The sequence below is a fragment of the Mobula birostris genome, chromosome 11 (genome assembly GCF_030028105.1).
Source record: "Mobula birostris isolate sMobBir1 chromosome 11, sMobBir1.hap1, whole genome shotgun sequence".
NCBI lineage: Eukaryota > Metazoa > Chordata > Chondrichthyes > Myliobatiformes > Myliobatidae > Mobula > Mobula birostris.
In genome coordinates, this window is record NC_092380.1 from 99,894,264 (window position 1) to 99,955,211 (window position 60,948).

At 41.1% G+C, this 60,948-nt stretch overlaps 1 protein-coding gene across 2 annotated transcripts; it reads left to right on the plus strand.

Annotated features, from left to right (window-relative positions):
• The first annotated feature begins 29,232 nt into the window (after nucleotides 1–29,232).
• e2f8 (E2F transcription factor 8) lies at nucleotides 29,233–58,065 on the plus strand. 2 transcript variants are annotated; one of them, XM_072273182.1, is made up of 14 exons: nucleotides 29,233–29,458; nucleotides 31,656–31,763; nucleotides 32,809–33,087; nucleotides 33,176–33,323; nucleotides 38,238–38,546; nucleotides 40,852–41,013; nucleotides 45,125–45,262; nucleotides 45,391–45,603; nucleotides 47,892–47,976; nucleotides 48,270–48,843; nucleotides 53,342–53,632; nucleotides 53,815–53,950; nucleotides 54,474–54,868; nucleotides 57,001–58,065. In XM_072273182.1, exons 1-14 carry the CDS (start codon nucleotides 29,441–29,443, stop codon nucleotides 57,187–57,189), a joined length of 3,045 nt encoding a protein of 1,014 aa, XP_072129283.1. In that variant the 5' UTR covers nucleotides 29,233–29,440; the 3' UTR covers nucleotides 57,190–58,065. The 2 variants fall into 2 exon arrangements, with proteins under 2 accessions (XP_072129283.1, XP_072129284.1); XM_072273183.1 differs by lacking the exon at nucleotides 29,233–29,458 and adding an exon at nucleotides 30,766–30,832.
• The last annotated feature ends 2,883 nt before the right edge of the window (nucleotides 58,066–60,948 follow it).

Here is a 60,948-nt window from a genome sequence, read left to right on the forward strand (position 1 = left end):
GGTTTACAGTGGAAGCAACCTTACTGGCTCTCCACTAGGCCTTGGATCACCTGGACAATAGTAGTAACTACATCAGGCTGCTGTTTGATGATTACAGATCAGTGTTCAACACAATCATATCCTCATTTCAAATCAACAAGTTCCAAACCCTGGGCCTCTGTGTATCTCTGAAGTGCTTCATTTTGGTCAGTCAAATATGATGGCAGAATATAGTATTAATGGTTAGACTCTTGGCGGTGTGGAGGATCAGAGAAATCTTGGGGTCCGAGTCCATAGGACGCTCAAAGCAGCTGCGCAGGTTGACTCTGTGGTTAAGAAAGCAATATACAGTGTATTAGCTTTCATCAATCGTGGAATTGAATTTAGGAGCTGAGAGGTAATGTTGCAGCTATATAGGACCCTGGTCAGCCCCCACTTGGAGTACTGTGCTCAGTTCTGGTCGCCTCACTACACAAAAGATGTGGAAACCATAGAAAGGGTGCAGAGGAGATTTACAAGGATGTTGCCTGGATTGGGGAGCATGCCTTATGTAAACAGGTTGAGTGATCTCGGCCTTTTTTCCTTGGAGCAATGGAGGATGAGAGGTGACCTGATAGAGGTGTATAAGATGATGAGAGGCATGGATCTTGTGGATAGTCAGAGGCTTTTTCCCAGGGCTGAAATGGTTGCCACAAAATGACACAAGTTTAAGGTGCTGGGGAGTAGGTACAGAGGAGATGTTTTTTACGCAGAGTGTGGTGGGTGCATGGAATGGGCTGCCGGCAACGGTGGTGGAGGCAGATACTATAGGGTCTTTTAAGAGACTTTTGGATAGGTACATGGGGCTTAGAAAAATAGAGGGATATGGTTAAGCCTAGTAATTTCTAGGGTAGGGACATGTTCGGCACAACTTTGTGGGCTGAAGGGCCTGTATTGTGCTGTAGGTTTTCTATGTTTCTATCTCCCTGCAACTGCATCCTTGACTGCCTCATCAAGAGACTGTACTCAATGTGGATCAGAAATAACATCTCCCCCTTGCAAACAATCAACACTAGCACACCTCAAGGGTGTATGCTTAGCGCACTGCTCTACTCTCTCTACACCCAGGACTGCCACCTATAAATTTGCTGATGAAACAACTATTGTTGGCAGGATTTCAGATGGTGACAAGGAGGCATACAGGAGCTAGATAGATCAGCTGGTTACATTGTGTTGGAACAACAACCTTTCACTCAATGTCAGTGAGACCAAGGAATTGATTGTGAACTTCAGGAAGGGAAAGTCAAACGAACACACTCCATCATCAAAAAATCAGCAGTGGAAAGGGTGAGCATTTTCAAGTTCCTGTGTGTCAATGTCTCTGAAGGTCTATCCTGAGTCAAGGAAACACAACAGCGCATATATTTCATGAGGAGTATGAGAAGACTTGATATGTCACCAAAACCTCTGGTAAATCTCCACAGGTGTACCATGGAGAGCATTATATGGAAGAGCCACTGCACAGGCTTGGAAAAAGCTGCAGGAAGTTGTAAATTCAGCCAGCTGCATCATGGCCACTAGCCTCCCCATCATCAAGGACAGCTGATGCCTCAAGAAGGCGGCAACGATCATTAAGAACCCCCACCACCCAGCATATGCTCGCTTTTCATTGCTACAATCAAGGAGGAGGTACAGGAGTCTGCAGACACACACTCAACATTTCAGGAACAGTTTCTTCCTCTCTGCCATCAGATTGCTGAATTAGCATTGACTCCATGAACACTACCTTACTATTTTGGTTTTGCTCTCTCTTTTCATTACTTAATTTAATTTGATATGATATAGATAGTTATTACTATAATTTATAGATTTTTTATTGTTATAATGTACTGCTGCGGCAAATTTCACAACATATGGCAGTGATATTAAACTTGATCTGATTCTGAATCTTATGTACCATTCCAATGCCACAGTAATATGATTGACCCAAAATGTACCATGAAGTAGTTAGGTGAACTATTTTGTTGCCTTCAGTGTGCAAAAGGCAGCAGGCAATGGGCACTTCAAGTGATTCCAGGCATAATATATTCAGAAATGCAAACTTTAAAAAAATCAATTGCACAATTTGTACATAGAGAACACTACTACTGTGCAAATGTTGCAGTCTTTTATAAATTTATACAGAGGCTAACTCTGATTTAGTTATCTTTATTTGTTTCATGATCTAAAGCAGTTGCTGGAAGAACTCCTCAGCAAAATAATTGTGAATTGCAACTACATGGATCAAAATGCTTGAATTTGTGGTGAGAACTATGAATGGTGAATACCAAATTAAAGTTGGGGAAGAGAATAATAATATGTCCATAGTAATGAGATAAAAAACAATGATCTGAACTCAAAAGTTGAAAAATGTGAGGGGAAAAAGGAAGTCGGGATGATGTCTCAACGCAAATAAATATGCTGGAGGAACACAGCAAGTCAGGCGGCTCCTATGGAAAGGAATAAACAGTTGGCGTTTTAGGCCAAGAATCTCCCTCAATGCTGGAAAGGAAGGGGGAAGATTCCAGAATGAGCAGGTGGGGGAAGGGGAAGGAATACAACCTAGAAGGTGATAGGTGAAGCCCTTTGAGGGGGAAGGTGGGTAGATGGGGGAGTGGGGAATGAAGTAAGAAGCTGGGAGGTGATCGGTGGAAAAGGTAAAGGACTGAAGAAGAAGGAGCCTGATATGAGAGGAGAGTGGACCACAGGAAAAAGGGAAGGAGGAGGGGCACCAGAGGGAGGTGATTGGCAGGTGAGAAGAAAATAAGGGGTAAGATGGGAGCAAGGATTGAAAAAGAGAGAAGAGGAAGGAGGAGAAATTATTAGAAGATAGAGAAATCTATGTTAAATCTTTTGTCTTCTTACTAATTTTGTTAATTCAATACTGACAGAACAGCAATATCTCTCCAAGTTCAGACTATGTCATCCATAGGGGAACCTGTAGGTGGCAGTATTTGCATAGGCCCACTTCTCTCTTTCCAGGTGGTAGATGTCTAAGATTCATGTTCGAGAAAATTATTGATGTGTTACAACAAAATAAAATCAGTGTTAAGTAAATTATTGGAAAATAATCTCAGGGATATTTCTGCATTTGGAGAGACAGAAATTAATCAGGGATAGCAAATACTTTGTTATGGGAAGGTCCTCAGTAACCAATTGAATTTTTTTGAGGTGTCAAAATGTTTTAATGTGGATAATGCAGATATTAGTTGGACTTTAGTAAGGCTTTTAACTCAATTCAACATGGGAGATGTTTTTCTGTACCCTTGAAGCTTACTTATCTTGTAAATAACTCAAAATGAGTACTTGAGTTATTCTCCGATCTTAATGATAGAGATCTAGAACATTATAAGGCTAGCAGGAATGAAATTAGCTTAAGAATGAAATTAGGAAAGCCAGAAGGGGCCATGAGAAGGTCTTTCAGGCAGGATTAAGGAAAACCCCAAGGCATTCTACAAGTATGTGAAGAGCAAGAGGATAAGATGTGAGAGAATAGGACCAATCAAGTGTGACAGTGGAAAAGTGTGTATGGAACTGGAGGAGATAGCAGAGGTACTTAATGTGTACTTAAGGATTTTAGCAATTGTAGGATTGACTTACAGCAGACTGAAAAGCTTGACCATATAGATATTAAGAAAGAGGATGTGCTGGAGCTTTTGGAAAGCATCAAGTTGGATAAGTCACTGGGTCCACACGAGATGTACCCCAGGCTACTGTGGGAGGCAAGGGAGGAGATTGCTGAGTCTCTGGCGATCATTTTTGCATCATCAATGGGGATGGGGGAGGTTCTGGAGGATTGGAGGGTTGCAGATGTTGTTCCCTTATTCAAGAAAGGGAGTAGGGATAGCCCAGGAAATTATAGACCAGTGAGTCTTATTTCAGTGGTTGGTAAATTGACGGAAAAGATCCTGAGACGCAGGGTTTATGAACATTTGGAGAGGCATAATATGATTAGGAATAGTCAGCATGGCTTTGTGAAAGGCAAGTCATGCCTCACGAGCCTGATTGAATTTTTTGAGGATGTGACTAAATGTAGTGTATATGGATTTCAGCAAGGCAATTGATAAGGTACCCCATGCGAGGCTTACTTAGAAAATATGGAGGCATAGGATCCAAGGGGACCTTGTTTTGTGGATCCAGAATTGGCTTGCCCACAGAAGGCAAAGAGTGCTTGTAGACGGGTCATATTCTGCATGGAGGTTGGTCACCAGTGGAGTGCCTCAGGGGTCTGTTCTGGGACCCCTGCTCTTTGTGATTTTTATGAATGACCTGGATGAGGAAGTGGAGGGATGGGTTAGTGAATTTGCTGATGACACAAAGGTTGGGGATGTTGTGGGTAGTGTGGAGGGCTGTCAGAGGTTGTAGCAGGACATTGAAAGGATACGAAACTAGGCCGAGAAGTGGCAAATGGAGTTCAACCCAGATAAGTGTGAAGTGGTTCATTTTGGTGGGTCAAATATGATGGCAGAATATAGTATTAATGGTAAGACTCTTGGCAGTGTGGAGGATCAGAGGGATCTTGGGGTCTGAGTCTATAGGACACTCAAAGCTGCTACGCAGGTTGACCCTGTAGTTAAGAAGGCATATGGTGCATTGTCCTTCGTCAACCTTGGGATTGAGTTTAGGAGCCGAGAGGTGATGTTGCAGCTATATAGGATCCTGGTCAGACCCCACTTAGAGTACTGTGCTCAGTTCTGGTCGCCTCACTACAGGAAGGACGTGGAAACCATAGAAAGGGTGCAGAGGAGATTTACAAGGATGTTGCCTGGATTGGGGAGCATGCCTAATGAGAATAGGTTGAGTGAACTCGGACTTTTCTCTTTGGAGCAACAGAGGATGAGAGGTGACCTGATAGAGGTGTATAAGATGATGAGAGGCATTGATTGTGTGGATAGTCAGAGGCTTTTTCCCAGGGCTGAAATGGCTAACATGAGAGGGCACAGTTTTAAGGTGCTTGGAACTAGGTACAGATGAGATGTCAGGGATAAGTTGTTTACGCAGAGAGTGGTGAGTGCGTGGAATGGGCTGCTGGCGATGGTGGTGGAGGCGGATATAATAGGGTCTTTTAACAGACTCTTCGATAGGCACATGGAGCTTAGAAAAATAGAGGGCTCTGAGTAACCCTAGGTAATTTCTAAAATAAGTACATGTTCGGCACAACCGAAGGGCTTTTATTGTGCTGTAGGCTTTCTAATCTTGGCAATCCATTTGCAAATGTTTTGTCACCATAGAAGAAGACATCATCAGAGCATTGTTCACTTGTGGTGTGTACTCCAAATGCTTGGCCTTTATGTACTTATCAATTAGTTGATTGGTCATCATTATGGAAACTAAATTGTGACATAGGGAAGAGATGTTGCCACTGAATGTTTGCATGGCAAACCCTGTGCGTTGTCTGGAATTTCTGCCTGCGTTGGCTTATAAATGGGTTTGAGGCCTACATGTCTGGTTATAAAATTGTTTGCAGAAAACCATGCTTCTATGAATTCTCTAGCACGTCACCTGCTTGCTTGCGGCATGACTTTCGCTGATGCCCAGTCAAATTTGTGCCCCTCTCAAGCTTCATGGATAGAGACTAGGGAGAGTTGTCATGGATAGAGACTAGGGAGAGTTGGTCATGCCACTTAATAGCCAGTTGATGTTCATGGATCCTTTTGGATAGTTTCTCCCAGTTTGGCCGATGTAATATTTGCTGCAGTCCCCACATTGGATTTTGTAGACCACATGGGTGTTGTCCAATAGCTTGGTTTTATTTTTCACATGCCAGTCAGCTGCCCTTTGATTTTTTTTGCTATTAACCTACAGTAGGGATAATTTACAGTGGCTATTTACCTTTACCAGTACATCTTTGGGATGTGACAGTGAATTGAATCATCTGGAAGAAACCAATGCTATCATGGAAAAAATATCCAAACTCCACACAGCTATCAACCAAAGACAAGTTTAAACCATCTATTGCAGGAGTTCCCAACCTGGGGTCCACGGACCCAGTGCTAAATGGTATTAGTCTATGGCATTAAATAGGGTGGGAACGCTTGATCTGTTGGATGCTTTTGTGAGTCTCTTTCCACAAACATCGACCCTCAGATTTGTACTTAAAAGCACAAAATTGACATGATGTTAAGTTTTGATGTGTTGGTATTCTTCCCTTTCATTCTCATTCCAAGCTAGTTTACTTTTATTTCCTCCCTTCAAGAAACATTGGCACACTTTCTTGCCCTTCAGGTGATGTAAATTCATTTCTGTAACAGTGCCAGCTTTTCTGAGTTCGGGCTGAAAATTAATTTTCAGGTAGAGTGAAAGAAGTCAATCAGCATCCAACTCACTTTGGTCTGGAAGTGCTGAGTGCTGACATTTCATTCTCAAAAATGGGTGGATTTCCCAAATAATGTTCTTTAAGCAAGAAAGTAATAACATGATTAAGTCGCTGACCAAAAAGCAGTAAATTATAATTGAAATCAAAACTAGCATTCAAGGATGAATGCAGGAAAAAGATGTGTTTTGTTTGGCCCATTGTAGGCTTTTAATGGGCCAAACACAAAGCAGTGTGAGATTATTCCAAAGGGAAAATTGGGGTCATGACATTTCAAACTGTGTGTTGTGATATGTTCCAAAGAGAGAGCACAACCAACAACAGCGAGATCAGTTATGGCCATCAATCTTCTGATTGTTATTAAGTATTTGAGAGCCTGTCAGTGTCCACATTGAACAGACAAAATAGATAAAACAATATTCTTTACCAACATTTACAGATGTCAACATCCAATGTGGTTTTCTTGTGCATATTGGATAATGGATGCAATAAGTGAATTAAAAGGCAGTTATCCACCTGAGAGGATCATAGGGCATGGAGAATTCAAGCCAGAACTGTTAATAATTGTCTAAGCCCAGAGGTTAAAATTACAGTCTTGCATTTAATTTATGTTCACCTGTTAACATTCATAGCAGATGCTGGTTTGAGATTCCTAAATATTGTTCCTATTATTGCAGCTGTTTGCTTCTTTAGTGCAATCCTTTATTATTTACTTGTTTGTTTATTGATCACTTATTGTTGCCAGAAAAGGTGTCTATATGCAACCACCTATCGCTTGCTGTTACTGGATAAGGTTTCTGTGGGTGATGGCCGATTGCTCGATGCTACCGGATAGATGTCTGTGGGTGACCGCCTATTGCTCGATGTTGCTGGATAAGATGTCTGTCAGTGATGGCCTATTGCTCAATGTTGCCGGGTAAGATGTCCGTGTGCGATGGCCTATCTCCGTTGTTGCTCTGCCTCTGCATTCGAGAGGTCTCCCCCTCTCCTGAGGCTGTTGGAGGATTAATGGATTGGACTGGGCTCTTTTTTCATTTTATGTCATTTGTATTCTGCGTTTTCACCCGTTGTTTCTGGCTGCCATCTGAGCAATGTAATTTTGGCATGACTTGTAATTTTTTTTTGTACGGGAACAGGGGTTGATGTTGTCCTTTGAACGCCTTCCATGATTGTCTTTGTTTTGTGGCTATCTGGAGAAGACAGATCTCGGAGCTGTATACTACATACATACTTTGATAATAAATGAACCTTTTGAACCTTGGAGATACAGCGTGGAATTGGCCCTTCCTGCCCTTTGAGCTGCGCTGCCCCAGCAACTCCCCATTTAACCCTAGCCCTGAAAACTATCACAGGAAAACTTACAATGAATAATTAACCTACCAACTGCTACATCTTTGGACTGTGGGAGGAAACCAGAGCACCTGGAGGGAACCCATGTGGTCATGGGGAAAATGTACAAACTGCTTACAGGCAGCGGCAGGAATTGAGCCCAGATTGCTGGTATCTCAAAGCGTTGTGCTAACCATTGCACTAATGTGTCGCCCCTCCCTATTATCTCACTATCACATGAAAACCAAGGGAATAATTTTAAATTAAGCGTGCTGTTGGTTTGAAAATGTGAAGACCAGGATCTCCTTGGCTCTTCCGTAAATAAAATGGCTAATGGGATACTGAGCCATAATAATGCAACGAGTCTCGGGTACTGTCCTTGGCCTGAGTCAGCTCAGTTTACATCAGCCATAATCTTTGCTCCTTTAAACTGAGTTTGTGAACCAGATGAGTAAATGGAGAGTAATAATGTTAGCTTTTGCTTGTTGTTAGATAATACCTGAGAGATTCTCAGTGTATGCAGAACCAACGTTTGTCAAATCAGACTGCACACGGTGTTTGAAGAATACAAGGAAAGGAAAACAGTCATAGATCCTGATGGCTAACAGCAAACAAGAAAGTGAAACCACATGAAAGGAAGGTCAACTTGTCTGCAAGGCATCTACTGTCAATCTTGATACATGCGGTCTAAATTCACACAAGGATGGTTCTTCAGGTGGAATGTTGAGACTATCACCCAGCATGAATCACTGCCCTAGAGAAAGAAGCAGCGAAAACCATATGATCTGAACAGCAAAGTACATTGTCATCAACTGACCAGGCCTGTTTTATACGCTCCCCCCCCCCCCCCACCAAGTCCTCTCGGATACAATTCTAATCTCATTTACAATGATGTCAAGGATAAACTTTGTACTCGCCATATAATTTACATGTATTAGGAATTTGCTGTGGTGTGTTGGCACCACATGCACATAAAACAACATTCAACGATTATAAAGAAAAAAGAATTTTATAAAAATAAATTAGAGGGTATGGAATAAACTCTGCATAAATATATAAATACCAGCATGTATTTACAATGTAAACAGCATTATAAAAAGTGGTTCAAACTGTTCACAGTGCAGTGACTGGGATAATGGATAGATATCACTGTTTAAAAAAACTACTAAACTAAAGACTGCAGTTGTATGATGACAAATATTGCAGCACATTAGTTTATCAGTCTGTCATGGAGCAAAGAGCTGCAGATTTTCCATGTAGTAAATCCCTGATTTCAGCTTGGGTTACCTTGGAGAAGGTGCTTCCATTAAGATGGAAAACTTGGGCAGATTTTCCTGCTGTAATGCAACTTTTAAATTCAATGAGAGTGGTCAGAAAACACTAATTTTCTTTGCCCAGTTAGAGAAAATGCATCAAAAAGCTGATGCAGAAGAAGATGCAGGTTAAATATCAAATCTAATCAAATTTAATTAACATTCAAACCATACAAGGATACAGTCGAACATCCCTCTGGGGCCCAGGTGCATAACATACATCAAAATAGCAAGAGAAAAAAAACAGACACACGCATTGTTACAATGGAGAACACATGTATAGTCCAAGACCCTGAGTGATGTGCAAATTGATGGTACAGTGCCTGGTAATTCAGCCTGTCATTCCACCATTCGAACACTGGAGGGCAGCATTGACAGGAGACGCCATTCCCCAACTGAGCATGGACGCCACACTGCACAGCCTCTGATGTCTCCTCTCCTGGACTGCAGCAGCAGGGCAAGCCCGCAGCTTGAGACCTACTTCTCGCTACAACTGAGGCGACACTGCTGCCATGTCGCCTGTCTCCCCATCAAACAAGGGAAACAGGCCTATGGCATCTTACATTATCAATGTCCAACAGGGTTTGCAATCACAAGAGAATCATCCAAGATAGTCTCATGGTTACACTGCACGCTGCTTTCATGCTCCAACTAATGCCTTTAAGTAGCAGGTAGCTACACTGCACTCAGGTCAACCCCTCTGAAACCTCTCCAGCCCACCCTAGGTTTCTCCTTTTCCGGCCCTTCCGCTGGCTTCTCCTTCTCCAGCCCAACTGCTGACTTCTCATTCTCCAGTCTGACCGCCAGTTTCCCCTCCTCCAGCCCAACCACCAGCTTTTCCTTCTCTGATCCTACTGCCAGCTTCTCCTTCTCCAGCCCAACCACTGGCTTCTCCTTTTCCGACCCAACTGTCGACTCCTTTGACACCACAGTCGGCTGCTCCGAGCAACGAGCAGATCACTGACGCAGTAGGTCTGTTGGAACCATAGTTCTTGGAGTCCAGTATAGTCTTACGATAATAAAAAACACATTTTAAAAAGAAAAATTGTCAAAACTAGAAGCAGCCATCCTTTTAATATTTAAATATAAAACTCACTGTTTTAAAATTAATTTGTTAGAAAATAGCTAAAGGTATTTTTCCTTGAATGGTCTTAATATTTTGACAAAGTACTTGGCTTATAAGTATTGAATTGAGGATTTGAGTTCTTGCTGAAATTAATACTTGAGATCACCTGCACTCATTTCCAGATTTTGGCTAAGTTACTGCAGTGGATCATAGCCCAACAGTAAAGTGTCCATCTCTGGAGAAGAACAATCCAGCAAAGTGTTACTAGCTTCACTCAGCAAACCTTCAATTTGCCAACCACACAAACATTCTTTTTTGCAGAGAACATGTTATCTGATTGGCAAGTGCAGATAAAATGATCTTTAAAAAAAGTGCTCTAAAAATGTATTTTCAATTTATATACTACATACTTAATGTGCAACAGCCAGAAGTTGTGGGAGTTCCAATTCAAACAAATTATTCCTCTCTCTTTGTAGTTTATCCATCACAGGTGGTCTTTTTCAAATCATCCGTCAAATATTTCCCCACAAGCCATTGGAATGAGCGTGCCATTATTTGGCTAACTTCTGATCACATATTTTAACTGATTTCTGATGCACATAGGCCTGGCATGGCTATGCAAAGGGACAAAAGTAGTCTACCAGTCTTTTAATTGCACACAGTTAATATCAATAAATTCACTACATACTTCCAAAGAGGAAAAGTATAAACAGCTGGAAAATGTTGCTTTGTATAAACCACATTCCATTTCCCGTAGAGTCTAAGAAAGTGGATATTTAAAGATAAAGATTAGCTTTATTTCTCATATGTACATCAAAATATGTGAAATGTGTTGTTTGCATCAATGACTAACACAATCTGAGGATGTGCTTAGGGCACCCTGCAAGTATCACAATGCTCACTAACTGACTAACCCTAACCCATACACTTTTGGAATGTGTGATGAAATCAAAGCACCCTGAGGAAAGCCCACAGGGAGAACATACAAACTCCCTTCAGACAGCAATGGGAATTGATCCACAATCTTACAGCTGGTGCTGTAATAATGTTATGATAACCGCTTCAGTACCATGTCACCTTTTTAAGAATGAAGACATGTCAAGTTTAAAGATCGCAGGAGGTTTGTCCACTAAATAATACCAATAATCTCTTGTATTCCACAGGATTTATTTCAAAATGTTTACATTGTTTGTGTCAGAATGTTCATTCAGATTTTGGGGGATTATTATGTTCATCTTTATAAAGTAATCTGCAGAAGCAGGTTATTTGTCCAGTTTTATCTCATTTAAAATTAGTCGGAGACTGCTGCTGTCTGATCAGTCAGACTTAACAGTACTTTAAAACCTGAATGGTCTGAGATAAGCATGACCATAAATAACATCCTCTTGTTTGGTGCTTCCTAACACTACTTACCTTACAACCTGTCTCATACATGCCTGGTTAACTCTTTGGCATGCTTTTGGCATCTCCAAAGTAGACCACCCACTTTCCATCAGCTAACAGCTTATTGCAATGTTCTGCCCACAATAACTAAAATATATATGGTTCTTGCATAACATTATTCCCTCTGATTATTTTGGCTTCATTTTCATCAGTGGTGGAATTTTAAATCCACATCCTTGTCCATACGGAATCTGAAAGTCTCCTCCAATTTTTTATATTCCTTTCCCACACTCTTTGGTCCTCTGCTTCATGCCTTCTTGCATTGCCCTTCTCCTCGCCTCACCATTGTTGGCAGAACTATTAATTTTTTTGGCCAGATTGGAACATTCTCCACTTTATTGTTTCATTCTCCATCTCCCCTTGGAAAACCATATTTAATCTTATCTTTTTGAACAAACTTTAAGTCACCTCTTCTGGCCTGCTCTAACTGGAGGTTTATTTATATTATACCTGTCTTATTATCTATTTTCTTCTTTTGTTTTAATTAATCTCTTAGAGTACCAGAAGACGTACTTTATTTCACGACAAAGGTACCATGTAAATAAAAGCTCCAGCTATTATATCTGGACTGCACGGGAATACTCAAACTATCAAATCAAATTATTAAATAGATCAAATTATTTTTCATTAATGCAATAGCATTTATCCAATTAAAAATAACCTTTTAAAATGCTATTAAAAATGGAAATTGTATTTATTTTCTGAAAAGGAACCTCTGTAAGTGATGTCAGTATTTGTAAAGAATTTGTGATGACAACATTGCCTGTGTAGATAATTAAATTCTCCCACCATCTGGTAGTGTTCTGAAATGCGGAACAAATGGATTTAAAACACAGGAGATTCTGCAAATCATAAACACAAGAAAATCTGTGGATGCTGGAAATCCAAAGCAACACACACAAAATGCTGGAGGAACTCAGCAGGTCAGGCAGCATCTATGGAAATGAATAAACAGCTGACGTTTCGGGCTAAGACCCTTCTTCAGGACTGAAAAGGAACGGGGAAGACGCTGGGATAAAAAAAGTGGGGAGAGGGGTGAGAGACTAGCTGGAGGGTGATAAGTGAAGCCAGGTGGGTGGGAAAGGTGAAGAGCTGGAGAAGGAATCTGATGGGAGGGAGAGTAGACCATACGAGAAAGGGAAGGAGGAGGGGACCCAAGGAGAAGTGATGGGCAGGTAAGAACAGATGAAAGCCCAGAGTGGGGAATAGAAGAAGAGGGGAGGGAGAGGGTAATTTTTTTTACTGGAAGGAACAACAGATATTCATGCCATCAGGTTGTGACTACTTGGACAGAATGTAAGGTGTTGCTCCTCCAGCCTGCCCATGGCCTCATCATGACACAAGAGGACCGACGTGTCGGAACAGGAGTGGGAATGGCAATTAAAGTGTTTGGCCACCGGAAATTACCATTGCTGGAAATCCAGAGTAACACACACAAAATGCTGGAGGAACTTGACAGGTCAAGCAGCATCTGTGGAAAGATCGAGAAAGGACCTGATTAAGAGTCTCCTCTTCATTCCTTTCCATACATACTGCCTGACCTGCTGAGTTCCTCCAGCATTTTGTGTGTGTGTGTGTGTGTTACTCAAGATTTAAGTAATCAGTTGTAACAAGTAACCTTCTAAAATTATCTTTGAAATATACTTGTAGTAGATATGTCTGCATTGTTTGACGGCACACCAGAAGAATTTCAAATCCACTGCAAACACAATGATTGTGAGGGAAGGGAGTGGGAGGGCAGGTTGACAGGTGTGAGGGGGGAGCTGGGAAGCTAGGGGGAGTGTGTGATGGAGGATTATCAATTGTGTTCAGTTCTGTTCACTTCATTATAGGAAGGATGTGAAACCTTTAGAGAGCGGGCAGAGGAGATTGCCAGGATGTTGTCCAGATTAGAAAGCCTGTCTTATGAAGATAGGTAGTGTGAGCTAGAGCTTTTCTCTTTGTAGAGGAAGAGGATGAGAGGTGACTTGATAGAGGTGAACAAGATGTTAAGGGGCATAAATTGAGTGGTCAGCCAGAGACCCTTTCCCAGGGTGGAAATAACTAATAACAGGGGCATAACTTTAAGGTGTTCGGAAGGAGTATGGGGGGAACGTTAGAGGTAGTTTTTAACACAGAGTTGTGGGCACCTGGTACACGCTGTCAGAGTGACGATAGAGACAGATACATTAGGGACATTTAAGAAACTTTTAGAAAGGCACATGAATGAAAAAAAAATGAAGGGCTATGTGGGAGTGACCTTGAAGTAGTTTAAAGAACCAGCACAACATCATGGGCTGAAGGGCCTGTAGCATGCTGTACTGTTCTATGTACTATGTGCAAAAACAAAACGTGCCGGCAAGTGGTTACTGAAGACCTTATCCTTGTCATATGGTTCACCGACAGACATTCAGCTTACTTCTCCCAGAACTAAGACACACACAGTGATATTGTCACAATCAGATGTTGGGTGATCAGTTGCCTTTTGTAGGAAGATCTGCAGATGCTCGAAATAAAGAACAAAAATAAAAAATGCTGAAAATATCCAGCAGATCAGCTCACATCTGTAAGAGGAGAAACAGAGTTAAGGTTCCAAGTCAGAGATGCTTTGACAGGCATGGTAGTGTAGGGTTAGTATAACACTAATACAGCACCAGCAATCCAGGTTCCGTTCCTGCCATTGTCTATAAGAAGTTTGTATGTTCTCCCCAAGACTGTGGGTTTCCTCCTGGTGCTCCTCTTTCCTCCTACATGCCAAAGAGTTAGTAGGTTAATTGTTCACACGAGTGTAATTGGTAGAGTGGGCTTCTTGAGTTGGAAGGGTCTGTTACCATGCAGTAGCTCTAATCAAAATAAAGAACAAAAAGGAGACAGAAGCTTGTAAAAGGAGTTTGGAGAAAGGTCAACACACACAAAATGCTGGAGGAACTTAGTAGGTTAGGCAGCACCTAAGGAGGATAATGAAAAGTCAACGTTTCAGGTAAAACCCCTCAACAGAGTTTGTTCATTTTAAGATATAAGAGCAAAATTAGGCTATTTGGCCCATTGAGTCTGCTCCACCATTTCATCATGGCTGATCCATTTCCCTCTCAGCCCCAGTCTCCTGCATTCTTCCCGTAACCCTTCATGCCCTGACTAATCAAGAATCTATCAACCTCTGCCTTAAATATACCTAATGACTTGGCCTCCACAGCCACCTGTGTCAACAAATTCCACAGATTCACCACTCCCAGGCAAAAGAAATTCCTTCTCATCTCCATTCCAAAAGGACTCCCCTCTATGGTGAGGCTCTGTCCTCTGGTTTTAGACTCTCCCGCCATAGGAAATATCCTCTCCACATCTATCGAGGCCTTTCAACTTTCAATAGGTTTCAATGAGAACTCTCCCTCATTCTCCTAAATTCCAGTGAGGACAGGCCCAGAGCCATCAAATGGTCCTCATATGATAAGCTTTCAATTCTGAAATCATTTTTGTGAACCTCTTTGAACCCCCTCCAATGTCAGCACACCCTTTCTTAGTTAAAGAGCCCAAAACTGCTCACAATGCTCCAACTGAGGCCTCACCAGTGCTGTATAAAACCTCAACATTACATCCTTGCCTTTAAATTCTCATCCTCCTGAAATGAATGTTAACATTTCATTTGCCTTCCTCACCACCGACTCAAGCTGCACATTAACCTTAAAGGAATCCTGCATGAGAATTCCCAAGTCCCTTTGCACTTCAGATTTTTGAATTTTCTCTCCATTTAGAAAATAGTTTATGCTTTTATTCCTTTTACTAAAGTGCAGGAGCATACACTTCCCAACACTGTATTCTATCTGCCACTTCTTTGCCCATTCTCCTAATCTGTCTAAGTCCTTTTGTAGCCTCCCTGCTTCCTCAGCACTACCTGCTTCTCCATCTATCTTCTTATCATTTGCAGACTTGGCCACAAAGCCATCAACTCTGTCATCCAAATCATTGACGTATAATGTAAAAGGATGTAATGTTTCTTTTATAGGCACTGCCTGAAGTGCAGAGTCCTCCTAGCATTGTGTTTGTGTTGATCCAGATTTCTGTGTGGAGGAGGGGATAGAATAAAATTGGAGTGATCATGGATTTATGCTGTAAAGGAGCATAAAGACTAAGGAGCTGGTGGCAGACCTGAGGAGAGCTAAGGTACTGGTGACCCCTGTTTCCATCCAGGGGGTCAGTATGGACATGGTGGAGGATTACAAATACCTGGGAATACGAATTGACAATAAACTGGACTGGTCAAAGAACACTCAGGCTGTCTACAAGAAGGGTCAGAGCCGTCTCTATTTCCTGAGGAGACTGAAGTCCTTTAACATCTGCCGGACGATGCTGAGGATGTTCTACGAGTCTGTGGTGGCCGGCGCTATCATGTTTGCTGTTGTGTGCTGGGGCAGCAGGCTGAAGGTAGCAGACACCAACAGAATCAACAAACTCATTTGTAAGGCCAATGATGTTGTGGGGATGGAACTGGACTCTCTGACGATGGTGTCTGAAAAGAGGATGCTGTCTAAGTTGCATGCCATCTTGGACAATGTCTCCCATCCACTACATAATGTACTGGGTGGGCACAGGAGTACATTCAGCTAGAGACTCATTCCACCGAGAGGCAACACAGAACGTCATAGGAAGTCATTCCTGCCTGTGGCCATCAAACTTTACAACTCCTCCCTTGGAGGGTCAGACACCCTGAGCCAATAGGCTGGTCCTGGACTTATTTCATAATTTACTGGTATAATTTACATATTACTATTTAACTATTTATGGTTTTATTACTATTATTTATGGTGCAACTGTAACGAAAACCAATTTCCCCCGGGATCAATAAAGTATGACTATGACTATAAAGGAGATTATCTGATTAATATGTGGATGGGCGCAATTACATAGACAAATGAACCTGGACTAAGGATTGTGTGAGTTGTGAAAGGCAGAGCAGCAGGACAGGCTGAGCATGTCCTCCACTTCCAAAGAGGAAGAAACAAAAAGAATGGGGGAAAAAAACAAGTTGAGTTAATAGGCAATGAAGAAGTCAAGTTGCAGAGTTGAATATAGAGTCCAGAAAGAGTTCAACGTGACCAAATGTGGCATGAGGAGCAGTTCCTCAAGTTGTATTGGGCCTCAGTGTGTCAAATACAAGATGCCATAGGCTGAGAGATCAGTATTGGAGTGCAATGGAGAACTAAAGTGGCAAACAACAGGAACTCAGTTCGTCCTGCCAAATGAATCCACAAAGCAACCACCCTATCTGTGTCTGGTTGCTTCAGCACATTCTGAACATCAGGTGCACAACACTAGAGTGGAGGAAATGCCACTTTAATTCCCCGACGGTAAGCTTCTTCGCTCGTATTTTCAGTTCTAATGAAGGGCCGTGAACCTGAAACATTGACCCTCCTACTCTTCCCACAAAATTGGCCTGACCTACTTATAATCTGCCAAAATATATTATTACATTTATTTCCACCATTATGTTGACAGGCAGAATGAGCACTCAGGTTCACCTCGATCCCGGTTTTCAATAATTATGGTGTACCATTGTCAATAAGCACATAACAATCTCAGGATCAGCACAGAATCCAGGTGTCTTTTTTTTATATAATTCAAAGGGAATGCTCGACCATCAATGTGAAATTGACGTGGAACTAAGTAAAGGTGCAAGTTTCTGGGATAATTATGATGTTGTTTTAGTACTTTTTCATTGGTCCCTCGGGATCAAAGTTCAAATTAGTTTATTATCTCAGTACATACTGTACATCTCACCATATACTATCCTGAAATTATTTTATTGTAGGCATTTACAGTAAATACAATGAAACACAAGAAAATCAAGGAAAAAATCTGCACACAAAGAGGGATGAACAACCAAGGTGCAAAAGACAGCAAATTGTGTAAATACAAAAAGAAGGAAAAACAAAATAATAATAATAAACAAATAAGTCATAAATATTGAGAACATGAGTCGTAGAGTCCTTGAAAATGAGTCCATGGGTTGTGGAACCAGTTCAGTGTTAGGTTTTGGAGACTGATGGTTGAGGGGTAATAACTGTTCTTGTGCCTGGCGGTGTGGGATCTAAGGCTCCTGTACCTCCGTCCTGATGGCAGCAGCAAAGATTCAAAAAATTTTATTGTCATTCTAACCGTACATCAGCGTCGCAGGGCAGAATGAGACAGCGTTTCCCAGGAGCAGTGCAATCATAACATAACAAACGCAACACTAAATAATAAACATAACAATAAGTAGTAAACCACAACAGCCACATGTCAGTTAAAATCAAGTTATAAGTGTCCAGTGCAAGTTAAAAGTGTCCAAAGCAGAGTCAGGTAGAGCAGCTATTTAGCAGTCTGACTGCCTGTGGGAGGAAGCTGTTTAGTAGCCTTGTGGTTTTAGTTTTGATGCTCCTGGAACGTTTGCCTGATGGCAGAAGAACAAACAGTTCATGGAGAGGGTGTGAGGGGTCTTTAATGATGTACCATGTCTTCTGGAGGCATCGACTCTGAAAGAGGTCTTGGACAGAAGGTAGGGAGACCCCAATAACCTTCTCTTCTCCCCTAACCACCCTCTGCAAGGCTTTTTTGTCGACAGCACTGCAGCTGGAGTACCAGGTTGTGATGCAAAAGGTCAGCACACTCTCAACCACGCCTCTGTAGAATGTAGTTAAGATGTTAGTGGGGAGTGATGCTTGTTTAAGCTTCCTCAGAAAGTGCAATCTCTGCTGGGCCTGTTTCACAATCCCAGTGGTGTTCCTGGACCAGGTGAGATTGTCCAAGATCTGCACCCCAAGGAACTTGATGTTTTCCACTCTCTCCACTGTGGAGCCGCTGATGCTGAGGGGTGTGTGCTCAGGCTGAGACCGTCTGAAATCGACGATCATCTCCTTGGTTTTGGTAACATTAAGCATCAAGTTGTTATCCCTGCACCAGCTCTCTAGGTGTTTGACCTCCTCCCTGTACATAGTTTCATCATTTTTGCTGATGAGCCCCACCACTGTGGTATCATCTGCAAATTTAATGATCAGGTTCTCCTTGAATCTGGCTGCACAGTCATGTGTTAGCAGTGTAAACAGCAATGGGCTAAGCACACAGCCTTGTGGGGATCCAGTGCTCAGTGTGATGGAGTCAGAGATGTTCCTGCCAGCACGGACTGACTGTGGTCTCTCTGTCAAGAAATCCAGAATCCAGCAACACATGGCAGTGCTAAGGCCAAGCAGTGACAGTTTCTCCACTAGTCTCTGCGGGATGATGGTATTAAATGCTGAGCTGAAATCAATGTACAGGATTCTGGCATAAGTGTCTTTGTTGTCCGAGTGAGAGAGAACTGTGTGCAGTGTGGTGGATATTGCATCCTCCGTAGAGCGATTTGGACGATAAGAGAACTGTAGAGGATCCAGTGATGAGGGGAGGCTGGCTGTGATATGAGGCTTGACAAGCTGTTCAAAACATTTCATCACTATGGGGGTCAGGGCAATGGGACGGTAGTCATTCAGACAGGCTACAACTGATTTCTTTGCTAAGGGATGATTGTAGAGGTTTTGAAGCATCTGGGGACAATAGCTTGACTAAGGGAGATGTTACAAGACATAAAGAAAACCTACAAATTCTATTTCCTTACATTTGCTCTCCACCTTGGTTTGTTTTTTTTGCTGTAAATATGAACAAATTTCATTTCACTTAGAGATATGGCTCAACAAGCCCATGCCGCCCAATTCAAAGTTCGAAGTTCAATGTACATTTATTATCAAAGTATACATACATTATACAATCTCGAGATTTGTCTCCTGACAGGCAGTCACAAAATAAGAAACACAAAAGAACCCATTAAAAAAGACAAACACCCAATGTGTGTAGAGAGAAAAAACAAATCTTGTAAGCAATAAAAGTAAGCAAATAGCATTTAGAACAATTACACCCTTGTGAACAATTAACCTACTAACTGGATATGTCTTTGGAATGTGGGAGGAAACTGGCGTACCTGGAGGAAGGGTCATGGGGAGAATGTAGAAACCAGTGGTGGAATAGAACCCTGGTCCCTGGCACTGCAATAGAGTTATGCTAACCGCTAATTGTTACTCAATTTGTGGATATTTATCTCTGAGCAGCAAGCCCTATTTCTTCAGCAAGGTCATTTAGTTTTCGTAAGTTAAATCTACCTGTAAGAAAACATTATGCAAAATTACCATCTGAGAAGAAAAATGGAATAAATTATTTGACATTTCGTACTGGATGTAATTAGTTTTCTCTGGCAGTAGATAATACATGGTGGTCAAAGGACTTCTGAGGATAATGTAGAGCCAAAGATTTACATAATTTGAGACTCCATGAAATGCTATGCACACTCCTCCACTGAGAGTACTTACATTGTCACTACTGTGGAGAAGGAATAAATTCAGCCAACTTTCCTACTTCAGTTTTTAAAAAAAAATCACCTTCAGTATATGGATGTTGTTGCCAAGGCTTCATTCACGATCCATCCCTTGTTGCCACTGAAATGAATAGGTAGTTGGGAGTCAACCACATTGTTGAGTCTGAAGTACCACAGACAGCAGATGTCCTGGTGGGATTCAGACTCAGGACTCTGAATTAAAGAACTAGTAACTTTACCACTCCTCTGTTGTCATCCTATTACTGCTCAATATTATAGTTTCAACATTTGCATATTGACCAATATATTAGATTCAAATTCAGATTCCTTTATCACCTGCACATCTTAGTGACTTTACATTTCTTCATGCATCCAGCAACCTAATTCCAAAACAAGTACAGGGTAGTTGTGGCTTTACTAATGTCTGTGGGGCAGCATGGTGGTGTAGTGGTTAGCACAACAATTTATAGTACCACTGACCTGGGCTCCATTCCTGGCGCTGGCTATAAGGAAGTTATACATTCTCCTCATGGAGTGAGTGAGTTTGCTTCTACAGTCTAAAGACATACTGTTTAGTAGGTAAATTGGTCATTATGAATTGTCCTGTAATTAGGTTAGGGTTGTTGGGAGGCGTGGCTCGAAGGGCCTATTCTGCACTGCACTCAATAAATAAAATGAAGCTGTTCAAGATGGCTTGGCCACAAATGTTGCAGTCTAATTTCTCATTCCATTACTTTACCGGCTGCTTGTCCAATTTAAACCTAACACACCGCAATCTCAATGTCCTGTTAGGAACAGGAGGGAGTTTCAAACCCTACGTCTAATATATTGAAAATGCATTTCTTCAATTTTGTTGGCTTGACTATTTTTGTCACCTCAATGTTCTCATAATTTCATAGAAAATTGTGTTAACGTATTAAATATTCCTGTTTCTCACCTATGAATTGATGGCTCGGTAGCTTCAACTATCCACTTACCTCCTAGTTTAAAATTAGCAGTCAGCCCCAATAACCTCACTTAAGCCCGAACTATGTATTGGAAGTTGCACTTGCCGGGTCGAGGTGGGAAAGTAGTTAATTGCTTTGCTTCTTCACTGGGAGACGTCAAAACCCACCTCTTTAATCACACTTTTGATTACTTCACACAATTCCTCCCCCAATTCCCATTTGTTTTCCCCCTACCCCACTAAACTTAGTGAAGCATTTGAGAATGTTTTACCTTGTTGAAGATGTCTAAGGAACCCACACACAAAATGCTGGAAGAATTCAGCATCTATGGAAAGAGTCATATTTCAGGCCAAGACCTTTCATCAGGAAGGACTGTATTGGATTTTGATGTTTTTGATCCAAAGTTCTTTCGGAAGTCAAATGATTGCTTCACAGTCATTTTATTAAGTGCTAAGAAAACAAAGGAATTGTAAATGGACTGTAGCAGGAGTCTAAAACAAAGAAGAGAGGAAAGAAAAAGATGTCAGGACAATATGCTCAGCCCTTCTTATGCCACAGATAAAAGACATTCCATTCAAATTTGTAGATAAGGGTTTACCAATCAGATAGACCCTATTCAAATAATGCAATAACAAAATTATACAAAGAATTGTAATCATTAGGGAACACACTGAACAATAGCATATACCTACTGTGACCACTAGGAAGCATAATATGCAGTTATATGTGTATAGGTAGTTATATAAAATACAAGCAGGCAAAAATTGTAAAACTACAAAGAAAATTACATTTTTACAATCAAATCCAACAAGGAAGAGGAGAGTGGATTATGGGAGAAAGAGAAGGAGGAGTGGCACCCAGAGGAAAGTGAGGAGAAGAGAAGAGATAAGAGGGGAGCCAGAACGGGAAATGGAAGAGAAGAGAAAGGGGGAGAGGAGAGAAATTACCGGAATTTAGAGATATCAATGGTCATGCTGTCAGATTGGAGATAACCCAAAAGGTATATGTGGTGTTGCTCCTCCAACCTCAGATTTGGCTCATCATAGCAGTAGAGGAGGGCGTAGACTCACATATCAGAATGGGAACGAGGATTGGAATTAAAATTCCAATTGTTGTGGATGGAGCAAGGATGTGCTGCAAAGTGGTCCCCAAATCTACTTCGGGTCTCATTGCTGTAGAGGAGGCCGTATTGGGAGCACTGCCATGAGAAGACGAGCGTCACAGACTCGAGACAAAGTGTTGTCTCATCTGGAAAGACTACTTGGGGCCCTGAGTGGAGGTGAGTGAGAAGATAAATGGGCAGGTGTAGCACTTCTTCCGCTTACAGGGATGTGACAGGATGGACATCAGTGGGAAAGGACAAGTGGACAAGGGAATCACAAAGAGAGGCAACACATTTTGGCCCAAATAAGTGACTTAAAAAGGTTTATAAAAAGATAAATTACAATATAACTGAGTGACAAATTCTGTATTTATATGAGATACAGAACAAATTAAATTAAATTAAAACACTGCCAATGCTATTACAGTACTATAAAACTGTGTTCCTAATAGTTATCAAAGGAGAAATTCATACAATGTACACCTCAATGTATGGAGTGTCCAGGGAGGGGTGGCACCTCTGGTGAAGGTGGCTAATCATGTGCAATCTAGGGCAGCTCACTCACCTTTGGTCCCCACTGGACACTCAGCTCTCAGCCTGTGGCACCAAATACCTGTTTGTATGTGATAGTGGCCACACCCTGGTATACTGCTTTGACAGGGAGGCTAACCAAGGTGAGGGTAGCCAGTGGGTCTCATACCCCAGAGAGATAGGACCATGCCTGTCCTAGCAAATGGGTGGATGAGATCAACAATGAGATCCATCGACTAAGAAGGTAGTTCTGCAATGCTTCGTGGAGAGCAAAGGTCACGATAAGGCACAGAGGAAGTCATAGTTATCCACTGCAACCAGGGAAGACCCCAGTTTGTGATGAGCCAGAGTTTGAAGGACGAGAGAGGAGGGGAACTGTCCCAGTGCAATGGCTTTTCCACTTTAAACACTCTTTTTGCACAGCTTTCACTGTCATTGTTGAATGACAGAAGATCAACACACTGCTGTTTAGGTTGGCTGTAAAGGAACAAAATTAACATCTAGTGCAGATAATGGACTGCCATCATACAATGCTTTTGATGATTGCATCCTTCAAATCTTCATTTTCATTCTAACATTTAAGATGATACCTTCAAATTCTTCGTAGTTCCTAAATTGTTTTCATTTTCACTCTTAACTGTTTCTATCATCTCCAAGCCTGAATGCTTGAAACCTAAAAATTGTCTTACCGCTTATTTCTTGCCAACCATCAGTGACAAAAAAATCACTGTACACACAAGTACACACAACTGAGGCTATTTAAAAACTGTTTGCTGTAAGCACTGTGTAGTGCCTAATGCCTACACAGGTTCACACAATTGGCACTAGTTACAAATTGTTCAGCAACATTCTCCTGTTCCAATTAGGCAGCATAGTGTCCCAATTAAACAAAGGGAATCCTGGCTATTTTCTCAACTAGTTTGTTCTTTAAGAGTTCTCCAAAAATAAGCAGCTACCCAATTAATCGATGGACCAATTAACCAGAAACTATTGTATTTGAATTCAAATTAAAGAGTATGTTTAAAGATTTCTAAATGCCTCTAGAAGATGCTGCTACACTAATCAATACCCACAAACCTAGCGCTGAAAACCTAATAGTTCAAGTGTTGGAACTTGGTTGCAGTCAGATCTGGAAAACAAAAAAATCTTTGCATGTGGTTCCTGCCCTTAATACATATCGTTAGTGGTTCTTCCTCTCAATGTGTGAACTACTGGTCTTTCTGACACATTTCCAGCTTGGCTCACAAGAGATTCTGCAGATGCAGGAAATCCAGAGCAAAGTGCATAAAATGCTGGAAGAACTCTACAGATCAGGGTAGCATTTATGGAGGGAAATGAGCGGTTGATTTTTTCAACCCGATGCACTGAGCAGAACTGAAATGTTTCTGTTGATTTTGTGTTTTTCACTTGTTTTTTTTTGTTCCTGTTTGTGCATGGAGTGAAGGTTGATGTTTTATCTTTGAATGAGTTCCCTGGTTCTTTGTTTCGTGGCTGTCTGTAGAGAAGACAAATCTCAAGGTTGCATACTGCATACATATTTTGTTAATAAATGTGCTTTGAATACTTTCACTGGTCATTTCCCTCCACAGATGGTGCTTGACCTGCTGAGTTCCTCCAGCATTTTGTGTGTGTTGTTTCCATCTTGGCAGATTTACCTCCCTTCGCCTGCCTAGACTCCATATGCCTTAATGCTTCCAGTTGGTAAGTTTCACAACTAAAATTATTAATTGATCTCGTAAATTCCGTGTTTTTGGAAAGAGTTAAAATCTTTGATTGCTTTTTATAATTGTTAATATTCCCAGATATTCCCATTTTAGGAAGCAGAGAAAACCAGCTTTATGTTTAGCAACATCAACTGTTCATTCTTTTCCATATATTTGACCCGCAGAGTTCTTCCTGCATTTGGAATTTTTGTTCCTCTGGATTTCCAGGATCTGCGGAATTCCTTGTGTTGATGTTATTTGCTTCATCACCTGATATTTAAAGAGAAAATTAATTTGTACTGAACTGAAGGTTTAAGTAAGAAAGGCATTCATTGTTATCGCTCCTTCTACAGTACCAGGATACCCAGTGCCTGTACAAACAATGATATATTTTTGCATTTGTTTCAGTAAGTTTAAATTCCCATTAAAGAAGGTGCACCATATGTTCTGAATTATACTGGGAGATAAAGATAAATAACAAGGACTGGTTACATAAATTTTACTTGTACAGTAATCCTTTGAGTATAGAAGATTAGGAAAAGAGGCAACTAAAAATAATAAAAGATTTAACAGTGTACAAAAAACATTTTATTTTGGTGAGTAGATAATCTTATAAGGAAAATGGGGCCACTGAAGAGTGAAATAAGGAAGTTTTTTTTCGCAGGGGATCATATAAATTTGTAACTCTCTCTTCAGGACTCAACAGCTTGGTCAGTGATGCCTCTACCAAGCCACACATGATAGTTGATGTTGAATTCTCTATCCAGAGTATATACTGCATCTTTGAACAGAGAATATAGAACAGTACAAGCATTTTGGCCTAGCATGTTGTACTGACATACAGTACATAAACATACTCAGAATCAAGTTTTATATCACAGACATGTGGTGTGAAATTTGTTGTTGTGCAGCAGTAGAATAGTGCAATACATAAAAAATACAAATTATTATCATTAGAAATATGTGTAAATAATTAAATAAATGGTGCAAAAAGAGAGCAAAAACAATGAGCATCACACACAAAACGCTGGAGGAATTCAGCAGGTCAGGCAGCGTCCATGGAAAGAAATAAACAGTCGATGTTTCAGGAGAAAACCCTTCATCAGGTCTGGAAAGGAAGGGGGAAGAAGCCAGAATAAGAATATGGGGGGAGCAGAAGGAGTACAATCTAGAAGGTGACAGGTGAAGCCAGGTAGGTGGGGGAAGGGGGGATGACGTAAGAAGCAAGGAGGTGATCAGTGGAAAAGGTAAAGGGCTGCCGAAGAAGGAATCTGATAGGAGAGGAGAGTGGATCTTGGGGGAGACTAAAGAAGGAGAGGAAATGGGGAGGTGATAGCTAGGTTGGGAGAAAAGAAGAGGTAAGAGTGGGGAATTGAGGAAGAGGGAGGAGGAGAGGGGGGAAAGTTACCGAAACTTGGAGAAGTCAATGTTCATGCCATCAGGCTGGAGGCTACCCAGACAGAATATGTGTTGCTCTTCCAACCACAGAGTGGCTTCACAGTGAAGTATTTTTCCATGATCTATGATCAATCTGACCCGTCCCTCCTACACAGCCCATAATCCTCGATTTTTCTTACATCCATGCGCCAATCTAAGAGTATTTCAAATGCCCCTATAGTGTCAACATCTATGACCACCCCTGGCAGTTAGTTCCAGGCATCCACTACTCTTCTGCAGCCCCATCCTCAGATTGTGTTGGTCGTTGATGCATATGATACTTTTCACTGTATTTTCAATATACATGTGTGTCATGGTCCAGATCGGGGTCCCTTTAAATTTACCTTGTTTATGTTACGTTCTGGACCATTGATTCCCTGTTTTTCCGTGTCCCTCGGCTTTGGTGATTAGAGGCAATTAACGCACGGCTGAATCGGTAGTTTATAGTCTCCGGCTTTCAGCCGTTCGGTGCAGGAGCATCTGCAAAGTCATCAAAGGTACAGTGTGCTGATGTCATCTGCTGGAGCAAGCCTTGACTCTGCCGAAGCGGTGCCGGTAATTTGCCCTTCCTCACCGGAGCAACCCTGTCCAGTTACCTCGCCGAAGTGAGCCTACAAAGATTCTCTCTGGGTACGTCAGAGAGAATCAGGAGCCACTGCCTACTGTTCCTGGGCCGAGTCTAGAGCTCGCCACTACCCGGAGGATCCAAGTACCACGTCCAAGTCCTGGCTCCGGCAGCATCCAAGTACCACATCCAAGTCCAAGTCCTGGCCCTGGCGGCATCCGAGTACCAAGTCAAGTCCTGGCCCTGGCGGCATCCGAGTACTAAGTCAAGTCCTGGCCCTGACAGCATCCGAGTACCAAGTCAAGTCCTGGTCCTGGCGGCATCCGAGTACCACGTCAAGTCCTGGCCCTGGCGTCATCCGAGTACCTAGTCAAGACCTGGCCCTGGCGGTCTGTGATTCCTGTCCTACCCCCCTGTCTGAATCCCTTCTCTGCCCCTCTTGCCTCTAGCCCTCGCCTGCACCTCGGTCTAGTTCTATCGCTGGAGCTAGATAGGAACTGTGTTGTTCTTTGGTGTTTGTCTTGTCTTGTCCTCGCCTCCATGGGGTAAGACAGGCCATCTTGCCGTTGCTCCGCGGGGAGTCATGTCTTGTCCTCGCCTCCGTGGGGTAAGTCAGTCCGTCTTGCTGTTGCTCCGTGGGGGGTCTTGTCTTGTCCTCGCCTCTGTGGGGTAAGTCAGGCCGTCTTGCCATTGCCCCGCAGGGGTCATGAGTCCCGGCCCTATGTCCTGTACCCAAGGAGGGGTCCCGGCTTTGTGTTCTATGTACGTGTCCCTGGTTACATGTACCTGCTCTCCCGAGACCGAGGCTCTGTGTTCCCATGTTCCTCCTCTCCCTAGCCCATGTCATGTCCTTGCCTGGTTCTGGGGTCTGAGCCAGAGGCAAGACCCAGGTACTGGGTCCTTGCCCAGTCTCTGGCTCGGAGTCCATACCCTAGCCTCTTCATTTCTCCTCTGGTTCTGGGATCCAATTCTGAGTCCTAGCCCAGACCCCTAGTCCCAGCCTAGTAGTAGTCCTGAGTCCTTGTCCAGTTCACTACTCCTGCTCCCGCCTAGCTCTCCTGGTATCGAACAATAAGCTAAACCTAAGTAACCTCACAAGATGTGTCTTGCATTTGGGTCCACCCTTACTCCCAATGCCCCACCATTGTGACAATGTGACAAATAAAACTAATCTTTTCTTTATCTACAAAGCAACGTTGATCATTTAATGCTTTAAAAATATGAGATTTTGGGAAGACCCCATAATGTTAATCTGTACATAACGTACCGAAGGACTCTCATAAGTGTGAAGGAACAGAGGGGCCAAGGAGTCCTAAAGAAAGCACGAGTAGATAAGCGGGGTCATAAGCCACGTGGGATACTTGTCTTTGTTAACGTAAGAGATTCTGCAGATGCCGGAAATCCAGAATAACACACAGAAACTACAGGAGGAACTCAGTAGGTATTTAGTATAGCATCTAGGAAAAGGAACAAAGGGTCGACATTTCGGATCAAGACCTTTCATGGTACTTGCCTTCATTAACCAGGCACTGAAAATAATAAGAGAGATTATCATGCAAAATATAAAATGTTAAGGAGTGCTGAATAATGTTGGTTGCTGCACTGTGAGAAAGGAGTGTGATTGCACTGGAGAGAGTGCAGAGGAGATTCACAAGGATGTTGCTGGGAATATTTAGCTATCAGGAGAGAATGGATTTGTTGGCTTTGTTTACATTGGAAGCTGAGGAGGGACCTGACAGAGTTATACATAATTAAAAGGGACATGAAAAGGGTAGAGAATGAGAAACTTTTCCCTTTGGCAGAAGTTTTGAGAAAACAGAGGATATAGATTTAATGGTAGGGATTTTAAAGGGAATTTGAGGATTTTTAAAATTTTCGGCAAAAATCTGGAACATATGCCTGAGGGAATAGTGAAGGCATGCAGTCTCACTATTTCCTACGAAGTATTTAGATAAGCCCTTGAAATCCTGTGGCATACAATATTACTATTGGGTTACTGGGAATATAGACAGGACTGATAAGACTCAGTGGGATGAAGGGCCTGTTTCCATTCAGTATAATTCTTTCGCTTAATTCTACAGCTACCAGAAGACCCTGTCACGCTACGCATGCTTGTCATCCCAAGTGCCAACATCGCTCTCTCAGAATTAATTAGTATAGAACCGAATGAAAGTTAAAACTGATATCCAGGAGTCGGTTTTTGGTTGCATAAATATCGTCCATTAAACTTTAAAATGAACGAATCCAGATCTGTTTAAAGTCTCAATGAATAGTTATTTTATCTGTGAAATTTACACTGCCGTGATGACTGACTTACTTCTATTAAAATACTCAGCCGATTGATATTTGAGTAATACTTTTCAATCTATTTTGAATCGTTTAATTATGGATTGTCATTCTCTTTTTTTTCAAACACGTAAGATGTTGTGATAAGCGCTCCTTCTTTATTTCGATTCGGAAAATTGTTTCCCATTCTTTTAGTGGTGCCTGTATACATAAGATAGTCAAAACGATAGCAAAATGAACGTATCACATCTGCTTTTCTAATAAGTCGTCAGACTGAACCTTAGACAGGCTACTTTGAACAGGATTCTTCAAACCCCATAGCGCCATCCTTTTGTTTCAATTTCAATTTGGCGCCGAAGATAGCAAGTTCACAAAGTGCTAATACCAGCTTTAAAATGCTGCTGTCTGTTCCACATCCAATATTTTCTTTTAGGAAAACGATGTTTTCCGGAAATTCATCTGCAATGGAAGTACTTTGTCAGCATTCACCAGTAACGTGTTACTTGAGCAATTTCGAATGAAAATGTTGGAACAGATAACCGTCCGAAATGATACGTGAGGAACAGTCATTGTCGCAGGTATCGACACAAGTAAAACAACTCTGTAATTAATATCAAAAATGAATACACACACCACAAAGTCTAAATGACAAGTAATTGCAAACGAGAGATGTTGCAGCTAACATGATTTTTAAACTGCAGGCTTTTTTTTGCGCGCTCTTTCCCCCGCCAATTTTACATTCCTGTCTGAAAGTTGTCTACGCTTTGGGATTGGTCAGAGGGAGTTATTGCGCGTATTATGATTGGCGGAGAAGTTTTGGAAGGGGAGGAGCCATACTGGGGCGGGATTCCATCAAATGGCAGCGGCGGTACAAAGAACAAATTTCCACTTTTCTCCTGGGCTGCAAATGAAGGAAGCAAAGCATCTTACTGATTTTTTCATTCTTGAAAAGGGCAAACATCTTACAGGTCTGTGTAATGAGAACAGAAGTTATAACCGTTCAATGGAATTACTTTAAGTAATTTTGTTATCCCACCCACACGCCAGTGAGTGATTAAATGGAAAAGACTCTTCGGGTAAGGTTTTTGTAAAATTAAAAGAAACTTCAACTTTGCTTAATGTTTTGGGGTAAGGTGTTTATTAAGAGGTAAATTGTTTCCTCTGTGTATATGGAAGACGTTAGATACCGGTGCAAACACCGATTGTTGATATGATCATGAGAGTGACTCAGTGAGAGGGTTCTGTTGTGGCGCCGAAAATCAACGCTGCAGCTTTGATCGATACAACTGCAGTTTCAATTTAAAAGATTGTCAAACACGATTACATTAGCAGCTAAACTCTTAAGCAATGAGGGGAGAGAGGCGTAAAGTGAGTTGCTGGGGGGTCAGGGGACAATACGTCAGACTGAGCAACCTGTTAACTATTTGGGGACGAGAAACTGGCGGGTTACTGGAGGGCGAGGGCTGTGAAGTTAGCTGACGTTGGAAAAGGTTCCACTGATCAGGAGCGTTATATATTTACTCGCAGTGGGTGATAATGGTTGTACCATGCATTCGGGGACAGTCCTACAGGGCAATGTTCCCAGTCCCAGTCCGAGCTGTTATATTCTCGCCCGATATTCAAAGAAGAAACAATGTCACGACGATCACGACCCTCATACCCGCGGAGCGTCCTCCTGCCCATATCCAGCAGAGATTTCTCATTCACTGCGGACACGATGCTCTTGGAGGCGGACTGGGTGCTTCTGCTTTAGTTCTCATTTTTCTCAATACTTTGAGAGACTAAGAAGTCCTCCCCCACAAAACCTTTTCGCGCATCTTTCCCCCTCGCTATAGAATCAAATGACCCCCTACTTCCCATCAGACCTTCCCCTGCTCCCTTTTCCCAACAGGGTTAGACTCTCCTCCCTCCCTATCTTACTCTAGGAGTCAGATCCCACCCCTCCAACTCCTCCTCCGGGTTAGAACTTTCCCTAACCACGTCTGATCTTCTCCCACCCCAAGGGGTCACAACTGCCCCCTATACTTCTTCCCCCAGGGGTCAGGCTCGCTTAGATCTTCCTGCCGCACCTCTAACCTCCAGGATAGGACATCATTCCCCGCCCCCTCCACTTGACATGTCCCCTCCTCCCTCAGTTACTTACCCCGCTCCCACCCCACTGCCCCTAGCCCCGCCCCCTCTGTCCACCCTCCTCTCGCCCCGCCCCCTCTGCCCCCCCTCGCTTCGCCCCGCCCCCTCTCGCATTCAGACCCCTTCCCGAGCCCGCGGGATCCGGATTCGAACCCCGTTCTGCGCGGGCTCGTGTCCTCGAATGCCCAGCGGGAAACGCCATTCAAACGTCAGCCCGATAACCGCCGCTGGCTCTGGCATACCGCTTCCCTCTCAACGCCTGACATGTTAATCGAGGAGAGTAAACAATAACTACCTCCGCGACCTGAGACGGGAGAGAGGTGGGCGCCTCACTGACAATCAACCTCTGTCTCTCTCTCCTGTCTCTGCCTTTCATAGATCAGGAACAGATCTGCCATTCCTTGCAGTTAAATTCTGCGCAGGTTGCCTGACTCCGCCGCCGTAAAACCTACTGTTTTGAGCGTTTCTGACAACCGCGCGCGGGATCTTTTCGTTTACGCGCCAATTTCAAAAAGCCGCATTTTTTTCCTCCCTTCCTCCAGGAGCCAACCGAACTTACTGGTTGACTCGAAGTCCCGGCTCCTCCTCTCGCTGATAGGTAGGGGCCGCCTACTGTTTGGGCCGTTTCTCCGGGTAACGGGGCTTCGATTGGCCCCGCCGGCTGCCTGTCAGTCGAGGACGGGACGAAAACTTGTCCGCCAGTGAGGAAATACTCACTGGGCTTTCGCGTTAGGGCTTTGATATCGATGTCTGGACATCTTCATGTTGTGTTCTCTAACTTCCATAATTTGTTGCATAAATACATTTAGCTGTTAAAAGTTGAGCCCCTATCTATCAACAACAGCAAAACTAACTGATGCAATCCATTGCTGTTTCTTGGAGCTTGCCGTGCGTGATTTTAACTGGAAGATTTTCCAACAGTCCATCTAGAGTATTTCAAATGAGCCCGACTGTAAAAAGCTTAGGGCTTTTCAAGAACTACTTTTATCCTTGTATATCTTATGCATTCTTCGAAAGTATCTTTTTTTCTTACAGTTATGTAATTTTATGGTTCCTCTTGTTTGTTATTATTTAAACCCGCTATTTTATTTTGAAATTTAGATCCATGCTCTACATAATAGGAGTTTGCTTTCCCAATTCTAGGTAAGCAAGAAGACAAACTTTTGTTTAAAGGTGCAAAACATGAGCGAAAGCTTGAATAGGGCTGACAGAAATGGAAAATCTGAAGCTGATATAGATGTTAACCAAAAGGTGGGTTTCTCTATAATGGCTTACTTCCTAGTTACAAAGAGGTATGATATTGTGGGGACTTCTTTCACTTCAGCTGCCTTCTGACACAGAGCTGATGATCTGATGAGGCAAGAGTTACAGTGCCAGATGGAAGAACTGGTAATGTCTTTCTGTCTCTGATCTTAGCTGGTTAGGCAAGAACAAGTTTGAATCTGGGGGGGGGGCGGCGAGGGAGCACAGTGGTGTGAAGCAAGAGGTGCTGCTGCCTCAAAGCACCAATAAATCCAGTTCAACTTTACCTCTTACTCTGTCTTGTCGAGTTTGCACATTCTCTCTGTGATACAGTGGACCTTCGTCTAGATCCACTGGTTTTACTTACTACTGTAAGTTGCCCCTAGGCACATGTGAATGGGAGATTCTCAGAGAAGCTGAAGGGATAATAAAATGGGATTGGTGCAATGTTCCCTCTAAGGTGTGCACGTACACACGTCTTTTGCTACTAGCACACAAAGGAATTTAAACTGTGCACAAAAGGTTGTCACTCTCAACCACATTGGCATGTTAAGTATATTTCATGATCGTACACGGTCATATTTCCTTTTCGGGTTTCTGATATGGATGGTGTTGACAATGGGGAGTTTGCGATGATCTGTCTGCAGATTTTAGAACTGGCTTATTTATACTGTTTTTATTGAAGAAATTATTCTGTGCACAGATGTTGTCACTGGGCAAAAAAATTGCACAGCACTAGATTTCTGTGCACACTGGTCATAAATTGGGGAGAACATTGGTGTAAAAGGTGTAAATGTGTGCTTGATAGTGAATACAGACTTTGTGTACTTACTCTTGTGCTTCGTGATCAATGACTCTCATATTCCAATAAAGAATCAAGGGTGAATATGCCGCGTGTTTGGTTTTCTTTTTTAAAAAGTGCTGTCTTCAAAGCTGTGACAAAACCTTAACTCTTCTTTAAAAATGGCAGTTAAGTATAATGGACTGAAATTGATGCAATGTTTGGAAACAACAAATGTTTCTGTATTTTGTCTTTTTTTCTCTTTCAAAATAGGAAAGTAAGTTTTTAGAACCGCATAAAAAAACAACAAAAACACCATTGAAGCAGCAATCCTCTACCTCACATTCAGTATTAGGAGCAATCAGGCCAGAATTGAGTACCATGACAACTCCAACAAAACTTCAAGACAGCACTGTTGGAGAGCCATGGACTCCTACTGCTAATCTGAAAATGTTAATCAGTGCTGCTAGTCCGGAGATCAGGAACAGGGAAAAGAAGAGGGAATTGCTTGTGGATGAAGACCATACTTCTGAGGCAGTTGAGAATTTACAGGTACCATAACTTCAAAAATTAAAAAAAAAACAAATTATTAACATCTCTTAATGTGAAGAAAGTAAGGCAAATGTACTGTGAATTTCAGAATCAATTATCTGGAGAAGAATTTCATCCGAGTCGTAAAGAGAAGAGTCTGGGTTTGTTGTGCTACAGATTCTTGGCACGGTATCCTGACTATCCAAATCCTGCAGTGAACAATGATATTTGCTTGGATGAAGTAGCAGCAGAGCTGAGTGAGTTCACACACATTATAAAATGCAAATATGTAGCAAGGAGATAGAGTATGATGTTTGGGGGGGGGGGGAGTGTTTTGATTAGAAAAAAAATCTTTGAAATATTGCCCAAAGTTGATGATCTCCAGAGATAATTAATTTATGAAATTCAGCCAGTAGAGCGGGAAAAGTTTAAAAAGAAGACTGCCATATCCAGCAGGTGGCAGAGTGATAGGGCTTTGGCTCAATGGGCTTAGGCGGTAACGGGACGAGGCGAGATAGGATTACCTGTGTTAATTGAGGAAAAGAAGTAGTATGTGTGTGAGGCCAGTTTTCTGTGTTTGGTGTCGGATGTGGGAGGTCCTGGAGTCTCCCAGCCTCCCGGACAACCATATCTGCACCAGGTGTGCCGAGCTGCAGCTCCTAAGAGACCATATTAGGGAACTGGAGATGCAGCTCGATGACCTCCGTCTGGTCAGGGAGAGCGAGGAGGTGATAGAAAGGAGTTATAGGCAGGTGGTCACACAGGGGCCACGGGAGACAGACAAGTGGGTCACAGTCAGGAGGGGGAAGGGGAAGAGTCGGGTACTAGAGAATAACCCTGTGGCTGTACCCCTTGACAATAAGTACTCCTGTTTGAGCACTGTTGTGGGGGGGGGGGGCAGCCTACCTGGGGGAAGCAACAGTGGCCGTGCCTCTGGCACAGAGTCCAGCCCCGTGGATCAGAAGGGTAGGGAAAGGAAGAGGAAGGCAGTAGTGATAGGGGTCTCTATAGTTAGGGAGTCAGACAGGCGATTCTGTGGACGCAGGAAAGAAACTCGGTTGGTAGTTTGCCTCCAAGGTGCCAGGGTCCAGGATGTTTCAGATCGCGTCCAAGATATCCTGCAGTGGGAGGGAGAACAGCCAGAGGTCGTGATACATATTGGTACCAATGACATACGTAGGAAAAGACAACTACAGGGAGTTAGGAAGGAAGTTGAGAAGTAGGACCGCAAAGGTAGTAATCCTTGGATTACTGCCTATGCCACGCGACAGTGAGTATAGGAATGAAATGAGGTGGAGGATAAATGCGTGGCTGAGGGGACAGGGATTCAGATTTCTGGATCATTGGGACCTCTTTTGGGGCAGGTATGACCTGTACAAAAAGGACGGGTTGCACTTGAATCCCAGGGGGACCAATATCCTGGCCCAGGGCGGGGTGGGGGGTTAGCTAAGGCTACTGGGAAGAGTTTAAACTAGAATTGTTGGGGAGTGGGAACTGAACTGAAGAGACTGGGGAAGAGGCGGTTGGCTCACAAATTGAGAAAGCTTGCAGACAGTGTGAGAGGGAGGATAGGCAGGTGATAGAGAAGGGACGCGCTCAGACCGACGGTTTCAGATGTGTCTATTTTAACGCAAGAAGTATTGTGAACAAAGCGGATGAGCTTAGATCATGGATCAGTACTTGGAGTTATGATGTGGTGGCTATTACAGAGACTTAGATGGCTCAGGGATAGGAATGGTTACTTCAAGTGCCGGGTTTTAGATGTTTCAGGAAGGACAGGATTGGATGCAAAAGAGGTGGGGGCGTGGCACTGGTGATCAGAGATAGTGTCACAGCTGCAGAAAAGGTGGACGCCGTGGAACAATTGTCTACAGAGTCTCTGTGGGTGGAGGTTAGGAACAGGAAGGGGTCAATAACTTTACTGGGCATTTTTTATAGGCTGCCCAATAGTAACAGGGATATCGAGGAGCAGATAAGGAAACAGATCCTGGAAAGGTGTAATAACAATAGAGTTATCGTGATGGGAGATTTTAATTTCCCAAATATCGATTGGTATCTCCCTAGAGCAAGGGGTTTAGATGGGGTGGAGTTTGTTAGGTGTGTTTAGGAAGGTTTCTTGACACAATATGTATAGGCCTACAAGAGGAGAGGCTGTACTTGATTTGGTATTGGGAAATGAACCTGGTCAGGTGTCAGATCGCTCAGTGGGAGAGCATTTTGGAGATAGTGATCATAATTCTATCTCCTTTGCAATAGCATTGTAGAGAGATTGGAACAGACAAGTTAGAAAAGCGTTTAATTGGAGTAAGGGGAATTATGAGGCTATCAGGCAGGAAATTGGGAACAGATGTTCTCAGGGAAAAGTACGAAAGAAATGTGGCGAATGTTTAGGGGATATTTGTGTGGAGTTCTGCATAGGTATGTTCCAATGAGACAGGGAAAGAATGGTAGGGTACAGGAACCGTGGTGTACAAAGGTTGTAATAAATCTAGTCAAGAAGAAAAGAAAAGCTTACGAAAGGTTCAGAGAGCTAGGTAATGTTAGAGATCTAGAAGATTATAAGGCTACATACATCAAAGTTGCTGGTGAACGCAGCAGGCCAGGCAGCATCTCTAGGAAGAGGTGCAGTCGACGTTTCAGGCCGAGACCCTTCGTCAGGACTCACCAGCAACTTTGATGTGTGTTGCTTGAATGCCTGGCCTGCTGCGTTCACCAGCAACTTTGATGTGTGTTGCTTGAATGCCTGGCCTGCTGCATTCACCAGCAACTTTGATGTGTGTTGCTTGAATGCCTGGCCTGCTGCATTCACCAGCAACTTTGATGTGTGTTGCTTGAATTTCCAGCATCTGCAGAATTCCTGTTGTTTGAGATTATAAGGCTAACAGGAAGGAGCTTAAGAAGGAAATTAGGAGAGCCAGGAGGGGCCATGAGAAGGCCTTGGCGGGCAGGATTAAGGAAAACCCCAAGGCATTCTACAAGTATGTGAAGAGCAAGAGGATAAGACGTGAAAGAATAGGACCTATTAAGTGTGACAGTGGGAAAGTGTGTATGGAACCGGAGAAAATAGCAGAGGTACTTAATGAATACTTTACTTCAGTATTCACTACGGAAAAGGATCTTGGTGATTGTAGTGATGACCTGCAGCAGACTGAAAAGCTTGAGTATGTAGATATTAAGAAAGGGGATGTGCTGGAGCTTTGGGAAAGCATCAAGTTGGGTAAATCGCCAGGACTGGATGAGGTGTATCCTAGGCTACTGTGGGAGGCGAGGGAGGAGATTGCTGAGCCTCTGGCAATTATCTTTGCATCTTCAATGGGGACGGGAGAAGTTCCGGAGGATTGGAGGGTTGTGGATGTTGTTCCTTTATTCAAGAAAGGGAGTAGAGATAGCCCAGGAAGTTATAGACCAGTGATTCTTACTTCAGTGGTTGGTAAATTGATGGAGAAGATCCTGAGAGGCAGGATTTATGAACATTTGGAGAGGTATAATATGATTAGGAATAGTCAGCATGGCTTTGTCAAGGGCAGGTCGTGTCTTACGAGCCTGATTGAATTTTTTGAGAATGTGACTAAACACATTGATGAAGGAAGAGCAGTAGATGTAGTGTATATGGATTTCAGCATGGCATTTGATAAGGTACCCCATGCAAAGCTTATTGAGAAAGTAAGAAGGCATGGGATCCAAGGGGACATTGCTTTGTGGATCCAGAACTGGCTTGCCCACAGAAGGCAAAGAGTGGTTGTAGACAGGTCATTTTCTGCATGGAGGTCGATGGCCAGTGGTGTGCCTCAGAGATCCGTTCTGGGACCCTTGCTCTTCGTGATTTTTATAAATGACCTGGATGAAGAAGTGGAGGGATGGGTTAGTAAGTTTGCTGATGACACAAAGGTTGGAGGTGTTGTGGATAGTGTGGAGGGCTGTGAGAGATTACAGCAGGACATTGATAGGATGCAAAACTGGGCTGAGAAGTGGCAGATGGAGTTCAACCCAGATAAGTGTGAAGTGGCTCATTTTGGTAGGTCAAATATGATGGCAGAATATAGTATTAATGGTGAGACTCTTGGCAGTGTGGAGGATCAGAGGGATCTTGGGGTCCGAGTCCATAGGATGCTCAAAGCAGCTGCGCAGGTTGACTCTGTGGTTAAGAAGGCACACGGTGTATTGGCCTTCATCAATCGTGGAATTGAATTTAGGAGCCAAGAGATAATGTTGCAGCTATATAGGACCCTGGTCAGACCCCACTTGGAGTACTGTGCTCAGTTCTGATCGCCTCACTACAGGAAGGATGTGGAAGTCATAGAAAGGGTGCAGAGGAGATTTACAAGGATGTTGCCTGGATTGGGGAGCATTCCTTATGAAAACAGGTTGAGTGAACTCGGCCTTTTCTCTTTGGAGCGACGGAGGATGAGAGGTGACCTGATAGAGGTGTATAAGATGATGAGAGGCATTGATCTTGTGGATAAGTCAGAGGCTTTTTCCCAGGGCTGAAATGTTTGCTACAAGAGCACACAGTTTTAAGGTGCTGGGGAGTAGGTACAGAGGAGATGTCAGGGGTAAGTTTTTTACTCAGAGAGTGGTGAGTGCGTGGAATGGGCTGCCGGCAATGGTGGTGGAGGCAGGTACGATAGGGTCTTTTAAGAGACTTTTGGATAGGTACATGGAGCTTAGAAAAATAGAGGGCTATGGGTAAGCCTAATAATTTCTAAGGTAGGGACATGTTCGACACAACTTTGTGGACCGAAGGGCCTGTATTGTGCTGTAGGTTTTCTTTGTTTCTCTGCCTGTGGTGTTTGCACATAGTTTAATGGAGCATTAACTCTATGAACGTACTATTTTATCCAAATTTCTTACCTTTTCCACACAATTTCAATTAAGTATAGTAATAGAGGGGATCATGCATCTTTGTAAAAACATTGACAAGTACAAGTTCAGATGGAGAGGAAAAAATTAAGTTAACTGTAAGAGTATAATTTATGAAACAACTTATTTTTAATTGAACATACAACAAAATGCTGGGAGCTCAGCAGGTCAGGCAGCATCCACAGAAATGAACAAACAGCCAATGTTTCGGGCTGAGACCCTTCTTCAATAGAATGATTAAAATACTGTTTAAGTCATCTGGAAATGATATACCTATTCAACTAATGGAATTTTGTGTCTGCTTGCAATAGATGTTGAACGTCGACGTATCTATGATATTGTGAATGTTCTAGAAAGCTTACATATGGTGAGTCGCCTTGCCAAGAACCGGTACACCTGGCATGGCCGTCATAATCTCACTCACACACTAGGAACATTGAAAAATGTTGGTGAAGATCAAAAATATGCAGAACAAATGTTGAACATTAAGAAGAAAGGATTTGAACTGCATGAGACATATGTAAAAGAGCCACTACGTGAACAAAATTCTGCTAACAAAGGTGAAGTGAAGCCCAAGGAGATGTACTTTGTGGAACTCCCTGGAATGGAATTTCGAGCAGGTATTTATGTCTTCAGGTTTATTGATCTGTTTGCACAATTTTAATGCACAAACAGCATTATCTCTGCTATTGCAGAACCCATTGAAGTTGTGTATTGCCTTGATTTTCTGTGCCCGTCCTGTAGAGTAACTTACATTCTATAAAAACAAAATGCTTTATTTATATAATGCAGAGTAAACCCTTCAAGCCACACCACCCCAGCAACCTCCAGAAAACCTGATTAATCCTAACCAAAGCACAGGTCAATTTCCAACCTACCTGGTACGTCTTTGGACTGTGTGAGTGAGATTATGACGGCCATGCCATGAGTACCGGTTCTTGGCAAGATGGCTCACTCCACGGGGAGGACGTACAGAGACTCCTTACATAACGGCACCAGGATTGAATTCCTAACTCTTGAACACCCCGAGCTGTAACAGCGTTGCGCTAACCATTACACTACTGTGACACCCCAGTACAGCACTGTTAAGTGCTGTAACAAAACAAAGCCATTGGCCCCTTCTTTCCATTGTCTAGAAACAAGTTACATTCCTACAGTTGCTGTCTCCTTTCAGATATATATTTTGTAATGTTTCTTTGCCATATAGTCATTCCTTAGTTTCAAACTGGTTTAGACCATAAGACATAAGAGCAGAATTATGCTCATTGAGTCTGTTCCACCACCATTCCATCATGGCTGATTAATTATCTCTCTCAACCCCATTCTCCTGCCTTCTTCCCATAACCTTTGACGCCCTCACTAATCAAGAACCTATCAACCTCCACTTTAAAAATATCCAATACTTGGCCACCACAGCTGTCTGCGGCAATGAATTCCACAGATTCACCACCATCTGACGAAAGAAATTCCTCCTCATCTGTTCTAAAGGCACTTACTTCTATTCGGAGGTTGTGCCCTCTCGTTCTAGATGCACGCCCCCCCCCGCCCCACTATAGGAAACACCTTCTCCACATCTGCTCCATCAAGGCTTTTATGTGACATAGTTAGCAATACAGTATTTCAAATGAAGATTATTTTTATACTTCTAGTGAAGAGTTTTGTTGGACTTTCCACTAGCAATGGAGTGAGTAACCATAGAACACATAGTTTAAGATGATTGGGCAAAAGAGAGATAAGAATTTTTGTAATATAACAAACTGGATCTGGGATGCTTTCCTGAGATGATGGGAAAATCTGATGCAACAGTAATGTTCAAAAGTGTATTAGATAGAGCAAGGTTACAAAGAAAGCAGCAGTAATTGGATAACTCTCACAGACACAATGCCCTTCGCTCTTGTATGATGATACCTTGCATTATAATTAAATTAGATACCAGTCAATTGGGATACATCAGAACCAGTACATTTTGGCCCAATTAACCAAAATTTCATGGAAATAGTTAAAAAGATATAAAAAAGACAATCTACTGTTTAACTGAGTAACACATTATGTACTTAAAATGCAATACAGAACAAATTAGAAAACTACCAATACTACTACTACAGTATTATGAAACTATCAGTTTCGTAGCTATCAATGAAGGAATTCATCCAGTGTACCTGTAAACTGCCTCATTCTTTTGGTTGACTGCGAAATGGCCTAGTGTAGATATTGGACTGCCTTCATACAATACTTTCGACAATGGATTCCTCCAAATTGTCATTTTCATTGTAACATTCAAGATGATTGTTGATGTCTTTGAATTTCTCATAGTTCCTAACTTGCTGAAGTAGTGAAATTGTTTCATTTTTATGATTTTCTGACATCTCCAAGACCGAAAGCTTGAAACTGCCATGAGCCAAACAGTTCTGAATTGTCGTACTGCTTATTTCTCACTAACAATCAGTAACAAAAATCACTGCTTTTTGGAGATAAACGCACACAACTGAGTATGTTTAAGAACTGTTCGCTCAAAAAGTGGCATTGTATCTAATGGCCATACAAGTGCATGTGCTCCAATTAACCAGCCATTATGTTCCAAATAACAACGAAGGGTCTCGGCCTGAAACGTCGACTGTACCTCTTCCTAGAGATGCTGCCTGGCCTGCTGCGTTCACCAGCAACTTTGATGTGTGTTGCTTGAATTTCCAGCATCTGCAGAATTCCTGTTGTTTATGTTCCAAATAAGAGGCTGGCCCAATTAATCGGAATCCACTGTATATGAAAAGCTTTATGATATAGTATCAATGATTAGAAATATTTCTGATTGGTTACTGTGATTCAGAAATAAAGCAGCAAATCATATTTGTAGAATAATAGACACTCATTTATTTGAATTAAGTTCTTATCAATTTTGCAATTAAGATATAATTTCTTCACCTACAGCCTCAGTAAATGGGCGGAAGGATAAATCCCTGAGAGTAATGAGTCAGAAATTTGTCATGTTATTCCTGGTATCAAAGCCACGAGTGGTTAGCCTTGACACTGCTGCTAAAATCCTAATTGGTGATGACCAGAAGGTGGATTTGGATCATAGCAAATTTAAGAGTAAGTGTATTAATGATTTGATAGAATATCTAATCACTATAACAAATGATCGAATGCTAACCATACAGACCTATTTAAAAGTATAAATTCTTCACTTTTTATTTCCATGTTTAAAATTACAGGAAATATGTAGAACCAAAACAGATAATTCAGTCTTAACTATTTCATACTGGTATATGTCTTTCATATATATCCTCCGTTAGCTAATGGCAAAACTTTTAATACATTCTTACCTGATTTTCTTTTGAATACAAGACCTGAAACCACTTGTATAATTATGAGTGTTGTATATCGTTATGATAATTGGACTAATGAATTTTGATCATTGAGCTATGTGATGGTTAAGCAACACACATAAAAGTTGCTGGTGAACGCAGCAGGCCAGGCAGCATCTCTAGGAAGAGGTGCAGTCGACGTTTCAGGCCGAGACCCTTCGTCAGGACTCACCAGCAACTTTGATGTGTGTTGCTTGAATGCCTGGCCTGCTGCGTTCACCAGCAACTTTTATGTGTGTTGCTTGAATTTCCAGCATCTGCAGAATTCCTGTTGTCTATGTGACGGTTGTTACTTTTTAAAGTTACATAAATGAAATAAATTATATACGATTTTTTATAAGAAAGAACACAATTAGAATAAAAAAGCAAAGTCCTGTGCAAGGTGGTCATAGTATTGCTAAACTAGTTAGGGTTTTGCTGGTTCGTTCAAGAACTGAATGCTTGAACGGAAGCAGATATTCTTGAACTTGGTTGTGTGGGACTTCAAGCTTCCAAGGATCTTTGATGATAGATGTTGCCTTCTGAAGAAACTACCAATGATGAGGGATGTGTCTGTGATGTATTGGTGTAAGTTCACTACTCTGTAGCTTCCTGTGCATTTGAATTGCCATACAGATGCAACCAGACTGGATACTAATAGTTCTTCTGTAGAAGTTTTGTAGAGTGTTCAATGACAAGCCAAACCCAGGTGGCACAGTAGCATAGCAGTTAGCACAGTCACTGTACAGTGCCAGCGATCACAGATTGGGGTTCACTTCCTGCAGCTGTCTGTAAGAAGCTGTGTGTTCTCCCTGTGACTGTGTGGGTTGCCTTCGGGTGCTCCAGTTTCTTCCCACATTCTAAAGCCATAGGGTTAGGGTGAGTAGGTTGTGGGAGTGCTACGTTCAGGCTGTGTTGGCCATTGACGCAAAACATTGCATTTCACTGTGTATTTTGATGCTACATGTGACAAATAAAGCTAATCTCTTTAACCTCATAAGAAAATAAAGATCCTGATGCACTTTCCCTATCACGACATGAGGGAGTAAAAATCTTTGCATTATGACTCTGTCGCATGTACAGACATGTGAATTTAAAAGTCCAATAGCTTGCAGAAAGAAGCTGTCCCGTAGCCTGTTGGTCCTGGCTTTAATGCTACAGTAGCATTTGCCAGATGAAAACATCTGAAACAGTTTATGGTTGGGGTGATTGGTGTCCCCAGTGATTCTCCAGGCCTTCTTTCTGGACCTGCTACTACAAATATCCTCAGTGGAGGAATGTTCACATCCACAGATATGCTGGGCTGCCCGTACCACTCTCTGCAGTGCCCAGTGATCAAGGTTGGTGCTGTTCCCGTACCAGACGGCGATACAGCCAGTCACTATACTCTCAGTGGTGCCTGTATAGAAGGTCTTGAGGATTTAGGTGCCCATGCCAAACTTCTTCAGTAGCCTGAGATGGAAGAGACGCTGTTGTGCTTTGTTTGCCTCAAAGCCAGAGTGTACAGTCCAGGTAAGATCATTGGTGATGTGTATACTGAGGAACTTCAAACTCCTCACCCTCTCAACTGATTGCATCAAGGAGAGATAATCTGCTATGTTAATTCCCAGGAATTTAAAGCGACTCTCCACTGAGGATTCCCCCCAGTGAAGACTGGGACATGTTAACCCGCCTTCCCATTCTGTAAGACCATAAGATATAGGAGCAGAAGTAGGCCATTTGGCCCATTGAGTTTGCTCCACCATTCAATCATGGGCTGATCCACTTCATCCAGTCATCCCCAATCCCCTGCTTTCACTCCATACCCTTTGATGCCCTGGCTAATCAAGAACCTATCTATCCCTGCCTTAAATAAACCCAGTGACTTGGCCTCCACAGCCACTCGTGGCAACAAATTCCACAGATTTATCACCCTCTGACTAAAGTAATTTCTCCACATCTCAGTTCTAAAAGGACGTCCTTCAATCCTGAAGCCATGCCCTCTTGTCCTAGAATCCCCTACCATGGGAAATAACTTTGCCATATCTAGTCTGTTCAGGCCTTTCTCCCCCCTCATTCTCCTGAACTCCAGGGAATACAGCCCAAGAACTGCCAGACATTCCTCTTACGGTAATCCTCTCATCCCTGGAACCATTCTCATGAATCTTCTCTGAACCCTTTCCAATGTCAGTGTATCCTTTCTAAAATAAGGAGCCCAAAACTGCACACAATACTCCAAGTGTGGTGTCACGAGTGCCTTATAGAGCCTCAACATCACATCCCTGCTCTTATATTCTATACCTCTCAAAATGAATGCCAACATTACATTCGCCTTCCTCACAACCGACTCAACCTGCAGGTTAACCTATAGGATTTCTTGCACAAGGACCCCCAAGTCTCTTTGCATCTCTGCATTTTGAATTCTCTCCCCATCTAAATAATAGTCTGCTTGTTTATTTCTTTCACCAGAATGCATGACCATTCACTTTACAACATTGTACTTCATTTGCCACTTCTTTGCCCATTCCCCTAAGCTATCTAAGTCTCTCTGCAGGCTCTCTGTTTCCTCAACTCTACCCGCTCCTCCACCCTTCGGCAAAAATTTAGCCACAAGTCCCTTAATAACGTAGTCCAGATCATTGACATACATTCCTGAGGTCAACATTAATTTCTTTAGTTTTGCTGATGTTGAGCAAGAGCTTGTTTTTTGTGGCACCTCTCAGCCAGGTGACCTATCTAGCTCCAGTAATCTGACTCATTGGCACCTATGATTTGTTCAACACCAGTAGTGTTATCAGCAAACCTGAAGACAGCTTTGGAGCTGTGCTTAGCTGCACAGTCACGTTATAACTCAGCACACAGCATTGAGGTACCTCTGATTTGATGGTCAGCAAGATAGAGATGTTGCTACTAATTCACTGAATGAGGTTTACTGATAAGGAGATTCAGTATTCAGTTGCACAGGGAGGTACAGAGGCTCGGGTATTGAAGCTTGATGGTGAGTTTAGATGAGATGATTGTGTTGAATGCAAAGCTGTAGTCGATGAGCAACGGCCTGATGTACAAGTTTCTGTTTTCCTGATGGTCCAGAGCGGAGTGACGAGCCAGAGAAATTGCATCTTTTGTTGACCAGTTGTGGGAAAAGACAAATTGGAGTAAGTCCAGGTCATCTTTCAAACAGGAGTTGATTGATGTAAATGCCACTGATGGTAATCATTGAAGCAGGTCACCATGCTCAAAGCATATGAATATTATTTTGCAAATCAGTATTTTCCTTGGCAGAGGTCCCCCTTCATAACCAATGGAATATCAGCCATTGTTTACTGACATGGTTTTTAAAATGAGACCATGTCTGCTTTCCAAGTACCACACTTCCATCCCCAAGGCCTTGCAATGCATTAATGCTGCATAACTGATTGCTATTTTCCCCGTTCGTTGTTTGAATTGATTTGTTTGTTTGTTCTGTTGAATCTGATTTAAACTAATCCACCACATACTTTACATTTAACAATACTACATTGTTGCTAACCACAATGTGAGATAAATTGTTAACTCATTGTTTTGTTTTTATAGACCAAATCACAATGACAGAGTGTATATACTTCATAGACCAGAAACCATGATTATCTGTTCAATGGTTACAACAGCTTTGTGATCACATCTTTTATTAATGTGTGTAGGTCTTTCCTTTGTTCTGAAATCTTTGAAATAAACACTTACTTAATATGGGGAGGTAACTATTGAATTCTTTGTATCAGTCAGGTGCTGTGGATAAAGGCAATAAATAAATACAGATATTATCAGGATTACATCCTTGAAACATTTAGGAATTTTTGAAAATAATAGTTTCACAATATGGCAATGTCTTTACCTCACAGCTAAAATAAGGCGACTCTACGATATAGCCAATGTTCTCACCAGCCTTGAACTTATAAAGAAAGTGCACGTAACAGAGGTGAGAGGACGGAAGCCAGCTTTTAAATGGATAGGACCAGAGGCATTTCCAGATGTAAATGGTACACAATTATTTTGATTTAAAAAATGTATTTTTCTTGTTCCTAAAATTTTAGATACCTTTTGTGTAAGAGTTGATTTCACAATTAAGGAATGAGCCTTTAAATAAAAATGAAACTTGTCTTTGCAGATGTGAAGCCTATTACACTGACTACCTCAATTGCAAATAATACTCCATCACCTAAGATTTCAAAAGAAACACTTGTCAAAAATCTTTTCCCTGCCTCTACCACCAAGCAAAGTTTCACTCGACATGCATCTTTAAACCACTTGATGCCAAACATTGGGAACGATCAGAGGAGAATCAGCTCTGCACCGAGTAGCCCAGTTGGCAAAACATGCGGTATATATTACTACTAATTTTAATTTGTAACTGTGCTGCAACTTATTTTTAAATTCCTAAAATGACATTAAGTCATCAATTTTGTTACTACCTGCTCTACTTCTTTGCTAAAAATCATTACAGTGGTTTCCAGTTAATTGTAACACTCTGCGATTATTAAGCAGATGTCCCAATTAGCCAAAGTTTCATGGAAATAGTTAATAAGTTATTTTTTTAAAAAGACAAACTACTGTTTAACCAAGCAACAAATTATGTACTTAAATAAAATTCAGAGCAAATTAGAACACTATCAATACTACCACAGTACTATAAAACTGTGTATTAGTTCTGCAGGGACACAAGCCAGGGCCTGATCAACCCTTGCTGGGTCGCCTGGGCAAGAGTGTCTGATGTGAGAGACTCAAAACACCCAATGACCCCAGGTTACATCACTGGTGATGTGTTCTGGTACATCCTAGGATGTATTTCAGCACCTAATAGTTATTGATAGAGGAATTCATCCACTATATGGTGTAGCTCCAATATATGGGTGTCAAGATCTCTGAGGACCTAACCTGGTCCCAACATATCGATGTCGTTATAAAGAAGGCAAGACAGCGGCTATACTCCATTAGCAGTTTGAAGAGATTTGGCATGTCAATAAATACACTCAAAAACTTCTATAGATGTACCATTCTGACAGGCTGCATCACTGTCTGGTATGGGGGTGGGAGGGGCTACTGCACAGGATCGAAAGAAGCTGCAGAGAGTTGTAAATTAGTCAGTTCAATCCTGGCTACTAGCTTACAGAGTACCCAGGACATCTTGAGGGAGCGGTGTCTCAGAAAGGCAGCGTCCATTATTAAGGACCTCCAGCACCCAGGGCATGCCTTTTTCTCATTGTTACCATCAGTTAAGAGGTACAGAAGCCTGAAGGCACACACTCAGCAATTCAGGAACAACTTCTTCCCCTCTGCCATCCGATTCCTAAATGGACATTGAACCCATGAACACTACCTCACCTTTTTTTAATACAGAGTATTTCTGTTTTTTGCACTTTTTTAATCTATTCCATATACATACACTGTAATTGATTTACTTATTTATTTTTTTTCTCTCTCTTCTATATTACGTATTGCATTGATCTGCTGCTGCTAACAAAGTTCACGTCTCATGCAGGTGATAATAAACCTGATTCTGATTCTTAGCTTTCTTTTGATTGACTGTAAATGAACAAAATATAGATAATAGACTTCCTTCATACAATGCTTTTGAAGATTGCATTCTCCAACTCTTCATTTTCATTGTAACATTCAAAATGATACCTTAAAATTCTTCTTAGTTCCTAACTTGCTGAAATTGTTTCATTTTCACTCCCAGCCATTTCTGGCATCTCCAAGCCTGAAACTGCAGTGAGCAGAACAGTTCTGAATTGTTTTACTGCTTAATCAGTGAAAAAAATCACTGCTTTTTAAAGATAAACGCATGCAACTGATGCTATTTAAAAGCTGTTCGCTTTAAGCACAGTGTAGTGTTTAATGGCTACATAAGTGCATGTGACTGACATTCATTAGAAAGTGTTCAGCAGATCTCCTGTCCCAATTAAGTGGCATAGTGTCCCAAATAAATCCGCACTATTTTCTTGATTAGTTTTTGTTATTTTAAGAGTTGTCTCAAATAAGCAGCTGCCCTAATGAACCGATAGCCCAATTAACCAGAATCCACTATGTTTTAGAATGACTAATAAAGACCAAAATTAAAAGCAGATAATTTAATGAATAGGCCTGCACCTCATTCACTTGTTTACTGGTACTATATTTGTTTCTTTTTTTTGAATACTGACAATTGTTTTGATGATTCCACCTTGGTTTGCTTTTATGAAAATAGTAGCGGTAAATGTGGATAGAAGGTTCTTGTTTCAGGTTTTTTGTACCTTTGAAGAAAACCATTTTAGCAGTTCAAATCATTTTTTTTGAAATTCAATTAATGGAGAGACGTCTATGAGAAATAACAGGACAGGTTTATCTTTCCATGTCTGAAGTCAATTACTGAGCAAAATATTGGTTACTGATATTCAGATGTGTATTTCTTTTTCAAGCATCAGTATTTTAGTGTTATGCAATGTTAATGGTGTTTTCTTTAACAACATGGAAGAATAATTTATTTTGGCAGCAACCTTTCTGGTGCTGTAATGGGTCACTTTCTTGTTACACAAGATATAATTCCAACAACAAGCTTATTGCTTATTGCAATGGTACTGTACTTTAATAGAATTTACAGAATGTTGATTTTGTTTCCCTTCCATAAAGGTGATTGGGATAAACCTGGATTATATCCCAGTAAAATGGACCAACTTGCCACAGTCTGTAAACTTCGCTTGGAGGCACAATCCAAGTAAGTGTCAGAAATTCATTCAATATCTCCCAAATAGATTTTGAAATTTTATATAGAAACAATGTTTTGCTCCATTGTAAAAATCATAAGCTTAATGTATAATCAAATTTGATTTAAAATTTGGACATTTTACAAACACTAAATCAATGTGTTTTTAATTTAGTCTACAAGAATAATTGGAACAATATATTCATTGTCACTGAAGGTGGTATTTATTTGGTAGTATACAAAATGAAATATGGTCACTTTTTTAAACTGTTCTGAATTAAGTTTTTATTTTTCTTTCCCCTTAGGAAGAATGACAGTAAACTCACAACCTCGCCATCAGAAACCTCTTCCTCACAAGAGCATTCAAAACTTGATAAGTTCCCTGGACTTGTAGAACAAACTCAACGTACTGGAGTTAATTCGGTACTCCCTCAGGTTAAACCCACATTTCAGCCTCTTGGAGTCTTTCCTTTGGTTCACAGACAGTATTCCTCTGTTTTACCAGTGGTGTTACCTCAATGCCACTCTGGTGGATCTTATACAATTTATTTGCAACCTGCACAACCAAGGAACCTGACTGCATCCTCTTCTGGCTCCGCAGTACCATCTATACCCCTTGCCACTGAGAAACACATTTCGAGTCCAAATGATTCAAAGTCAAGAATCCACGCTAGTAAAAGGACTGCTGAGATGTATGCTGATGCATCAGGTACAGGTTACAAGGACCAAGCTAGTAAAGCAGCCAAATGTGATATTCTCCCTGACCAGTGTCTGAAACAGCCTTCCAAGCATGACCTTAGTGAAGTTTGGAATTCCAAAAATTTCAAGGAAGCAGCCAATAAAGAGAGCCAGCCAGAGAAGGAAACTGTTTCATTGAGGGTAAATTAGTGCAAGTCTCATAAATATCATTGTCTCTTAACGGTACATAATCAGAAAACATAGGCTTACTCAGAAGGTCAGGCGCTAAAGAGAGAAATAAGATTAATGGTCAGGTCAATGACTCTTGATCAGAATTAGAAAAAAATGAGAAAACAAGCTTGAATTAAGTTGCAGAGGGAGCACAATGTAAGCCATAAAGGGAATATCTGTGATCAGCTGAAGACCAAGGTTGTTCAGTTGACACAATTACTTTCAACATTTCTCAGTCCACAGATTTTTCCTGACCTCCTGAGAATGCCCAATGTTTACTGTTTATATTTCAAACGTCCAGCACCTGATGTTTTTATTTCTGCTTTTTGACAATTCTAATATACTTTTGTGGCGTCCTGGAGCTATTGAAAGTAACGTTAATCATTTAACTGGTGATTGATTTCGTAGATAGTATTAAGGCATGCAAAATAGTCTCAAAATATACTGGGTTTCCTGATTATTTTACGTTACTAGTTGCAAGCATGCCTAAGTGAACCCTGGCAAACTCCCTGTTAACATGATAGTTTGCCAAGGTTTGTGAAGAATAGCAATTTCAGTGTGGTGTCACAGCTATCATTCATAAGGTCACCGCAACAGAGACCAGTGATTTTTTTCTTCTTACTCTCTTCCCACCTCCTCCATGATTATGAACCAGAGAAATTCATTTAGCTATTAATTTTTCTATCAGAAATAATCAACTAATGCATTTTAATCGCTGAAACCGTCCTTCAAATAAGAACTAGTTTCCATGGTCTTTTAATTTAATCTGTTTTCCTCTATTATTGTTAAACCCAGTCTGATTTAATAGGATAAAAGCTTCCTTCTGCCTACCATGAAGCGAAGATACACTGTTAGTGAGTGGTGTTGATTGGTTCAGTGGTGGTATTTTGAAGGGTTGAGCTATTTCTATGAGTTAGAGAGCTGTTTTCCATGATACTGCATTACAGATAAAGGGGCTAGGTTGGATCATCAGCAGAAAGGTTACCTGCACTCTGGTTAAATCCGTCCTTTACCCCTAAGACACAATTTGATTATTCCAGGGATTTATTTCCTTCCTACTTATTCGATCTCTGTCCTTGGCAGAGTGAATCCTTTAAAGGCAGACTGTAGAAGACAAAAACTGCATGTATCAGTAGTTAAGAGAATTAAGTTTCCACACATACATAAACCTTGCTCTCCAGAAACTGGGTGATACCAGAAAATGGTATCATATTCCTACAACTGTGCGATAGTTTTATTTTACAACAAATGTATCTTGGATTGACCGCAAAGCAAAAATCTAGGACTGCTGTTTTGCAGATTCCTATCAAATTAATTTACGTTTGTTATGTTATTACTCTATTTGATCTCTCCACAGACAAAATTACTCTATAGAAGTTGAACTAACCTGTGTAATATTATTAGTTATACAGTGCAGAAGCAGGCTCTTGAACCTACCAGGTCTTTAAAAATTTTGTACTTAGTGGCCACTTTATTTGGTACACTTGTCCACCTGTTCGTTAATGCAAATATCTAATCAGTCAATCATGTAGCAGCAACTCAATGCATAAAAGCATGTAGATATAGTCAAGAGATATGGTTATGAATGGGTATAGCTGCAAGGTTTGAGATCAGAGTTTTCCTTCTCCTAGATGAGCTGACAAGCCCCATCTGCCCAAAGTGACCCACCATTGCCCCTTCTCCTGTCAATAGAAAGGTTCCACTGAGCTTAGTAGCTAAGCCATGTGTGGAGGCCTGGATGTGAACTTGGTAGTCAGAGGCGCACACCATTGGAAGCATTTAATAGGTAGTGAGAGCTCATCTCCATTCCCACCCCACCCCACCCCCTGCTATAATATAACAACCTGAAGGAACCCATCACTGGACAAGAGGTACCTAATAAAGTGGCCACTGAGTGTATATTCTTCTTCCAATTCCTGCATCCCCACCCCCCAAGCTCCTTGACACTTACCCTAAACCTATGCCTCTACTTTCAAAGGCTAGTTGGCAAGTTGGCTTGATGATGAACATAGAGGGTTTTGTTCAGGGTTGTTTTTGTGATTGGAAGCCTATGATCATAGGTATATGGGTCTAAGTAGTGGAACCTTTGTGTTTATTGTTTACATAAATGATTTAGATACGACGGTAGGGGGTATGATTAGGTACGCGTTTGAAATGAAAATTGCCGAGGAAAAGACTCGAATGACAGGAAGATGTTGATCAGCTGGTAAAAATGAGAGCAATAACAGATGGAATGTAATTCTAGTAAGTACAGGATGATACAATTTGGGTATTTGGGATGATGCAATGAGTGGTCAGCCCCTAAGGATTACTGAGGAATAAGTGGACCTTGATGTACAGCATCAAGGATTCCTAAACACAGGTAAGTAAGGCAATGAAGAGGGCTTGCAGGACACTGAAAACTGGAGAGGGTCTCAGATGCTGCCTGACCTACTGAGTTTTTGTGTGGTTTACTCACAGAATACTGGCCTTCATTAGCCAGGACATAGATTGTAAGAGCAGAAAGTACTGTATAGTTATACCACATCTAGGGTTCAGTGTCCATTTCTGGTCACATAGGGAGGGTGTGCTTGCACTGGAGAAGGTGCAGAGGGGTTCAAGAAGTTGTCTGGAATGAAACCTCAAACAAGAGAAAATCTGAAGATGCTGGAAATCCGAGCAACACACACAAAGTTCTTGAGGAACTCAGCAGGCCAGGCATGAAATGAAACCCGTCAGTTTTGAGGAAAAACTGGATTGGCTGCTTTTTTAAAAAATTTCTGGAATGGAGAAGACTGAAGGGGAACTTGATAAGGCATACAATATTGTGAGGGCCATAGATTTTTCACAATGAGAGCTGTTAAAAACTAGAGGGCATGATTTGACTAAAAGAAAATAACCCAGATGGGATCTGAGGACAAATTATTTTTCAGCAGAGGATAGTAGGAATCTGAAATGCACTACCTGAATTGATAGGGTCAGACACCCTGAGCCAATAGGCTGGTCCTGGACTTATTTCCTAGCATAATTTATATATTACTATTTAACTATTTATGGTTTTATTACTATTTAATTATTTATCATGCAACTGTAACGAAAACCAATTTCCCTCGGGATCAATAAAGTATGACTATAACTATAGTTGAAGTGAGCATTCTTAATATTTAAGAAAGATCTAAAGGTGCACTTGAATTGGCTACAAACCAAGAACAGGTAAATAGGCTTAGTATACATGGGCAATTGATGGTTGGCATGGACATGGTTGGCTAAAGGATCTGTTTCTGTGCTGTATAACACTCAACCCTGATGCCTATATTCTGCATTTAATCTACACTTGCTCAGTTTATAATTTTGGTTGTGATTGGATTTATACAAAAATTATTACAGGTGACTTTTACAAATTACTGAGAAGTTTGTATAATAACCTAACAGGTGTATTATTGACAATTGATCAATTCATGCCCTTCTGTTATATAGTGCAGTAAAAGTAGAGGCTTGTTTCAAAGAATACTTCATTCTGAGATCAACAGCCCAACAAATGAGCCTCATTGGGAGCAGACTGCTAATGTGCTAGAAAATTTGTTAAAAGTCTGTCTTTGAAATATCTTTTAAAGAATTTGATGTGTAAAGGTCCTGTTTTTTTTGACTATATACACTTGTCACATCCCATGAGTGTTGGCGCATGGCCAAGTGGTTAAGGCATCGGTCTAGTGATCTGAAGGTCACTAGTTTGAGCCTCAGCTGAGGTAGCGTGTTGTGTCCTTGAGCAAGGCACTTAAGCACATATTGCTCTGCAACCACACCAGTGCCAAGCTGTATCAGCCCTAGTGCTCTTCCCTTGGACAACATCGGTGGCGTGGAGAGGGGAGACTGGGCAACTGCTGGTCCTCCATATAACCTTGGCCAGGCCTGTGCCCTGGAATCCTTCCAAGGTGCAAATCCATGGTCTCACGAGACTAACGGATGCCTAGTTTACATCCCATGTATACACGTCAAAGAAACTATGAATTTTTGTTTTATTTCAGATTATGCTAAGTTCATGTTTTGAAGTTGTCTTTCTTTGATATTTAAATTTAGTTTACCTCCTTATGCAATTTGCACTTTGAGATGATCAATACTCTTAATATTTATTTGTCATGCTGCATGAATCTTCTAATCTGAAATGATCAGTGGAAATATTTGTACAAAAGGATGGTCCAATTTAAAATGGCATTAGTGCCTGTTATACAGCACTGTTAACTTTATGATATATTTCATAACCAAGTACATTAGCATCCTGTTAACCAACTGACAGTCACGTTAATTCTTCCTGTTCCTCCTCTGAACTATCAGAACGTTATAATGATTTCCAATGTAAGTTTGAGAAACTAAAACAAAATCATCTTAAAGACTTGGAAATGAATTCAGTAATTTTACGTAACTTGCTTTCTCTGTTTATATTTGAACTGATACGCTCTGAAAATGAGAAAAATTCTCCTTTTTCTTGAAGGGCCAATCACCAAATAAAGATCAGCTTTTTGAGATTCATCAAGCAAGGCTGAAGGCCCGCAGAGCCTTGATGACAACTCGGCCTTCCCCTAGGGCCCTACATCTTGACCCAGAGTTCATCAACGCCCCTGAAGATAAGAGTCTTGGTTCAGAAAAACTAGAACACAGTGTTGAATGTTTTCTTGAGAATGAAGAGAAGTGTGGGATTGGTTTGTCAGAAGGACAAGCCGCCATGGTCAAAAATGTTCCAGTGGCATTTGCATTTCCTGCCCATCTTCGTTCAGTCCCTGAGGTAAGATTTGGATTTTATAAACTGATAAATATGATTAACAAAATTAGCCATGAGCCTGAGGCTGAAATCACTTTTTCACTTCTCAGATTAGTTCTAGCATCAAAAGAATCCGTTCCTTTCCACACGGTTTGAATTTTCATTGGTCATGATTGTCATAGTTTATTTTGTTTTATTTGCCTTAGACTTTAATGCCATCAGGATATCTCATCCCATTGCCACAGCAATCATCTTGTAGTAACTCAAGTGATAGATCTCCTGAAATGAAAGACAATTCCGTGTCCTCGCCTGAGCAACAGCTTTATCATTCGCCATTATCAGGTAGCCACAGAAAATCACAGTTCTTAAATCTGCTGTAACTTAATGTTCCTTTGTCAGAAAAGCTTCTGTGGCCATCTTCCTAACTTTCAAATTTCATCTAAATTATGAAATCCTGAATGCATTTTACTTTTCAGGTCTCATAATTCTATCAGATTTTTTTGTTTAAGATGTTTCCTGTTTTGATTATCATCTTTCACTAAAACCGGTTTAAATTTTACTTCTCTTCACGATTTCTCTTCACTTGAACAGCTGCTTTGTGCCAATTCTTTGATACTCTGTCTGAAGACAAATATGCATGGTAGTGTGCAGAAGTTGCTGATTCCAGCAATTTTGATGTCTTTCAGATAAAATTATGTTACATGGACTAAGGGGAAAGTATTAGTTGCATTCTATTGCTGCTGCTTATGCAATTTTTGTCATTATTATCTGTTTAAAGTCTTGACTACTTTACAATGCTTTTTTTAAAAAGTATTCATTCTAGCTTTGCCAATAAGCATTTAAAATGCTCTTTTTATCCCCTTAGGCATTACACCAATGACAACTTCGGATTTTTCCCCTGCCAATTTACCTGCCACTCACATCACCCCTTTGAAATTGCCTTGTCCAATGGCTGTTCCATCTTCAGTTGCCTCCCTTCCTGTTGTGAGCCAAGCCAATGCATCATCTTTCGCTTCTTCAAGTCATCATTTTCCTAGTCACAGTCCCAGCCCAGGAATTCTGAATTTCACACTGCAGAATCTTGGTTTAATCAATCCAGGGATGCAGTTTTCGGTGAATCAGGGACCTTCAATGACAACTGCTTCCCCAGAACAAGCTGGTTCTCTCACAGCACACACAAATCTTCAACATGGAAAGATGATCTTTGTTAAGCCAGTATCTCCTCATCACCAGTCTGTAGCATTGATCAGTATACCACAGGTGAGCTGCTGTTCAAATGCTCAAAGCCACAGCTAATATTTAAAGTTTCTTTTGATTCAAGTAGTAGCTTGCCTAAAGAATTCAATATTGAAATAACATTTTATTGGTAAATAATTCTGCAATTTATTATCTGATATAACTTGATTGTCAGCATTGGTAATACTTCTCATTTGTGTGATTCAGAAAGGGGTTTGGAATGGAATCTGAAATTCCTGTTACTCATCTTTTGGGAATGTTTGCATGTAAGACATAAGACTTCCATCAGTTCTTAACATTGGGCCTTGTTCCTTATTCAAGTAGCTTATTCATAATTGCAACTAGGCCCCAGTGTGAGGAATGGCTAGTTCATACCAGCTTTCACAGAACTGAACACAGTACAATAACAAATCTAGAACATATTTCCTACCCCTTCCCCTCTTTTGGATGAAAGTGTGCAAACTTCTGTGAGCCCTGATGAATAGACTCAAAAGTTCACAATAGCATTCTAACTGCTCCTTCAATCTTGGCAGTTATGGCCAGAGATTCCCAAGAATCAAGACTTAAAGAATCAGTGCAGATATTGCATCTTATTCAACAATATTTTCCTCTGTAAATTTGGTAATCTCTTCCTGTGAAAGAGCTTGGATTAGAGTGTCTGCTTTGGGAGTTTTGGTGTCCAATATTGGAAAATTGTGGCAAGTTAGTTGGGGGCTGACTGATTGTAAGTTGGGCTTTGATTCTGGGAATGCAGCTTGGGAGAGGAAACTGATGTTGGTTTGCTTCCCATGAATTTGGAAGATTTTGTGGAAACGGTTTTGGAGGGCTCATGCTAATACCTTGAGGTGCCTGCTTTAGTTATCCAGGTCTTAGAAGCATATACAAAGGTAATTCACTTTTGCTCATTTCCTAGCTCAAACCAAGACCTAACACTGTGCTTGCTGACTCTGTAACGTCTTTCTCTTCTGTAACTGAGTTATTTCAATATCTGGCTCACAAATACCTGAGGTTAAATATTCCTCCACTGGCAGTTGTGCTTCCAAGGCCTGGAATTCTGCTATCTTCTTAGACTTTTTTCCTCTTTTCAGATATAAATCATGTTCTTTTGACTAACCCTTTAATTAACTGCACAAATATCTCCTAATGTGGGCTGGCTTCATTTTTTTTGTTTGTTAACACTTTTTGAAAAGGGCTTTGTATGTTTTGTTAGACGTAAGGTGCAATATTAATGGCAGTAGGTTTACTTCTTACATCTGGCTCTCAAGAAGTGAGAAATTGGGACTAACCAGTATCTGTTCAGTTTATTCAAAATTCACTACAAGTCTTGCTGAAGAAAATGGATGAATCTTGAGAAAGTAATACAAAATGTTCAATTTTCAAAAATGAGTCAGTTTATTAGTATTGTTTTCAAAGTGTCAAACTTGTACTTGGTAATATAAATGCCAGAGATTCTGCCTCTTGATTCTTAAATTAGTTTTATTTTGAGTAGATGCAGCATTCCAAGGTATATTCTGTTTCGATGAAATGGGTTTGACAGTTCCTCAGTGATATTGATTACCAGTTTAAAATTTGTTAAGAAATTTGCATGTTTATCAACATACATAAAAGTACTGCAAGTTTCTGATCTATTCTTGAGAATACCATGTTTATTTTATTAAAAACACAAAAAATGCGATGTCAGGTTTTTTAAAAAGGCGTCCTTAGTTAAGACAACATACCAGCTTGGTAGATTTCTGTGCATCAGCTCCATTTAAAATATTGTCAAATATGTTTTAATAGAGAGGCAGTTGTAATTCGCTTTATTTATTTAGAGGTGCAGCACAGAACAGACCCTTCCGGCTCAACGAGCCACACAGCAGAACAACCTACCTATTTAACTCTGGCCTAATCAGAGGACAATCTACAATGACAAACTAACCAACTAACCAGTGTGTTTTTGGAATGTGGGTGACAACCGGAGCACTTGGAATAATTCCCCGCCTTCACAGGGAGGAATGCACAAACTCCTTACAGACAGCATCAGAACTGAACTCTGATCCCTCAAGCTGTAATAGCGTTGTGCTACCCTCTATTCTACTGTGGTGCTAATAAAGCAATTCCAAGCTGTTTTATGAAACAATTAAAACTTAACAGTCAACTCTCTCTTAATTCTACAGCCCAGTGTGCCAGCTACAGCTGAGGACGCTCAGTCTATCAGTAGGGAGAATTTCTTCCGTACTCCAGGACGTCCATCATCTTCCATCCTGTCATCAGTATCTACTGTTATGTCCAATGGCAATTGTCCTCAAGGAACTGTGCACCTTCCTCAACGAAAGCTCAAGGTCTGCACTGAAGAATTTCAATGACTTTGAAATGGTCTGTTTATTATAAAAATTAATGCATTACCAGGCTAAGAACAAATCTCAGTCGATTCTAAATGTGTAACGCGTAATTTGCGTTAAATGCATTTTTTGTTACCTGGCAGTGCATATTGCTCTAAAGAATTGTATTTGAAAAGTTTACATTGTACCAATGTGACTGTTAACAATAGACAGAGTTAACTAAACCATGATCTGCCTCAGCAGAATAAAACCCAGTATGAAATCATATTCACAGAAAGTGATGTGTTTAAACATAGCAAAAATTACAAGTAATATTCACTTTGCACACAAGACATGAAAGATATTAGGATGAATTCTATCCTACCTAGAAGTTGGTTTATTATGTGGGTGTATGAGTGGTATAACCATTTGCACACTTGAACTTGTGGATTCCATGAATATCGTCCAAAGGGAATAACATACTTGCATAGATGAATATGTAGTATTGAGTCACCTCCTCCATTGAGAACACTAGCTGGTAATAGTTACTTCACAACTTGGTCTGTTGGAAATCAAGATGAAACTAACCAACTGATTGGAGGTGAAAAATAGTATGGCTGTACTTGACAAACATGATAATCCATTGAAAAAATACAAGTACTGTAACTTGTACATAATGCTATATTTATATTACATTAAAGCATTAATTTTAAATGGAATTTAATTTCAAATTGGTATACTTATTCAATTGTCTCTTGTAAAACCAGCCTGCACAGGTACTGTGAACTGTAGAAAGTCATAGGTTTGTTATGATTTTTTTGGCGCTATTAACAATTAAATCTTAAAATGTGGAAAGTGATCTTTGTGTTAGTTCAATCAAGATTCTGTCTTAATTATTTCAATTTTATTTATATTCTTCTGCTGTTCTCTACTGTGACTGGTTCAAAAATAAATCTGTACTTTTTTTTAATAACTTCTACACAATAAGTGGTTCTTACTTGTTGCCTAATTAATAAGCAAGGCTATATGGCAAATATTTACCTTTCTTGAGACTGCAGTTCAACATGACTACTATCACATAGCACATTGAATCTCAAAGCAAACCTGAGTTTTTAAAGAATTGATTCAATAACTGTCAATATGATATTAAATAGAGCTAAATTCATTTATAAGTCATCCTTCATATCGCAAGCTCACTCATCTAGAAGGGTTCTTGGAGTTTCTTTCTCACGTAGAAATCACAAATAGACATTCCCTCTGAATGCAGCGGAATTGATCAAGCCCTGTTTTCAAGAATGAACAGGGTAACAAATTTACAGCTTCTTAATGTTCTTAAATCCAACTGCATGAGATATAACTTCTTTGTGTTGTGTGGTAAAGTAGATGACTTCCTGTTACCTACCTGTGCTGTTTGGATTTAACAAGGTACAAAACAGCTTTTTTTGCATAGAATTATTTTTAATACGTTATAACATAATGAACCACCAAGTTTTGTCATTGTACATACGAGCCAAAAGTTTATTTCCAAATAAAGACAATTTATTTAACCAAAATCATTTTAATTTAACCAAAATCTAGACTCCACCAAACCACAACAATTGAATCATTAAAGATACAAGTACAACAAAACTTATTATTCTGAAACATAGAAAACCTACAGTACAATACAGGCCCTTCGGCCCAGAACGCTATACCATACATGTATTTACTTCAGAAATTACCATAGTCCTCTATTTGTCTAAGCTCCATGTACCTATCCAGGAGTCTCTTAAAAGACCCTATTGTATCTGCCTCCACCACCGTCGCCAGCAGCCCATTCCACGCACTCACCACTCTCTGCATAAAAAAACTTACCCCGACATCTCTTCTGTACCTATTTCCAGGCATCTTAAAACTGTGCCCTCTCGTGTTAGCCATTTCAGCCCTGGGAAAAAGCCTCTGACTATCCACACAATCAATGTCTCTCATCATCTTACATACCTCCATCAGGTCACCCCTCATCCTCCATTGCTCCAAGGAGAAAAGGCCAAGTTCACTCAACCTATTCTTAGAAGGTATGCACCCCAATCTAGGCAACATCCTTGTAAATATCCTCTGCACCTTTTCTATAGTTTCCACATTCGTCCTGTAGTGAGGTAACCAGAACTGAGCACAGTACTCCAAGTGGGGTCTGACCAAGGTCCTATATAGCTGCAACATTACCTCTCAACTCTTAAACTCAATCCCATGGTTGATGAAGGCCAATGCACCGTATGCCTTCTTAACCACAGAGTCAACCTGCACAGTATCTTTGAGTGTCTTATGGACTCAGACCCCAAGATCCCTCTGATCCTTAACACTGCCAAGACTCTTACCATTAATATTATATTCTGCCATCATATTTGACCTACCAAAATGAACCACCTCACACTTATCTAGGTTGAACTCCATCTGCCACTTCTTAGCCCAGTTTTGCATCCTATTGATGTCCTGCTGTAAACTCTGACAGCCCTACAATGCACAATGCCCCCAACATTGTTCTTTTACATAAACAAAGGTTGACCAGCAAGTAATGTGCAAAAGAAGATATATTGTGCAAATATATATCCACAATATATTTGTGGATATCCACAAATGCCCCCAACCTTTGCGTCATCAGAATATTTACTAACCCACCCCTCCACTTCCTCATCCAGATCATTTAGAAAAATCACAATGAGTAGGGGTCCCAGAACAGATCCCTGAGGCACTCGTCTGGTCACCAACCTCCATGCAGAACGTGACCCATCTACAACCACTCTGCCTTCTGTAGGCAAGCCAATTCTGGATATATATATATAGTGATTATTGCATTTTTAAAAATAGATCATTTGAAGTATTTCATAGAAGAGGTCAGGACCACACTAGAGCTAGCTTACAGGGGCTGAAAAATCTTGTTTAGAAAATATGGATTTAGAGTATTTGCTAGAAAGGGAAGAAAATAGTTCACTTTTCAATTCATACGAAGATCAGGACATTGAGAATTTCTTGTCCACGAACAGAGTAGCTTGTGCCATTGAAGAAGGCAGTTGAAAGTCAGGAAGTGGAGAGGGTCAGTAACTTTAAGTTCCTTGATGAAATATCAGCGGGTCTGTCCTGGGACCAGCATGTAAGTGTCATCACAAAGAGGACACAACAGCAGCTTTACTTAGAACTTTGTGTACATTTGGCACATCATCTAAAACTGACAAACTTATATAGATGCACAGAGTATCAAACTAGGTCTCATCACAATATGGTATAGAAACTCCAAAGCTCAGGAACAGAAAAGTCTACAGAAAGAAGTGGATACAGCACAGTTCATCACAGCCAAAGCCTTTCCCCTATGAGCACATCTACAAGGAGCACTGCCACAAGAAAGCAGCATCCATCTTCAAGGACCACCACCATCCAGGCCATGCTCTCTTCTCTCTGCTGCCATCAGGAAGGAGGTAAAGGAGCCTTAGGTCCCACATCACCAGGTTCAGGAACAGTTATTACCTTGCAATCATCAGGTTCCTGAACATGTGCATAACTTCACTCACCTCAATTCTGAATTGATTCAGGGACTCTACAACTCATGTTCTCAGGATTATTTATCCTTTTATTTGCACAATATATCTTCTTTTGCACATTACTTGCTGGTCAACCTTTGTTTATGTAAAAGATTTTCATAAATCTTATTGAGTTTCTTTATTTTCATGTAAATGCTTGCAAGAGGATGACTTTCAATATAGTGTATGGTTACATATACATTGATAATAACAAAGGTTCATTTTATTGTCAAAGTATGTATGTATGTATGAT

Coding starts and splice junctions, on each gene's coding strand:
- e2f8 (XM_072273182.1), top strand. Junction 38,547..40,851: donor TGGAATGGAATTTCGAGCAG/GTATTTATGTCT, acceptor CTTCACCTACAG/CCTCAGTAAATGGGCGGAAG. Junction 45,604..47,891: donor CCCAGTTGGCAAAACATGCG/GTATATATTACT, acceptor CCTTCCATAAAG/GTGATTGGGATAAACCTGGA.